The 67,711-nt window shown below is 46.2% G+C and overlaps 2 long non-coding RNA genes across 12 annotated transcripts; both read left to right on the top strand.

Annotated features, from left to right (window-relative positions):
• The first annotated feature begins 27,749 nt into the window (after positions 1–27,749).
• On the top strand, positions 27,750–30,341 carry LOC123162925 (uncharacterized). Of its 4 annotated transcripts, none has more exons than XR_006481578.1 (4): positions 27,750–28,267; positions 28,690–28,766; positions 29,264–29,632; positions 29,751–30,341. It is a non-coding gene; the product is annotated as an uncharacterized lncRNA (long non-coding RNA). The 4 variants fall into 4 exon arrangements; XR_006481577.1 differs by having other exon boundaries at positions 28,610–28,766; positions 29,400–29,632; XR_006481579.1 differs by having other exon boundaries at positions 28,610–28,766; positions 29,793–30,341.
• Positions 30,342–30,507: 166 nt separating this feature from the next.
• Positions 30,508–37,150, top strand: LOC123162924 (uncharacterized). Of its 8 annotated transcripts, XR_006481575.1 has the most exons (8): positions 30,566–31,913; positions 32,042–32,298; positions 33,056–33,358; positions 34,014–34,057; positions 35,066–35,127; positions 35,769–35,873; positions 35,977–36,050; positions 36,141–36,792. It is a non-coding gene; the product is annotated as an uncharacterized lncRNA (long non-coding RNA). The 8 variants fall into 8 exon arrangements; XR_006481572.1 differs by lacking the exons at positions 35,977–36,050; positions 36,141–36,792 and adding an exon at positions 36,873–37,150 and having other exon boundaries at positions 30,568–31,913; XR_006481571.1 differs by having other exon boundaries at positions 30,511–31,913; positions 33,056–35,127; positions 36,141–36,797.
• Positions 37,151–67,711: the final 30,561 nt, after the last annotated feature.

The following is a 67,711-nucleotide window of genomic DNA, read 5'->3' as shown; positions in this document are numbered from 1 at the left end:
AGAGGTGGACGCCCCTGCCGGAGTGGCAAGTGGCGGAAGGGGGGGGGGGGCGGAGCGGAAGGGTTTGGAAGGCGTAAACTCCGAGCGTGATATTTGCAGCATACCCATTTATTTTGAATTTCAATGACGTCTTGGAGGCAGAACTTCATGCTCTCATGCAGGGAATGACCCTCGCCTGTCAACATGGAGAGGGTACTATTACAACACAATCCAATTCCTCTGAAGCTTTATCAAGTATCCTCGATGATCGGTTATGTAGATCGGCATATGGACACTTAGTGTGAGACGAAGGCTCTAATACAGAACCGAGAGTTTATTCCACATCAGATTAGATGTGAACAGAATAGGGCAGCAGATCGACTGGCTCTATACAGTAGTACATGAACAGGCCACTGCCATGTGGCTGAACCGTGGTCCCATGTATCAATGAATTATTGCCTCTTTACTGGTAACCCTTTAACAATGGAATAAACTCCCCCCCCCCACCAAAAAATCCAGTCGACTTACATATAGCCACACTCTTAATACTGGGCCAATAGAATATGTAGGACGTCGATATCTGCCACATGTGTGGCATATTAGAGATCCGCCTGCACGCCCTTTGTGGCATAATCAGCCCACACGGGTCATGTGTGGGCGAACATTAGAACTGCCCACACATGTGGGCGCAGCTTCTTTGTGCCACACGCCCAACAAATACTACGCATCCCCACCCCGCGCGTGTGGCATGAAGCAAATATGTCCACATGTCCTGGCGCAACTACGTTTGTTACCCGCGGGATGACGCTTTAGTTACCCCAGGATGGCAACTTTAGTTATCCGGGATAATAAATGTAGTTGTAAAAGCATGACAATTCTCTCTGTTTTGGTTAATTATAGTTGCCATGTCTAATTTATGGTAGTTGCCGCGTTTAATCTAAACTCCTAATGTCTCAGTTGGTAGGTCGCGTTCCGGGTTTTATTTTCGTCCCACCTCACCCGGTTATTTTTGGTACCTATTTTGGTATCTCCTCCCACCTCACGCTGACCCGCCACTAATCGTAAAAACCACGTACCGAGTCCTGCACCAGCCCGCTCACTCGAAAAATTCTACGATGATTAACCAGCGATAAAAAAACCTACGAAAAATAACCAGCGAAAAAAAACCCTCACGCACACTCATTCGCCGCCGCTCGCCCCTGTCGCTCCATCCCTTCGCCGCCTAACCCTTGCATCCCCCTACCCTCGACTACCTGTCCCAACTTTCCCCATAACTTTTGTGGAAATAACATGAGAATATACGCACAACAGCGTTGATAAATCACGTACAAATACCATGATAACATTTTGACCCGGTAAAAAAAATGTTAGAAAACATATACCCGATAATTCCTGTATAAATGGTAATGAAAGCACCACAAATATGATAACTTCAGTACAAACATCATAACTTTTACCCATGAAAAAAAATAGTTGAATACACACCCCGAAAATTCCTATATAAGTATCATGGTAATATAAGCACCGCAGACCTGATAACTTAGGTACAAACACCACGATAACTTTATACCCGAATAAAAATTTGTTGAAACATACCCCGGTTACTTCTATGCAAATAACACGGTAATATTTGCATCACGGACCTGATAACGTAGGTACAAATACCATGGTAACTTTGACCCGGGGAAAAAATTCATTGAAAACACACCCCCGGTCATTTCTACATAAATAACATGTTAATATACATATAACATAACTGATAACTTACGGTAACATTCGACCAAAAAGTGATCAACGCATGCCAACATGAGATCTAGTTTTGAAGTTCTCGTCGCAATAGACTTTTTATGTGAAAATGATTTTTCAATCAGAAAAGACAAATTTGAGCTATAAAACATTTTCCAGTTCCGAAATAGTGATAATATACAATGACATAAGCTTTCCCATGCTCCAGTGCATTTGCATGTGGAGAGAATGTTGGAGGAGCCATTTTTATGCCCTGGTAATTTCTATGTAAACTGGATAGTAACTCACATACCACAGACGTGATTACTTACTTAGCCTAGGTCTGATAACTTTTGACCCGAAAAAAAACTTCGAAACATACCAACATGGGATCTAGTTTCAAAGGTCTCGTCGCGACTAATCTTTTATGTGAAAATGATTTTTGAATCGGACCAACGGTTTGAGCTACAAAACATTTTGTAGTTTCGAAATAAAAGAGAATCTATTGCTGACATCGTCATATTTTATATTAGTTTGAATGCATATGGCAAGATGCTGCATGCTTTTGCTCTCGTTTTTTGCTTAGCGGAGTGGGGCTGCATGCACGTGATTAATTAAACCAGGATGTGTTCGGATATGTTACTTAAATTCAGTACGTTAGGAAGTTAGCACAGTCCTTTATTCAAACTCGTAATATCCAACGTACAAGTATAATGTAACTTGATTGTAAACAAATTGATTGAGCTGACCTAGTGGTTAGTGAAGTAAGTAATATTTACCAGAGATCATCGGTTCGACTCCTTGTCAGCACAATGATTTTTTAGCATTTTTAAATTTTTAAAAAACAAAGAAAACAGGCTTCTATTTTACCTGGCTGGGAACATGGGCCTAATGATGGAAACGAGAAAAAAAACTGTCACGACATGGGCTTAATCGAGACAAACTGTCGCAACGTGGCCTTGGTCGAGGGCGGCAAAGCTGGGGTCGAGCGGAGAGATCGAGCGATAAACGGGGATCGAGCGCGAAAAAGAGATGCAGCTGGAGCGGATCGTGCGAGCCATCAGATTCAAAATGAACGACATCCAGGACGTTCGTGCCTGTGGCTAAATTCCTGCTGACAGGAAATTAGCTTTTCCGTATAGTTATACTTTAGAGTGTAGATTCATTCATTTTGCTTTGTATGTAGTTCATATTGGAATTTTTAAAAAGGCTTATATATAGGAACAGAGGAAGGATAAGTTACATAGTAGGTTCGAATAGCCTCAGTTTTCAGCCAGTTAACAAACAATAGCAATATAACTACTGAGATACACAACAGTTTTTCAGTCAGTTTTAAAATCTCTCGAACATAATGGGTTTACTCATAATTGATGACAAATATCTTCACCGGTAACCTTTTCTTTATTACAATATTTTCAAACATTCTCTCAACTCTCTTATGTTAGTAAATTATTCAAAATTTATTCTTTTTTTGATTTTTTCTAAGACAAATCACAATTTGTTTCACATGATAATAGTACGTGTGTTGCTATAGTAGAGGGGCAATCCAAAATACTATCTAACGAACTAGCATGTTAGAATAGATAATCATCATCACAAGGTGGAGCCGTCAAGAGATGGTTGATGAAACTAATGATGCCATTGCTCTCTTGAACCTCAAAATTTGCTGCTTTGTTATTTTCATACTTGTCCACTTGTACTTGAGACTTCACATCATCTATTTTCTTTTGTTGCACACCATCCTTTTTCGTGTGTTGCTGCCAATGAAAAATGCCTATGATTTGTTCATCGGTCAAACTAGGTCAACGTGGTCAAAATCTGATTTTGGACGAAACTTGTCCGGGTTTGACACTTGAAGGACCAAATGTCTAAGAAAAATCTTGAGGGACCAAAAACATACTTTTCTCTATTATCTATTGTTCTAAGTGCACATGAGTGATATTATTAATTGCAGCTCTTATCTTTAGTTAACACAACTTTTGACCACGTCTACTTTGTTGTGATATACAGTCCAGCATTACCGTTTTGCAGAATTTTCTCAATATGAAATATTTAATGTTCTTACATTTGTGCGTAATCTGTTTTTATGATATGGAACATAACTTTGTTTGAACATGTATGATTCCTTTTATCAAAACAATCACGAAGCTTATACTGAATAGCCAATATTGTTGATAACAAACAGCGACAAAAATTTAGAGTTGCTGTTTTTACTGAATTTACATCTCATGTGCATGGAACAGTTTAGGTTGTTCCAAAATTCTCATATGGACGCACCGGTTCCCTTTTTATTTCAATATAGTCCATTGATGTAGCCTGTGCAGTATCTACCTTTCCCAAATAACAGAAAAAAAAAGGTATGTAATCTAGAAAAAATATGGTCAAAAGAAATGAACCCTGATTCTTATTTACAAAAAGAAAGTGAAAAGAAATGATTGCTTCTTTTTATTTTCTATATCATAATTAAAGCTGAACTTTTTGTCCACTTGACAGGTTGGTTACTGGATTACTGTGCTGGAGGTCTAGACACCGATGAGACCCTCAGTTGATGGGGAAATAGTTGGTCAGGCTAAAACGATCCAAACTTGGTAGCTATAGTTTGCATAGTCATTTTGTCCATGGATTTGCACAAGACCTATCTTGAGTAATTTGCCAATGTTCTTCAAAGAACTTCCGTTTCTGTTACCCCATGTTTTGTTAAGTACCTCCGGGTTCGAGGTCTAGAGCTACAAGTATTTGCAACTAGAATGTGGTCTGTATGCTAATTCAAGCTGATGCGCATGCTCACTGAACTTTTGAAATGAATGGATGAATTCTTTACCAGAGAAAATGGGGTCTCTCCAGTAAGCCCCGCGGCAGTTAATTCACTGGTTTGAACTTTCTGTAACTTGTTATATGTGTCTCCCAGACTAAATCATTTCTATGTTAGTACCTAAATACTTTGCTGGTTAATACTCGTGGTTGTTAAGGAAGTTAAATGCTTGTCCATTGTTATGTAAGTTTGCACATGTTATTTAAACGCTTGTGTCACTATAATCTCTAATACTTAGTGCAGATAAAAAATATATTGAAATATGCAGCAATCTATGGAAAAAAAATTTATGTGCATTGATCTATGATATTGCACGAGTTGTTTAAACCCTTGTGTCATTCTAGATAGATCCTGTGCATAGTTCTCATAGTTTTTTTTGGTCTAGTTATAGTATGGATGAACTTTTAATTTCTCAAAGCATGTTGGTTTCATCAGATATGTCTTATCTCCTGTCATCTTGTGTAATAATGACTCTCAAGATTGAACAGAGAATCAGTTTATTGATTTGTCGTGAGAAACTAAGAATGATCATTGGAAAAAGGGAAAATGTGCAATATAGAAAAAGATGACAAGCTTCGTCAGTTTATGAGTTTATTGTTTGAAATGAAGAGATTTTTTGGAACCCGGAGTTCTATGGCCTATGATTTATTTACGAGAGAAACCGAACCCCACTGATTGACTAATACACGTGAGTATACTGCTGCTATGTACGCTCTATTTGTCTGGTTTACATTTGGTGTTAGGAGAAGTGGTTCATCCTTCCACTACATTGGTATTTTTCTTTGTAATACTATCGATGCATTCGACATAAAGCTTAGCTACATGTCCTAGAACATGGCGAAATGGAGGACTCAAGGGGGAAGAGGGAGAGGGGGAGAAGTCCTGGAGTATCAACATGGTGACATGGAGGACCCGAGGGGGGAGAGGGAGAATGGGAGAGGTATGATTTTATGGTAAAGAAATCGATACAACACCTGATGTCCATGTGAGTATCTAAAGGTAACAAGTTAGATATGATAAATATTACGCATGAGCTATTCGTAACTCGACTACATTTTAAATTTGCGCCAGTCGATTTTTGGGAGAACGCAAGTGCAACCCGAGGCAAAAGCTGTCAATGGCACTGAAAGTGGCAACGAGCTGCGATGGCGAGGCCGGGCCAGGACCTTGTTGGAGACAGGGACAACGTTGCTAACGGTAGCAAGTAGCAGCGTCGCAGTCGGAGGAGGTGAGGAAGAGGGTTGATAGGTGCGGTGGTTCGCCGAAAAAATCTGATAGCTGTGCCGTCTTAGAGGGATGGTCGGGTGTGTCGACGAGGCATCACTACTGCAGGAATGCTTAGTAGTGGCGGTCGCAAAATGGCTTGTAGTGGCGGGCCAGGCTCCCAGGGCCGCCCGCCCGCCACTGGTATGGTGCTGGCAGTGACAGGCGTATGTTCCTACCCGCCACAACTCGCTATTTCTGTTAGCCACAAATCCCATTGTAGCAGTGACGATCCTACCGTAGCGCCCGCTACTCGAGGGATAGGATAGACTACACATATTGGAGTGATTGACAAAAAACTACCACTTTAGGGGTTACTGTCCCACAGAACTACCACTTTTTCCCCGCAAAAAGGCCCCCCGCAAAAAAAAAGAAATACCACTTATTAAAAACTGACCCAAAACTACCAAAATTTTCTAATTTTGTGACTAAAAACTACCACTTTTGAAAAATAGCCCGTTTAGACGATTTAAACACGTTTATGACATGTTAGATCCACCTGTCAGGGCTGACGTGACGGCAAAGTCAACTATGTTTATTTTGACCGTTAATTTGACCGGTGGGACCCACGCGTAAGCATCAGCTTCTTCCTCCTCTCTCTATGTGGCATTTCAACGAACAGTTCGTGTGCACAGACGGGACAAGCAGGAGCAGTGCTCACGCACGGCCACCGGCCGCAGCCGCCGGCACAAGCAGCACCAGAGGCCACGTACGATCACTAGCAGCAGCTTGCCCTGCCACACCCACCCCTGCTGCTCCCCGGCGGCCCCTGCTGCCACACACGACCACGAGAAGCAGCGGCGCCAATGGCGCACGAGCACGTGGGCGACGGCCACGCACGGCAAGGAGCAGCAGATCTCTCTCCCCGCGCCCCGTGCACACCGAGTTGGCACTGGCTCATCACCACCTCGGATGCGGCGACGCAGCGCAGCGCAGGCAAACCCCCCGATCCACTTCGGCGCCGACGCAAGCATCAGGAAGGAGGACCCTCACCTTGTCGATGCCGCCGCGGTCCAGGGGCTCCTCGCCGACCTGCATGTTAGAAATAATCTTGTCATGATGTATCATGTTTTGTTTTGTCGTTCGGCATGTAGCTTAGGGAGTAGCTTGTCAGGGCAAAGCTTCAGTTGTGCACACGAAGGAGGCGAGATGCCGTGGGGCCGTGTGATGCGGCAAGAGCGACGAGATGCTGACGGTGCCGTGTGATACGGCGATGCCATGAGAAGTGGCATGGCGTGACAGTGTTGGAGCATGACAGGCTATACGTCGAGCCGGATAGTCCGATAGTCATAGGTGCATGTAGTTTGCTTGGGCTAATTAGTGGCCGGGTCGCTGGAGTGATTCTATGAGAGGAAGACCAGGTTAGCCGTTGGTACCAAGGTTAGTGCATAAGTTAGTTAGTGCAGGTGCAAGTGTTGGCCGAGTCAAGTGTGATGGCCGGTGTGAGTGCATGCGTGCATGGAGGTGGTGGGCATGAGTAGCGCCTAGAGACTTGGAGTTAGTGGCCAGATGTGGCTGCCGAGTGACGCGTGATGGTTAGCACCCTGTGTATATATAAGTTCAGCAAATGAATGAGAATGTGAGGCCGTGAGGGCTGCAGCCACAATGTAGTGTTTGCTTTCACCAAGGAGAGAGCCTCTTGGCAAAGCTAGCAGTTGGTTTCTCCCTTGGTGCATGTGTGTTCTCACTTCTCATGTGTTCTTGAGAGAGACAAAGAGAGAGGATAGAGTTGTGGAGCTCCAAGGGAGAAGAAGAAGCGGTGCCGCGAGAGGCGGCGCCAACACTGCAAAGGTTTGCGTCGCAGCCGCGCTGTTGTCAGCGCGCCGTCCATGGAGCGACCGACCGCCACCAGCCGTAGCCGGGTCTTGGCCGGAACAGGAGCGTCGCGGCCGCGGCTTCCTCGCCGGCAGATGGAGGGGAAGTGCTCGCCATATCCCGCGGCGCCGGCGGCCAGCGGCTTCTTTGCCGGGAGATGGAGGGGCGGTTGCTCTCCAGATCCCGCGGCGCCGGCGGCCAGCGGCTTCCTCGCCGGGAGATGGAGGGGCCAGGGGCGGGTGCTCGCCTGATCCCGCGACGCCGGCAGCTGCCTCGCCAGAGATGGAGGGGCAACGGCTCGTCGGATCCCGCGGCGCCGGCCGCCACCGGGTCGAGCGACGGTGCGGAGTTGGGAGGAAAGCGGTTTTTTTACTGAGATTCGGGATTTAGAAAAAAAGGATATCTTTAGACTGACGGGCGGGCCCCACCGGTCAACTTAACGGTCAAAATAAACAGAGTTGACTTTGTCACCACGTCAGCCCCTGACGGGTGGGTCCAGCATATCATAAACGTGTTTAAATCGTCTAAACGGGCTATTTTTCGAAAGTGGTAGTTTTTAGACACAAAATTAGAAAAAATGGTAGTTTTTGGTCAGTTTTTGAAAGGTGGTAGTTCCGTGGGACAGTAACCCCTAAAGTGGTAGATTTTTGTCAATCACTCCAATTATTGGCATTGCAAGTTGAGACACAATAGCACAAAAGGCTAGTCATACGATTCTCAATATAACTGAAGCATACTGAATCCAGTTTGAAAACAAACAACGAAATAATTAAGTAACACTTCAGATTTGTTCGACTGAAGAAACAAACATCAATGTATCGATCACGTCCATCATAACATACTAATTAACTAGCAGTTCATCGGCTCATAAATTCATGACTTAAGAACATATTTCTAAACATGGTCAATGACAACCATCACAAGGGTGTCCACCCTTAGTTCTCTCTTTTCTGTCATGAACTCCCGCTAGCCAGACCTACAAAAGGATATGTGTCCGTCTGTTTCCGTCTTGTACCGAGCGCTGGTGACACACCCTGTTGGTCCATGGCGTACTCCAGCGGTGCCGAGGGCGGGAATGTCCACTCAGAAAAACATCTTGATAGGTAACTTCTGCACTCCCCATCATTAAAAGCAAACAGAGAGCATGTAATGTTAGACATCTCACCATACTTGGTTATGAAAAAAAAGATGAAAGAATACAAATCATCTCACCATGACTTTTTTCACGATGTTGGTTTTAGTTAAGCGGTGCACAAATGGCTTCCCCATGAAGGCTACACTCGATGGTAACATCACGGTAATATTCATGGTCTCATCTCGAGTAAGCTTCCTTATTCTTTCACAGAAAATTGCAGAACTTAATGGACCATCGTCATCATCTTCCTCATCCTCGTCATCTTGGTCGTCTCTATCATCCTGCTGATCCTGACTATCATCATGATCCTGGTTGTCATCGCCATCATCATTGTTGTAGAAATACATTGTCCTTAACCTGTTGACGTCTCCTTTCAAGGAAAAGGATATGTACTCTCCTCTGATGAGATTATTCTGTGCAATGTACTGCTTCCATTCATCGCCATATATGATGGTTCTATCCTTTCGTTTATGCACATCCATTAAGAATGTGCAGCCCATATCATCCGCGAAGTAAATAGCATTACCGCATAACTTGTTGAAGTCAACCCTTATGTTGAATTGGATACACTATATATGCAACAGTGAATCATTAACAATAAAGCCAGTACAATAATTTTACGAATTGTTAGAAAAGAATATTAATTGAAGTATAAGACTGTTAATTACTACGGACTTTTAAAATCCTTTTCTCAAGAAGAGTCTGAAATCTACTGCAGTATCCACACTGTCCATACATGGACATTTGCAGATATGGCAGATCTTACGACTCATGATCCCTAATAACCATATGTAAGCAAATTAAACAATATTGTTATATGAAATGAAATTTGGCATGAACTTTGCTTAAAAAGTTGACATATGGGGATACAGAAATTTTGCAAAACAGAAATGAATCAACGTTTTGCAAAAACTTTGTCACTCTTTTTCAAAACCCTGTGAATAACATGAAGCCCATGCACTTGTCATATGTATGAAAATTCAAACACCATTGCCACTTGTCATATTTCGCAATGTTCATGCTAAACCCGTGCACTTGTCATATGTAAGAACATTAAACAATACTGTTATAGAAAATGAAATTTGGCATGAACTTTGCTTAAAAAGTTGACATATGAAGTGATAGAAATTTTGCAAAATGGAAATGAATCAACGTTTTGCAAAAAAAACTTTGTCACTCTTTTTCAAATCCCTGTGAATAACATGAAGCCCATGCACTTGCCATATGTAGGAAAATTCAAACACCATTGCCACTTGTCATATTTCACAACGTTCATGCTAAACCCGTGCACTTGTCTTATGTAAGCAAATTAAACAATATTGTTATAGAAAATGAAATTCGACATGAACTTTGCTTACAAAGTTGACATATGGAGTGACAAGAATTTTGCAAAACAGAAATGAATCACCGTTTCGCAAAAACTTTGTCACTCTTTTTCAAATCCCCGTGAATAACATGAAGCCCATGCACTTGTCATATGTACAACTACTACTATTGGTGAAGTTGAAACCCTAAAATATAATTTAATCTACAAATTAATAAGATGCAAATTCTAAACCCGAGCGTAATTTAGTCACGAAGAGTATACTGTTGGAAGCTTTTCCAGTTGAGGTAGAAGACATCGGCAGCGGTCGAGGCACAACATGTGTCGGCGATGATCGAGGCGGAGGCCGGGGCCGGGGCTGCATGCGTGGAGGCGGACGATGCGATGGCGAGCAGATCTGGAGGCGGTCGCATAGAATGAGTTGGCGGCTGGTCGGAGGGATGGCAGCAACGATCGAGGCACATGACAACGAGTGGGGAGTCACAAAACTGACAGAAAATGATACGGTGGAAAATAAAAGGGTGCGTCGACGGTTCGGTCAGGTCGGGGACAAGCGCCCGCCAGGTACAACAGTGGCGGGGAGGACAAGCGCCCGACCGTATTCTTGTTCGAATTTTTTTTGGCGCGGCTTGCCTAAATTTAGTTGTGGCGAGCGGTGGTACTGGCCGCCACTGTATACTTAATAAGCAGTTGTGGGCATTATTTCCGCCCGCCACCGAACTCTTGTTCAAAATTTTAATTTTTTTTGGTGCGGCATGCCTGAATGTACTTGTGGCCAGCGGCGGGACTGGCCCGCCATTGCTTACCTAATAAGCAGTGGCGGGCTTCACCTTGCGCCCGCCACTACTATATCCGTCCCGCGGGAATATTTGGAACAACCTACCTGCGACGGGTGTTTAGTGCCGCCCGCCACTGCATTGCACCAAGCTGTGACGGGTATGCCTAGGCACCCGCCACAACTATTTTGGAAAAGTAGTTGTGGCGGGTGACTTGTCCCGCGGCCACAACTAATTTGGGTTCATCTATAAGCCCTTTCCCAGTGGTGCATCCGCGGCAAACAAAAATCGGCCAGTGGTGGTTGGCGGTTCATGAGGAGGAAGTAGCTAGAGGTAGAAGAAAAACAACAACCATCTGATGAAGATGCAATGTACCTCGAGCAGCGGCATCGCAGTTAAAGACGGGAAGAGGGTTGACATGTGCGGTGGGTGGGGGGGGTGGGGTGGGGTGCGATTGTTCGCCAATAATATCTGGTTGGCGGGGTGGTCCGGAGGGATGGTTGAGGTTGGCGACAAGAAGAGGGTGGGTATGCAAGGCTGTTGCGGGTGGCAGTGGCTGCTGGTGCTTTAGGAGGAGCGGCAGGAGGTAGAGGATAAACAATAACCATCCGATTAGATCCAACGGCCTAGAAAAATTGCCTTGTGTCAATTTTTTTCCAGTCGATGGATATACTGCATATTGTAAAAATCCGCACTTCTAGAAATAGAGAAGATTTCTTTGCATGGGCTCCTACAAAAAATGGATGTTTCACGGTTAAGAGTGCCTATCACTTGGCTACAAGTGTTCAGGAAGAGTCCCTGGTCGATGGGGCGATGGAGAGGAGGATATGTATGCACTATCACCGCTATGCTACCAATTTTGGATGCGGTGATTGCGTACGATTATGGTAGAGTATATGAACTGCAAATCAACAATTATGGTAGAGTATATGAACTGCAAATCAACCGCATGCTAACTACTCGCTACCACTCAACCGATCTAACCTAGCTGGGAGTGATCTTGCCTCCCTCAGCAGGGCCGCAACCCTCCAGTTCTGTCCCTCCGCCTCGATCTACCGGAGGACCGTGCTGACAGATTGACAGATGGGGAAGCTCCGTTGAACACGATGTCGTTCCTATGCTTCCACAATGTCCAAGCCACTAAAGTGATCATTGTCCATGTTTCCTTCCTCTTGGTCTTCTCGATGTTAAGGGAAGCCCACCATCGAACCAGCTCAGCCTCCGGCTCCGGAGTCCAGTGAGGCTTTCCCCAGTTGCCCATAATGACGGACCATATTTTCGAGCGAGAACACATCCAAGGAGCAGGTGATTGATCGCTCCTGATCGCAAAACGGGCATGCCGCCAGATGCGGCAATAAACGTCGTTGCAATCTGTCCGCCGTCCAACATCTTTGCTGCGCCGCCAGCCAGGAAAAGAACTTGCACGTTGCCGGTGCTCTGGACTTCCAAATTTCCATTGCTCCCGCGGACTCAATATGTGCGGCAAAATAAGCTCGATAAGCTGACCGAGCCGAGAACAAGCCATCTCCTTCCCAACACCAGACAACTTTGCCGTCAATCCCGTCCGCTAGTTTGGATATTCCGTAGTCGGTCGACCAATTGTCGTAAAGCCTGGGTGTTCATGTTGGGCGACACATCACGCCACCATTTCCTGACTTAGCTTACCTCACTATCCTCACCTTTGTTGCGCTCTTCTTGACGACACGAAATAGGTTTGGCAGGATATCATGTATGCGTCCCTCTTGAAGCCACCAATCTGTCCAGAATAAGACCGTGGATCCGTCCCCAATGGTGCATTTCATGGCTGCTCTGTAGATGGCTAGTGAGTCCGATGAGACTTGGATGTTGAATTCTCCCATGGTCTAGCCGGATCCGTCCTTGCAAGCCACGGCCATCTGCTCTCAGCGAGATATTAAGAGGCGCAGATTGGGCACTCCCAAACCCCCAAACTCCTTCGGAGCGAGCAAACTTTGTCCCAGGCGACCAAACAATGCCCTCCATGCGTCCGCGACCTTCCACATAAAACTCTGCAAATTTTGCTTGGCAGCTTCCAATCGTTTTGACAGGTAGGATCCATCCGCCATCAGGCATGTATTGTCATCATGCCAGGTGGTCTATCACCTCAAGCTCCAAGCGCCACGACACGGTCCAAGTCTCGCTTCCAAGCTGGTAAGTCACGTCAGATATAGATAGATTGTAATATAGATATACCTAGTCCAAGTGGCAAGCCAAGGTATTTACACTGCACCCACCAAAGCGCAAACATATAGGGCTATGGTGCCGATCTGCTCTATCATAAAGAGTGCGCCAGAACACTTCCCAAGATTCTGTGCATGCTGAATGGGAGATCTTGTAGAAGAAGCTACATGCCAGATACTTAGGGTCCGGCCATGATATGTGACAAACATCAACACACCGCGAAGATCGAGGTGCGGTTCCCTAAGACCCGTCAGGGCGAGTGTTGGGAACGTAGTAATTTCAAAAAAATTCCTACGCACACGCAAGATCATGGTGATGCATAGCAACGAGAGGGAGAGTGTTGTCCACATACCCTCGTAGACCGATAAGCGGAAGCGTTATAACAACGCGGTTGATGTAGTCGTACATCTTCACGGCCCGACCGATCAAGCACCGAAACTACGGCACCTCCGACTTCTAGCACATGTTCAGCTCGATGACGATCCCCGGACTCGGATCCAGCAAAGTGTTGGGGAAGAGTTTCGTCAGCACGACGGCGTGGTGACGATCTTGATGTTCTACCATCGCAGGCCTTCGCCTAAGCACCGCTACAGTATTATCGAGGTGGACTATGGTGGAGGGGGCACCGCACACGGCTAAGAGATCCAAGGGATCAATTGTTGTTGTGTCTAGAGGTGCCCCCCTGCCCCCGTATATAAAGTAGCAAGGGGGAGGGGGCGGCCGGCCAGGAGGAGGCGCGCCAAGGGGGGAGTCCTACTCCCACCGGGAGTAGGACTCCTCCTTCCCTTGTTGGAGTAGGAGAGAAGGAAAGAGGGGGAGAGGAGGAAGGAAAAGGGGGCTGCACCCCTTGTCCAATTCGGACCAGAGGGGGGCTGCACGCCTCCTTCCTTTCGGCCTCTCTCCTCTATTCCCGTATGGCCCAATAAGGCCCATATACTCCCCGGCGAATTCCCGTAACTCTTCGGTACTCCGAAAAATACCCGAATCACTCGGAACCTTTCCGAAGTCCGAATATAGTCGTCCAATATATCGATCTTTACGTCTCGACCATTTCGAGACTCCTCGTCATGTCCCCGATCTCATCCGGGACTCCGAACTCCTTCGGTACATCAAAACACATAAACTCATAATATAACTGTCATCGAAACCTTAAGCGTGCGGACCCTACGGGTTCGAGAACAATGTAGACATGACCGAGACACGTCTCCGGTCAATAACCAATAGCGGAACCTGGATGCTCATATTGGTTCCCACATATTCTACGAAGATCTTTATCGGTCAGACCGCATAACAACATACGTTGTTCCCTTTGTCATCGGTATGTTACTTGCCCGAGATTCGATCGTCGGTATCTCAATACCTAGTTCAATCTCGTTACCGGCAAGTCTCTTTACTCGTTCCGTAATACATCATCCCGCAACTAACTCATTAGTTGCAATGCTTGCAAGGCTTAAGTGATGTGTATTACCGAGAGGGCCCAGAGATACCTCTCCGACAATCGGAGTGACCAAATCCTAATCTCGAAATACGCCAACCCAACAAGTACCTTCGGAGACACATGTAGAGCACCTTTATAATCACCCAATTACGTTGTGACGTTTGGTAGCACACAAAGTGTTCCTCCGGTAAATGGGAGTTGCATAATCTCATAGTCATAGGAACATGTATAAGTCATGAAGAAAGCAATAGCAACATACTAAACGATCAAGTGCTAAGCTAACGGAATGGGTCAAGTCAATCACATCATTCTCCTAATGATGTGATCTTGTTAATTAAATGACAACTCTTTGTCCATGGCTAGGAAACATAACCATCTTTGATTAACGAGCTAGTCAAGTAGAGCCATACTAGTGACACTATATTTGTCTATATATTCACACATGTATTATGTTTGCGGTTAATACAATTATAGCATGAATAATAAACATTCATCATGAAATAAGGAAATAAATAATAACTTTATTATTGCCTCTAGGGCATATTTCCTTCAGTCTTCCACTTGCACTAGAGTCAATAATCTAGTTCACATCACCATGTGATTTTACACCAATATTCACATCTGTATGTGATTAATACCCATAGTTCACATCGTCATGTGATCAACACCCAAAGGGTTTACTAGAGTCAATAATCGAGTTCACATCGCTATGTGATTAACACCCAAAGAGTACTAAGGTATGATCATGTTTTGCTCGTGAGAGAAGTTTAGTCAACGGGTCTGTCACATTCAGAGCCGTATGTATTTTGCAAATATTCTATGTCTACAATGCTCTGCATGGAGCTACTCTAGCTAATTCTCCCACTTTCAATATGTATCCAGATTAAGACTTAGAGTCATCTGGATCAGTGCCAAAACTTGTATCGACGTAACCCTTTACGACAAACCTTTTGTCACCTCCATAATCGAGAAACATATCCTTATTCTACTAAGGATAATTTTGACCAATGTCCAGTGATCTACTCCTAGATCACTATTGTACTCCCTTGCCAAACCAGGGCAGAGTATACAATAGGTCTGGTCCATAGCATGGCATACTTTTATAGAACCTATGACTGAAGCATAGGGAATGACTTTCATTCTCTTTCTATTTTCTGTCGTGGTCGGGATTTGAGTCTTACTCAATTTCATACCTTTGCAACACAGGCAAGAACTCTTTCTTTGACTGTTCCATTTTGAACTACTTCAAAATCTTGTCAAGGTATGTACTCATTGAAAATCTTATCAAGCGTCTTGATCTATCTCAATAGATCTTGATGCTCAATATGTAAGTAGCTTTACTGAGGTCTTTCTTTGAAAAACTCCTTTCAAACACTCCTTTATGCTTTCCAGAAAATTCTACATTATTTCTGATCAAAAATATGTCATTCACATATACTTATCAGAAAGGCTGTAGTGCTCCCACTCACTTTCTTGTAAATACAGGCCTTTCCAAAAGTCTGCATAAAACCATATGCTTTGATCAACTCATCAAAGCGTATATTCCAACTCCGAGATGCTTGCACCAGTCCATTGATGGATTGCTGGAGCTTGCACACTTTGTTAGCACCTTTAGGATTGACAAAACCTTCTGGTTGTATCATATACAACTCTTCTTTAATAAATCCATTAAGGAATTCAGTTTTGACATCCATTTGCCAGATTTCATAAAATGTGGCAATTGCTAGCATGATTCGGACAGACTTAAGCATCGATATGAGTGAGAAAATCTCATCGTATTCAACACCTTGAACTTGTCGAAAAACCTTTTTGCGACAATTGAGCTTTGTAGATAGTAACACTGCTATCAGCGTCTGTCTTCCTCTTGAAGATCCATTTATTTTCTATGGCTTGCCGATCATTGGGCAAGTCAACCAAAGTCCACACTTTGTTCTCATACATGGATCCCATCTCAGATTTCATGGCCTCAAGCCATTTCGCGGAATCTGGGCTCATCATCGCTTCCTCATAGTTTGTAGGTTCATCATGGTCTAGTAACATGACTTCCAGAACAGGATTACCGTACCACTCTGGTGCGGATCTTATTCTGGAAGACCTACGAGGTTCGGTAGCAACTTGATCTGAAGTTTCATGATCATCATCATTAACTTCCTCACTAATTGGTGTAGGAATCACTGGAACTGATTTCTGTGATGAACTACTTTCCAATAAGGGAGAAGGTACAATTACCTCATCAAGTTCTACTTTCCTCCCACTCACTTCTTTCGAGAGAAACTTCTTCTCTAGAAAGGATCCATCTTAGCAACGAATATCTTGCCTTCGGATCTGTGATAGAAGGTGTACCCAACAGTTTCCTTTGGGTATTCTATGAAGACGCACTTCTCCGATTTAGGTTCGAGCTTATCAGGTTGAAACTTTTTCACATAAGCATCGCAGTCCCAAACTTTAAGAAACGACAACTTTGGTTTCTTGCCAAACGACAGTTCATAAGGCGTCGTCTCAACGGATTTTGATGGTGCCCTATTTAAAGTGAATGCAGCTGTCTCTAATGCATAACCCCAAAACGATAGTGGTAAATCGGTAAGATACATCATAGATCGCACCATATCAATAATGTGCGGTTATGACGTTCGGACACACCATTACGCTGTGGTGTTCCATGTGGCGTGAGCTGTGAAACTATTCCACATTGTTTTATATGAAGGCCAAACTCGTAACTCAAATATTCTCCTCCACGATCAGATCGTAGAAACTTTATTTTCTTGTTACGATGATTCTCCACTTCACTCTGAAATTCTTTAAACTTTTCGAATGTTTCAGACTTGTGTTTCATTAAGTAGATATACCCATATATGCTCAAATCATGTGTGAAGGTCAGAAAATAACGATACTTGTCACGAGCATCAACACTCATTGGATTGCATACATCGGTATGTATTATTTCCAATAAGTCAGTAGCTCGTTTCATTGTTTCGAAGAACAGAGTTTTAGTCATCTTGCCCAAAAGGCACGGTTCGCAAGCATCAAATGTTTCATAACCAAGTGATTCCGAAAATCCATCTTTATGGAGTTTCTTCATGCGCTTTACACCGATATGACCCAAACGGCAGTGCCACAAATAAGTTGCACTATCATTACTAAATTTGCATCTTTTGGCATCAATATTATGAATATGTGTATCACTACGATCGAGATCCAACAAACTATTTTCATTGGGTGTATGACCATTGAAGGTTTTATTCATGTAAACAGAACAACAATTATTCTCTGACTTTTAAATGAATAACCGTATTGCAATAAACATGATCAAATCATATTCATGCTCAACGCAAACGCCAAATAACATTTATTTAGGTTCAACACTAATCTCGAAAATATAGGGAGTGTATGATGATGATCATATCAATCTTGGAACCACTTCCAACACACATCGTTACTTCACCCTCAACTAGTCTCTGTTTATTCTGTAACTCCTGTTTCGAGTTACTAATCTTAGCAACCGAACAAGTATCAAATACTCAGGGGCTACTATAAACACTAGTAAGGTACACATCAATAACTTGTATATCAAATATACCCTTGTTCACTTTGCCATCCTTCTTATCCACCAAATATTCAGGGCATTTCCGCTTCCAGTGACCATTTCCTTTGCAGTAGAAGCACTTAGTTTCAGGCTTTGGTCCAGCTTTGGGCTTCTTCACGGGAGTGACAACTTGCTTGCCATTCTACTTGAAGTTCCCTTTCTTTCCCTTTGCCCTTTTCTTGAAACTAGTGATCTTGTCAATCATCAACACTTGATGCTCTTTTCTTGATTTCTACCTTCGTCGATTTCAGCATCACGAAGAGCTCGGGAATCATTTTCGTCATCCCTTGCATTATAGTTCATCACGAAGTTCCAGTAACTTGGTGATGGTGACTTAGAGAACTCTGCCAATCACTATCTTATCTGGAAGATTAACTCCCACTTGATTCAAGCGATTGTAGTACTCAGACAATCTAAGCACTTGCTCACTAGTTGAGCAATTCTCCTCCATCTTTTTAGCTATAGAACTTGTTGGAGACTTCATATCTCTCAACTCGGGTATTTGCTTGAAATATTAACTTCAACTCCTGGAACATCTCATATGGTCCATGACGTTCAAAACGTCTTTGAAGTCCCGATTCTAAGCTGTTAAGCATGGTGCACTAAACTATCAAGTAGTCATCACATTGAGCTAGCCAAACGTTCATAACGTCTGCATCTACTCCTGCAATAGGTTTGTCACCTAGCGGTGCATCAAGGACATAATTTTTCTGTGCAGCAACGAGGATAATCCTCAGATCACGGATCAAGTCCGCATCATTGCTACTAACAAATTTCAACTTAGTTTTCTCTAGGAACACATATAAACATAGGGAAGCAAAACATAGAGAAGCAACAACGCGAGCTATTGATCTACAACATAATTTGCAAAATACTACCAGGACTAAGTTCATGATAAATTAAAGTTCAATTAATCATATTACTTAAGAACTCCCACTTAGACAGACATCTCTCTAATCATCTAAGTGATCACGTGATCCAAATCAACTAAACCATGTCCGATCATCACGTGAGATGGAGTAGTTTCAATGGTGAACATCACTATGTTGATCATATCTACTATATGATTCACGCTCGACCTTTCGGTCTCCGTGTTCCGAGGCCATATCTGTTATATGCTAGGCTCGTCAAGTTTAACCTGAGTATTCCGCGTGTGCAACTGTTTTGCACCCGTTGTATTTGAACGTAGAGCCTATCACACCCGATCATCACGTGGTGTCTCAGCACGAAGAACTTTCGCAACGGTGCATACTCAGGGAGAACACTTCTTGATAATTAGTGAGAGATCATCTTAAAATGCTACCGTCAATCAAAGCAAGATAAGATGCATAAAAGGATAAACATCACATGCAATCAATATAAGTGATATGATATGGCCATCATATCTTGTGCTTGTGATTCCATCCCGAAGCACCGTCGTGATCACCATCGTCACCGGCGCGACACCTTGATCTCCATCGTAGATCGTTGTCGTTACGCCATCTATTGCTTATACGACTATCGCTACCCGCTTAGTGATAAAAGTAAAGCAATTACAGGGCGTTTGCATTTCAATACAATAAAGCGACAACCATATGGCTCCTGCCAGTTGCCGATAACTTCGGTTACAAAAATGATCATCTCATACAATAAAATATAGCATCACGTCTTGACCATATCACATCACAACATGCCCTGCAAAAACAAGTTAGACGTCCCTCTACTTTGTTGTTGGCAAATTTTATGTGGCTGCTACGGGCTGAGCAAGAACCGTTCTACCTACGCATTAAAACACAACGATAGTTTGTCAAGTTAGTGCTATTTTTAACCTTCGCAAGGACCGGGCGTAGCCACACTCGGTTCAACTAAAGTTGGAGAAACTGACACCCGCCAGCCACCTGTGTGCAAAGCACGTCGGTAGAACCAGTCTCGCGTAAGCGTACGCGTAATGTCGGTCCGGGCCGCTTCATCCAACAATACCGCCGAACCAAAGTATGACATGCTGGTAAGCAGTATGACTTGTATCGCCCACAACTCACTTGTGTTCTACTCGTGCATATAACATCTACGCATAAAACCTAGGCTCGGATGCCACTGTTGGGGAACGTAGTAATTTCAAAAAAATTCCTACGCACACGCAAGATCATGGTGATGCATAGCAACGAGAGGGGAGAGTGTGTCCACGTACCCTCGTAGACCGAAAGCAGAAGCGTTAGAACAACGCGGTTGATGTAGTCGTACGTCTTCACGGCCGACCGATCAAGCACCGAAACTACGACACCTCGAGTTCTAGCACACGTTTAGCTCGATGACGTCCCTCGAACTCCGATCCAGCCGTGTGTTTGAGGGAGAGTTTTCGTCACACGACGGCGTGTGACGATGATGATGTTCTACAACGTAGGGCTTCGCCTAAGCACCGCTACAGTATTATCGAGGTGGACTATGGTGAGGGGGGCACCGCACACGGCTAAAAGATCAAACGATCATTGTTGTTGTGTCTAGAGTGCCCCCTGCCCCCATATATAAAGGAGCAAGGGGAGGGGGCGGCCGACAGGAGGAGGCGCGCCAAGGGGGGAGTCCGACTCCTCTTCTTGTTGAGTAGGAGAGAAGGAAAAGAGGAGGAGAGGAGGAAGGAAAAGGGGGCTGCACCACTTGTCCAATTTGGACCAGAGGAGGGCTGCACGCCTCCTTCCTTTCGGCTCTCTCCTCTATTCCATATGGCCCAATAAGGCCCATATACTCCCCGACGAATTCCCCATAACTCTGCGGTACTCCGAAAAATACCCGAATCACCGGAACCTTTCCGAAGTCCGAATATAGTCGTCCAATATATCGATCTTTACGTCTCGACCATTTCGAGACTCCTCGTCATGTCCCCGATCTCATCCGGGACTCCGAACTCCTTCGTACATCAAAACTCATAAACTCATAATATAACTGTCATCGAAACCTTAAGCGTGCGGACCCTACGGGTTCGAGAACTATGTAGACATGACCGAGACACGTTTCCGGTCAATAACCAATAGCGGAACCTGGATGCTCATATTGGCTCCCACATATTCTACGAAGATCTTTATCGGTCAAACCGCATAACAACATACGTTGTTCCCTTTGTCATCGGTATGTTACTTGCCCGAGATTCGATCGTCGGTATCTCAATACCTAGTTCAATCTCGTTACCGGCAAGTCTCTTTACTCGTTACTGTAATGCATCATCCCGCAACTAACTCATTAGTTCACATTGCTTGCAAGGCTTATAGTGATGTGCATTACCGAGAGGGCCCAGAGATACCTCTCCGACAATCGGAGTGACAAATCCTAATCTCGAAATACGCCAACCCAACAAGTACCTTCGGAGACACCTGTAGAGCACCTTTATAATCACCCAGTTACGTTGTGACGTTTGGTAGCACACAAAGTGTTCCTCCGGTAAACGGGAGTTGCATAATCTCATAGTCATAGGAACATGTATAAGTCATGAAGAAAGCAATAGCAACATACTAAACGATCAAGTGCTAAGCTAACGGAATGGGTCAAGTCAATCACATCATTCTCCTAATGATGTGATCCCGTTAATCAAATGACAACTCTTTGTCCATGGCTAGGAAACATAACCATCTTTGATTAACGAGCTAGTCAGGTAGAGGCATACTAGTGACACTATGTTTGTCTATATATTCACACATGTATTATGTTTCCGGTTAATACAATTCTAGCATGAATAATAAACATTCATCATGAAATAAGGAAATAAATAATAACTTTATTATTGCCTCTAGGGCATATTTCCTTCAGCGAGTGGTGCTAGAACTCCGGACTCTGCGGCATAGTTGAGTAAGGCGTGGAGGCAGCTCATAACCATGACAAAGAGTAGTGGGGAAACTGGGTCTCCCTGCCAGAAGCCACGCTTGTTGTAAATAACCTCGCCTGACACGCCGTTGAGCAGCACCCGAGTGGAAGATGAGGCCAACAAACCGGCTACCCATGCGATCCACTTGTCTCCGAAGCCTAGGTGTCGTAGGACCTCCAGCAAGAATGCCCAATCCCCGGTGTCGAAAGCTTTTGTTATGTCTAGCTTCAGCATGAGCACGGGCCTTTTGGTCGATTGCAGCCACCTGACAGTGCCTTGCACGAGCATATAGTTGTCATGGAGACACCTCCCTTGTATGAACGCGCTCTGGTGAGTTCCCACGATGTTTGTCATCTCTGGTGCCACGCGAAGAGACATGACCTTCGCAACTAGTTCGGGGAAGCTGTGAATCAGACTTATTGTTCTGAAGTCTCTGACCTCAAGTGCTGCTGGTGATTTCGGCAGTAAAGTAACAAAGGCTTGATTGATCGATGTTAACCCTTGGAAATCCAGCCTCCCAAAGGCCCTGAATGCGTCCATGACATCCTCCTTAATGATACCCCAACAAGACACATAGAATCGCACCGAGAACCCATCCGGTCCTGGTGCCTTGTCTCGTCCTTGTGCCCGGATGGTCGCCCAACCCTCCTCCTCTGTGAAGTCGTAGTCTAGGTGCTGAAGCTGCCTCATCGGCAGTCCTATCTCATGCAGGTCAAGTGTGAATGGCCTGTCCGGAGCCTCTCCTAGCAGATTGGCGAAGAAGGAATCCACCACCTCCGCCATCTTATCATGCTCAGATGTAATCACATCATCAACTTTGAGCTTCGATATGAAGTTCTTTATCCTCCTGTGGCTTGTATGGTTATGGAAGAACTTTGTGCAAGCGTCGTCGTCCTTGAGCCATAGCACCCAGGATCGTTGCCTAGAAATGGATCGCTGCAGGGAGGCCAGCCCTAGCAGTTTTTGTTTCAGCGTGCGCCGCAGCTCCAACTCAGTGTCAGACAGTGTTCTGAACTCCATTGCTACATCGAGTCTAAGGATAATCTCCGTAGCAATATAACGATCGCTCCAGCTCGACAACGCCTTAGCCGTGGCCTTAAGCTTGGCTGCAAGCCTCTTGAATGGATTTTGCGTCACTTGTGGAGCCATCCACGCTTGCCGAACCACGTCCTGGAAACCATCTACTTTAGTCCAGGAGGCTTCAAAATGAAAACGCCTCCCTCTTTGCAAGTCCGGATCAAGAACTAGGTGTAGAGGACAATGGCCGGAGACGCTAGTGCTGAGGACCGAGAGGAGTGACGATGGGTGTGCCTGCTCCAAGTCCATCGAGACGAGCACCCTGTCCAGCTTCTCCAACGTTGGCGCATTCCGCTCATTGGACCATGTGTACCTCCTGCCGTTGAGATAGAGGTCGATGAGCTCAAGGTCATTAATACATCGTCGGAATCTTCCCATCATGCGGCGGTTAATCCTGTTGTTGCTCTTCTCTGTTGGATCTTTGATGACATTGAAATCCCCGGCCACCATCCAGGGGCCAGCATGCAACTCTCTGACATCTCGTAGCTCCTGAATGAATTCAACCTTGCTTGCCTCCTCCTGAGGGCCATATACCCCGGTGAACCACCACCCGTGCTCGCCATAAGCAATCCAATCCATGACCGTATTCTGTGTCACATGAGGGTTTGACATCTGCACGTTGGCGGAGTTGCATGCTAACAACACCCCACCTCTTATCCCCACGGCCGGCACGTAAAAGAAGTTGTCAAATGCTGGCCCTAGACACTACTGGACTAGCCCCAGGTTCATGTCCTGCACCTTTGTTTCCTGTAAGCACACCACACTCGCACCCGAATACAAAATAAGGTTCTTTATTGCATCTCTTTTAGCCGGGTTGTTAATACCACAGACGTTCCACACCACAATTACTTGGTTTGGTTCAGCCATTAGAAGAGGCCTACCCAAGTCCCACCCAGGCGTCAAGCACTACAACACCCTAGTCTCCCCATCCACAACGCGCCCAAGTGGGAGCACCTTGGTCTGCCACCCGAACAGCCCAACAATTGCCGTGATGTGCTCCTGCTGCAGCGGGTGCAAAAATAGGTCTAGGTAGGCCTGCAATGCGTCTTCGCCAATCGCTTCTCCCTCCCGCGCTATCCCTAACTGAAGCATGAGCGTGCGCTGCTGCTGTTTAACAGAAGAGCCAACAGCAAATCTCCCACCGATCCTTGCGCTTCGTCGGACGTGCGAGGGCGGTGTCCTTTTCTTCCGTTTGTTACGCCCCCAGCTGGCCTGCATAGGAGAGGCGAGACAAGTTTTTTGTAGCTAGACCATAGCTGTTCAATCGTACGTTCCTCCTGGTGCGCCACGTCCGCGACGGGTGAGGTACCCGTTTCTGAGCAGGATAGGCTGACCAGAAAGGTTTCCATGGCCATCCTCCCCCCACATGCACGCCTGGCGTGCCAACCACCGATCGACTGGAGCTCCAGGAGAAAAAAGTGTCAGCAGACTGATTCGAAATTTGAATCACTCCAGAGTCAGTTGAGAAGCCACGGAATTGGCCGTCGTCGAGGGACCATGTCGGTGTGTGCCATTGGCTCCTGGCAGCCCAAAGCTGGGCACTGCGGGGTCCATGCAGGGTAGGTGTCCCAAAGCAGTCTGCCATCCCCTCCTCAAAGTGCCTCGGATCCTCCGCCACCCTGCGTCAATCCTGGTCAAAAGCAACGTCTCAGGCACATCCCGCCCTGCATGCCTTTGCACGTCAGTAGTGGGCGCCATCCTTCTTTCTGCGTCAGCGCCCGACGTGTCACGTGCTACCCCGGCCTCCTCGCCGGTCGCTCCATCCCTGGCGAAGGCTGTCTCCGGCCGAGTTGGCCATGGCGCCATAGAAGTTGTGAGATCAACTGCAACCCTTCCGTGTCCAGTTGCGTCCCCGTGCCGGGCCATCCGCCTTCCGCCTTCCGCACCGACATGAACCGTCAGCCACGCCACGGGAGAAGGGGAATCTGCGGCGAGTGTTGCGTGCACCGCCGGGGCCGTCCGGGTTCAGCCTGCGGGTGGTCGAAGCCAGAGTCGTCGTCGTCGTCTTCATCTCCTGAGGATGGACCTGAGCCTTGGACCGTGTTCTCCGTGTTCACTAGGTGGATGATGAACCGATACTCCAGCATGCTCTTCTCCAGCGGAACCAGCACGTTAGCCGGCAAGACAAGGCCGTCAGCGAGCTCCACCTCCATTTCCTCACCTGGTTCTTCCACTAGGATGAGCTTCTCATTCGGAAGCAAGGAAGGATCATCCGTCCACGCGAATGCCTCGAAGCTGCCCAAGTCCGCCCGACTCGCAATGAGTGTGCTCAGCCGCTCCACCCCTGCCGACGAACCAAGGACAAGTTGTGTCGTCGCACGGTTCCAGACATGCGGCGGGATGTCTTCCATGTCAAGCCGCACATGATAATGGAACGGCCGCCGGGTGGCCTGGAGCTGCCTGTTCCACGGCGAGAACCTCAAGTAGAAGCCACGACCGTGCACTTCGCCGGCCCTCAAGGCTGCATCCCGCGCCGCCCTAGAGTCAAACACGAGCAGGAAGTCAGCCGGCCAGAAGCGGTGCACGGAGAAGCTACCAGCCACCTCGGGGACCGATTCCTCCACCGCCACAGTGACCGCACTCATCGCGATCCTTGGACGTCCGCTAGTAACGAAGCCAACTAGCGCCCAGCGCAGCGCCTCCACCACGGCCACCACCTCCGGGGAGTAGGGGATGACGACCTGCTCCACTGCAGGCCTCGCCGAAGACGCCCCCGGTGCAGTCCTCCGCCCAACCGCCCCCACAGCAGGGTTAGGCTCCACCGCCGGCTGCGGATCCGAGGGCACCCTGCCAGTGGAAGGCACTGTAGGGCCCAGGCGATCATGAGCCGGCGTGGAACGCTGCCTCTGCCCCCCTCTGCGGCCTGCCAGCCCAACTCCGAGGGAGCCCTGGTGGTAGAGTGCCCAACAGGTCCCAAGCGAGCGTGGACCGGCGTGGTTCGTTGCTGGAAGGAGGCGGCGGGACCGTAGTCGTGGGAGATGGAGGCCGGCGGCGAGGACCCGACACGCAGCCCCAACCTTTCCCTGATGGGGCGGGGCGCAGTGACCGGCGGAGAAGCAGAGCACGGTGCGCGGCACTCCCGTGCGATGTGGCCCGGGCGACGGCATCACAGGCAGACCGTGTCGTTGTGGCACATGCTGGCGACGTGCTCCTCGCTCAGGCAGTTGAAGCAGAGCCCAGCCAGATCTGGCGGCAGGCCGACCCTGATGCGCATGGACGGCAGGGGCGGGGCGGGGAGACGGCGGGGATGGCGGCGCTTGCGGCCAGCAATCTGCCAACCACCGGCGTTGGCACACGACGGACCGCCCTCCTCGGGACGGACCACGATGGAGGGGCCCCGCCGGGGTGGTGAGGGGCACGCGGTGGCCGGCTACGGAGGAGCAGCCCGGGTAGGCGTTGGGGGCGGAGGATGGAGCGGGGAACCCTCGGGTGGCGAGCAGCTCCACAGCACCTCGCAGTAGGACCTAGCTGGAGCGCTGTCCGCATCGTCATCAGAGGAGCTCAGATCTCCCCAGCGCGCGGGACTGGCAGGCGAACGAGCCATGGCAGCCCGAGGAGGCGCTGAGCTGGCCACAAAAGGGGGGTGGGGGAGGGGGGTGGGCGCCGGGACCAGAGCGGTCACCAGCGAAGGAGAGGTGGACGCCCCTGCCGGAGTGGCAAGCGGCGGAAGGGGGGGGGAGCGGAAGGGTTTGGAAGGCGTAAACTCCGAGCGTGATATTTGCAGCATACCCATTTATTTTGAATTGCAATGACGTCTTGGAGGCAGAACTTCATGCTCTCATGCAGGGAATGACCCTCGCCTGTCAACATGGAGAGGGTACTATTACAACACAATCCAATTCCTCTGAAGCTTTATCAAGTATCCTCGATGATCGGTTATGTAGATCGGCATATGGACACTTAGTGTGAGACGAAGGCTCTAATACAGAACCGAGAGTTTATTCCACATCAGATTAGATGTGAACAGAATAGGGCAGCAGATCGACTGGCTCTATACAGTAGTACATGAACAGGCCACTGCCATGTGGCTGAACCGTGGTCCCATGTATCAATGAATTATTGCCTCTTTACTAGTAACCCTTTAACAATGGAATAAACTCCCCCCCCCCAAAAAAAAATCCAGTTGACTTACATATAGCCACACTCTTAATAGTGGGCCAATAGAATATGTAGGACGTCGATATCTGCCACATGTGTGGCATATTAGAGATTCGCCCGCACGCCCTTTGTGGCATAATCAGCCCACACGGGTCATGTGTGGGCGAACATTAGAACTGCCCACACATGTGGGCGCAGCTTCTTTGTGCCACACGCCCAACAAATACTACGCATCCCCACCCCGCGCGTGTGGCATGAAGCAAATATGTCCACATGTCCTGGCGCAACTATGTTTGTTACCCGCGGGATGACACTTTAGTTACCCCAGGATGGCAACTTTAGTTATCCGGGATAATAAATGTAGTTGTAAAAGCATGACAATTCTCTCTGTTTTGGTTAATTATAGTTGCCATGTCTAATTTATGGTAGTTGCCGCGTTTAATCTAAACTCCTAATGTCTCAGTTGGTAGGTCGCGTTCCGGGTTTTATTTTCGTCCCACCTCACCCGGTTATTTTTTGTACCTATTTTGGTATCTCCTCCCACCTCACGCTGACCCGCCACTAACCGTAAAAACCACGTACCGAGTCCTCCACGAGCCCCCTCACTCGAAAAATTCTACGATGATTAACCAGCGATAAAAAACCTACGAAAAATAACCAGCGAAAAAAACCCCTCACGCACACTCGTTCGCCGCCGCTAGCCCCTGCCGCTCCATCCCTTCGCCGCCTAACCCTTGCATCCCCCAACCCTCGACTACCTGTCACAACTCTCCTCCCTGCGCCGCCGTGGGTCTCGGCCTATCTCCTCCCTGCGCCGCCGCGGGTCTCGGCCTCCCTCATCCCTTCGTCCAGGCAAAGAGAGGGCTGGCCTTGGCGCCTTGCCACTTTGATGGCAATCTGCCTTATGATCCGCCGCCGATCCCGATCCGCCGTCGATCCCGATCTCGCATCGGAGGATTTGATTGACTTCTCCTCTCCTCTCTTCCACCTCTCTTCGTCGTCGGATCCCCGCGACACATGCCCAGATACGTCCGCAAACCGCCGGCGACGAGGTGTATGGTGCCGACATGGCCGTGCTCGAGCGCCTCCAGGACCCCGCAGAGGAGAATCAAGGCGTGGCGCCTCCTGGACTCCGTCCTTCGCCGCTTTGTCGACGACGTCCCTGCCGCCGGGCAGGAAGGTACTCGATGACGTACTCGATGCCCACCTGCAAGGTCAGCCCCCCATCCTCCCGGTCCTTCCCAGCAAATAGATCTGGTAAAATTTGAATAATGATCTGGACTTCAACGATTAATTAATCTCCTGGTCTCTAATGAGAACTTTTTTGTTACTGAACTTCGTAGTTGGTTTACATAAAATCTGAAGTCTGTCTAACATATTTTACTTGAACACAATTCGCTTCAGAATTCTACTTTATGTGAGCATTACTTTCTTAGGGTATCTGATTTACTTGGAGGAGTATTTAATTACACGTATGTGTAGTACAAGTTGTTATTTCCCAATAATTTTGATGGCCTCTATGCATCATTGTTCATGTCTATTATTATTTATGAAAGCTACATGTCTTGGAGGGAAGTTGCGACTTGAGGGAGTGAGCTCCCATTCTCTCAATTTCTTGGCATGGTCATGCTTGCAGTACTGATAAGGCATGCTTCAAAAATGGAGGGAGGACCTGAGCTGCCGCCTTGGTTCCTGTCCGCACCAGCCGCCACAGTATGTAATCAGGCCTCCACTATTGTCCTCTGAATTTTGGATTACATGCATCTACAAGAGCGTGAGAGTTTGAGAGGGTAGCACAGTGCTACATAGAAGTTAATTTTTCTCCATGAAGTTGATATGATGCGAAGCTGCTGCCAGATTGAAGGTTAATTGAGTTCTCATCTCCAAAATGTTTGCATTCTAAGTATCCTCTTTGATTCAGCGGTTCCATGATGCTACAGTTCACTTGTTTTTCACCTCTTGATGCTGCTATATACAGAGGTGTTTGCTAATTTACACATTAAAATTTTCTGATAAACTATGCCAATATCACATGCATATGCATTTTTTAGTGATGTCTGATTATTAATCCATGCTACAATAAATAGGTCTGCTGCCTTGCTTTTCATAATTAAATTTGTATTTATTTTCTTATATTCAAACAAATGTTTGTAGAGAACAGTGTTCGGTGACTTAGATAGCTTTAGTGAGTTGATGGTTTGACTTGCTAGGTATGCCTGCAAGGAGGACATTGTAATTTGGTCCAACAAGTACACACAACAATCTTCTGATTGTTCAACATTCTTTATTGCGTGAATTTCTGACATATCAGGATGCAGGTACATGACACTATTGTGTTGTCTGCAGAGGTTCTCATTCTGAAAGAAACTGCAACTATGCAAGAGCTTATTGACGGAGATTATGAAATTTGCAGTTCAAGTTCTGGACATCAGATTGATACTTTACCAAAGGTGCACCAATCGGCCCTCCGTCTCCTAGGGTGATGGCACAATGACATCGACAGCGGCAGCAATTGCGCACATGTGATGATGGATTTGTCAACTGACTTCATATCTCTATCTCTACTACCTACAAAACCTGTAACATTCCATTCCCGTCTCCCGTCTTATTTCGTTTTGTCCAACCGCACACATTTCTCTGGTCGTATGCTAGATTGCAAGAACTGAAACATTTCCTACTGCGTTTTTAATGATGCAGTACGGTTTAAAACTTTTTATTTACTTGGGTCTGCTACCTCAGATTGATGCGCCATGCTCGGGCAATAATAGTCCAAGCTTCATCGTGTAATAAGCTCCACCTGTGTGCACAGGTAAGTGGTTCTGGTACTGCTTCTGTTTTTGTTTGTTATATTTGCTGCCAGTCTGATTGCTACTATCTACTGTACGTGCTTATTGTTTGGCTTTGAAGAGATATTTGCTCGATGTTATGCCAATTAATTTCAAACAGATGGTAAACTGTGATTTGCTCCTCAATTTGTATTGTATCTGAGATCTCATTTGTGCGTACAATATTAGCTTCTTCATGGCAATTTCAATGTTACATGTACCATAGTAAGCCAATCAATATCTGCACCATATTGGTCTGATGCTTTCTTACCCTCTCATCCTTAATTAATAGGCATTTTCCAATAGGATCAGCTTTGTTGTGCAAACTCACTTGTATTTTCCATGTTATTTGCACGATATCTTGAATGTTCATGGTCCGAATATAAATAAGATTCGGTTCTTCTCTCAGAAACTTATCCTTCTGCTTATATTTGCATTTGCTATTGATGATGTAATTTGAGCAATACCCATATCCTTTTTACCAAGTTTGGATAAAAGCATATATAAGTCTGATTTTAACAATATTTTGTGATCGACTATGTGTTTGCCCAAAACTTTATTAGATGACATGGAATGCTTGATTAATGATATCATTTTTTTTTATTTCTTTGTGGTTCCTGGTGTGAAGCAACAGATTTGAATAAAAATATTTATTTATTTAGAAACATTTTTAAGTTTATCTGTATATATTGATATTAGCTTGAATTTTGAACAAGAAATAGTTTCTTAATACGTACTTTTGAATTTTATGCACTTGTATGTACACTGCTACTAACGGTGCTCTTGATCATGTCATACATGAGTACTAATGGTGCATGCCTTAATATTGGAATGGAATGAATACCAGCTTATGTAGAGAAGCGAGGCCTTTTCATATTTGAGGAAGAATGTCATGCAACCAAGAAGAATAGGATGGGTATTCTAGTAATCCTGTGGATTAGTCTCTATAGTTGTTGGCGGCCTATAAAGCAGAGGTATCTATGACTAAATAAATAAAAATTGATGACTTACTATTTTACAATATTAGTTTCGACTATAGTGTTGCTGACTAAATCATGCTACCTCTCATTATTGCGGCGTCTCGCTAGCAGGGTATTCCCATTTAGATTATGTTTGCCCTTTCGATCACCGGCGCGGCTGTAGCCGTCCATGTAGGCGTCGGCGGCAGTAGGGGGGAGGGGACATCGGAGCCGTCGGTGATATTGGAGGAATCAATGTAGCCGACCATCCTTTGAATGACACAGTTTTGCTACCTCCCACTGATAACTTTAGGAGCTATGGAGAGGAGGGTTAGGAGGGAAGCGAGCCAGCGGCGTGAAGAGAAAATGTTAGGGTCACAATAGCAAACGAGTTCATCTTGCCTGGGTTGCGCTGATAAGAAAGAAGATAGAGCTTCAGGTGAGGCATATCGTCCCTAGGAATTTGTTGGTATCGAGGATTGTTCCAGGAAGCACTTCTGATGACAACATGATGTTGGGCCTCGGGGACATGGTAAGCTACTCATGTCACAATTTTCATCCATTCAGACTTGTTTTTGTGATTCTTGTACTACCACTGATCCATATATGATCTCTTATACTCATCATTTAATCCTGCTTAAATTATAGTATTAAAGGTGGTTGTACTTTAAAAGGTCTCAAAGTTGTGCAGGTAACGAACAGAAACATATTGAAGCACATTGTTGTCATCATCCACTTAGTGCCCGCCGGGTCATGCTCAGCAGCAACGGTGCACGGCGATGGGAAAGACGCAGGGGTGGCGGGATCATCACCAGTGGGGCCATCGGGGAGAAGATGGAGGCAGATAAGAAAGGAACGGGCTCGGTTGGGTGTGAAAAGGAGAATGAGAGAGATAGCGATGATGTGGTGCTGCACCACTGCTCTCCTACTGCTAGCTGAATTTTGGTATTGTTGCTGCTATCTGAATTTCGCACACACACGGCGAGGTGTTTGATGCTGGCCGACGTCGCGCTTGTCGTGAGGGGGGGGGGGGGGTCGTCGTTGGGAATCTTCTGTCAGAGGTGCTGCCCTGCGAGGTAAGAGGCATCCCTCTCCATGTGCTCGACGGTTTGTGTCCGGAAATAATTTCATTATGCAAATGATTATTATTTTTCTCCGAGAATGTTACAATGACATCTGCACATCGTCGCTTCTTATCTCCCAGCCGCCACCTGCACAGGGCACACTCCGACCATGCAACCGCCAAGGTCGCCGACCACATCGTGCACGTCCACGCCATCGACCTCGGCGGACGGTGCCGCAATGTTCGTCAGTATGTCCTGTTGGTCGAGGAGCGCGAAGGAAGTGGGCTGAGGGAAGTGGGGGCGGCGGCAGAAGCAGCATGGGTGTCCTACGGTGAGCGCTTTGAGGGATTCTGCAGAGCAGTTCTCCCCGGAGGCCTGATGCATCCAACCGTACAAGGTAGTTGCGCCACTTCCTGTGATGGGTAGGCCTTATATACATCTTGGCAATTCCCTGTTATGTTATCTAAATCTCGGCCACGTATGAGGCAAAAACCACATGCATCATTGTCTTCTACTATCTCCTTGCAGTAACTTCAGTTACTTGTAGCCAATGGGATCTATGCTATGAGGGAACATACATGTCAGGGCACATGTGCGTCCATGGGTCCTCTTTGTATTACTGCGTGTTGGTCTGTTATCATGCGACACAGACCTGATGGTTGTTAGAATGCTGAAAGAGACGACTTCATTAGTTCATCCAGTAGTTTCTTGCTGCTGTGAAAGGATTACGATTGACCAACAAAAAATAAAACTTTTGATTGTTCTCAAAACAAAATAAATAAATCGTGGAGCATCTATGTAAGGAAAGCAGCTTTGTATGAAATTTTTAGTGCACTTCCAATATATGTAGCTAGCAAGTGCAGGTAGAAATGGTGTGATAGGCCCGTGGCATCCCTATTGAAAACGAACATGTCTTTGAATTAGCAAGAAGAATAGCAGTAAAACACATAGACTGTTCTTATTTCAAGATCCTAACCGTTTATCCGTTTGCTCCTTAGATTCGCTTACTGATTGTAAATTGCTTTACTTCATTGGACATAGAAGGACAATATGCTTGTATTTGTAAAACTGCTATATTTTTCTGTACAATGGTGAAAGAGCTACATTTTTATATCGCTCTATGATTCATTTTCTTCTATTCCAAATGGACATAGGAAACTTGAAAACTACACCACAACTCTTAGGCTTGCCAAAATATGAGGATTATCACTCAGTCATGAGCGAAACTGGATGTACCCGGTAAGGATGGAGGCGAGATGGGGCCATAGTGCCCCCTTTTGCGCAGGAGGGAGTAGGTCTGAGCCGAAGGCAACAATTGTGGCCGCTTCCAGAGCCGAAGCCACCTGCGGAGTCAATGTCATGGTCGCCCCAGAGCGGAATCCATCGCCTAGGCCACAAGAGTAGGAGCTGCTGTCGCGGAGGTCATCTCTGAACCTAAACTGAACTTTCTATGGATGGTAAGATGTCCTCCCTCAATCTTCTAGCAGCCGGTGCTCGTTGGCCTCTCCTCACTATTCAGCTGTTGATTGTATGAAATAGATGGTTAACACTTTATTTTGTTGGTCCCTACTGGACGGTAGTGATGTTGAGACACAAGAGATTATCAGGCCTATGCATATATATAAAATTGTTCATGGATCTTTCTTATCTCTGATATAATTTTGCCAATGATCAAAGAACTGTTGTTCTGATGTACACCTATTGTGTTGCTTATTTTGCCATCACTCTTCTGGTTTACCTTAGGAGTAGTACCAATCTTAGAAAATGCTCCTAATTTGGGTAAAATTTGGAAACATTATGGATGGATAAATTTATGGACTTGTTCCTTTATTACATAATTGTATAGCCTATGATCTTATACAGTTGAGGGCCGCTTATCCTATTCTTTATGTGTGAAGTTAAAAGCTAAATATAGCTAATGACATAAGTGATCTATTAAAATATATCACGGAAGTAAGTACTTATTTTTGTTTCTACTTATTACCTAATTTTAATGTGAATTTTTCAAAGACATATAGTGTTCCATATAGTCTAATTTAATATACCAGCGATGATGGTATTGAATCTGCGAAGAAAATATATACTCATTTCCTAATTGCATCTTTTAATCAGGAGGTCAGGACCAAGCTTTAGGCAGGAAAATGGGACAATCTTCAGTAAGCTACAATGTTCATGTCTTCTTATATCATTTGACTGATGTGTTCTTGTATCATTCTTCTACTTTCGGAGCTATTACTGCGATCGTTTTGACCTCATGTCTACTTATATCATTTGACCTTATCTAGATATTAGTGGTTCTTAATCCAGCAAGGTCTTGAATATTTTTTGCTTTGTCGATTCAAAATTTTGTTCGTCTAGCAACGTTCATGGTTTAAGCTTTGATTCGAAAAACAACTTTCAATTTTATAGGAGACACAAAGAGCAACAACAAGCCGCTGTAGATATTGTGTAGTAGCAACATTAATGATCTGCTAATGTTATATTTTTTTCTTCTTTCCTTAATATCTACATGACCAATGTGTATTTTTAATGATCAAACATGCACATGTCACATTAAGAGGTTGAGAGTAGCTCAAAAGATATGCATACATCCTCTACCTTTTACCTAATGAAATATTTCTAAAACCATAGTAGATGTCAGGTGTAAATTCCATAAAGAATTGTTGGTTTTTGTAATTATTTCGTGAAACTTTCATTGTAGGGTTCTAGGATTGGTCAATAAGCAGGGTTGTTTTCTTTCTTTAGTATCTGCATGATCAAGTCGGTCTGTACTTTTAATGATCATACCTGCACATGTCACATTAAGATTGAATATATTGTGACTTTTCTAACCATTTCTTGTTAATTGCTTGAGGAAAAACTAACAGGAAATTTTTTCTTAGAAATCCCAAGGAAGTAAATGTTCTCACTGTTTTGGTAAAATAACATATATTTTTGTTGTATGTATACTTAATTTCAGGAGATGTAGATTTTCTTGTTATCTTATATATGTTCCTTTTCTTTTTTTCTTCTGTGAAAAATGAGTTCAACAAGGGCTCCTCATTCTAGCCTCCTGGGGTTGAAATGATTACTCCTTTAATTGATTTGAAGATTGTTAATTTTTATATTTGGAAACGCTTGGAAGCTTTCCTTTGTTTTGGCGTTATGAAGATCTTATGCTGCAGGGAGATTTCACCGATGCCACAAAGATGCTGCTGCATCGAACGCATAGGATAAGATGATATTAGTAAGTATCTATCATCTACATTTTGCTTTTGTCTTCAATTTTGTAGGATTTCCTTTCTTTCAGCAACGTTGTAGAAATATAAATACTTTCTTATATGTTTATCCAGCCATCCACATTTAACTAGGTTGCAAAGAACGTTGAAGTGATAACTGCATGTGTAAGTACCATGGATGAGCTAGCAAAACATACATTTTTATGCTAGAGTGCATATGGATTAGGTATGTGTATTTGTTGGCAATGTTCATGTGTGAGAAAGCAAGGTCCATAAGATATCTAGGGGATTAGAGGTGGTATGATTTAAAGATAAAGCATCGTCTTGAGTGCTTTTTTTTCATGTGGTTGCTTCATGGGCTTCAAATAATTTACTTGGGACTTCATTCAGAAGTACAACTGGTAATCCGAGATCAATACTGAGATCAGACATCAGATACAATATAATTTTTTTTGTACAAACAAAGTCTATGATATCGTGCCATTCTATGAGTGTTTAAAAATAAGTTTGGTATCTGCTACAATGTACATATAACTTGGTCATCCTAAAGAAACTTTATCTTGCATATTGCTTGGTTACAAGATAAGAACTAATATGTATTACAAATATCTAGGGAAATCTTTTGATTGTTTTGTACATATATTATCAGAGATGCCAAATAGCAGGTTGCTTCAAACCAGGGGAACTGGCTGGTTCATAGATGGTAGAATGTTCAATCTTCGACGATGCTCAGGGAGCAAACAAGGGGAATTAGGTTAGTACGTCTTTAAAATAGCACCAAGGGTGCACTCAATAATTCCAGTTTTTCAACTTGTACTGTTATTGTTGATACACATTGTTTTGTGCATACTTGCTAGGGAAAAGTATATTTTTCGTCCCTGGACTCGCTCAAAAGTATAGAAACGTTCCTTCAACTTTAAAACCGGCAAATGTTAGTCCCTCAACTTCTCAAACCGGATTATTTTAGTCCCTTGACTCAACAAAAGCTGTTTTCATGCTTACTTGGCATGGTTTTGACCAGTCAGCACCCACGTGGGAATCTTCTTCCTTTCCATTTTAACTCGGCTGGGCATTTCGTCGAGTAGTAGGCGCCACCAGGCAACAAGAGGAAGAGGTAGGCATGGAGCTTGCGTGGGTGTCGGCGGCGCACGCAAAGGGTGCAGGAGGCCAGGGAGCTGCACTACAGTTAGTTTTGTGGGACGAGCGGGGCTGTCGCGGCTAGCAGCACTAAGGCACGCGGCGGCTTGGCCTTCACGGCGAACTCGTAACACAGTCACAACTAACTGATGCTCGTGTTGCCGCCTCGTTCTCATGGTATGCCTCTGCAATTGTCGGCGACCGCGCCGTTGATGTCCCCGCGTCATCCAGTTCTCGTTCAAATCCATCACTTGCGTGTTGTGGGTCGTGGACATGGCGCGGACAACTGCGCGACGGCGGGGCGCACGCTTGTCGCCGCTCCAGCGCCATCAGCCGCACCCGCTTCGGCGGCTCGCCCGGTTTGCCGTTGTTGCTCGGCCACACATGGGCGATGACTGGTGAAACCATGCAAGTCAGCGTGAAAACCACTGTTGTTAAATCAAAGGACTCAAGTTATCCGGTTTAAGAATTGAGGGACTAAGTTTTGCTGGTTTTGAAGTTAAGGGACCGTTTCTATACTTTCGAGAGAGTTTAGGGATGAAAAATATACTTTCCCCTACTTGCTCGTAATCACCAATCACCACAGTTAACACACTACACATGATTCTGCTTGCAGAAACCCAACATTTAATGGAGAAATCAGGTCACTTTGCATCTACTTTGCCTCAGTTTTTTCAGAAGTCAACAGAGTTTGTAAAAAAAGAAACATGATCCTGCGGCGGTTGCCCAGACTTTTTTTTCCGGGGTAGTAATGTTTGGATGGGACATGTCCCTTCTTTCATAATCACTTTGTAATTTCTACTTGTGCTATGTAATAGACGCCTTACATAAAAAGGCAGTATGTTTTATAGATACTCCCTCTGTTGAGAATAATTATCACTATAACTTTCTTTATGAGGACTTGTTGTGTCGCATGTTCAATAACAGGTAGAAGAAAGGATACGCATATAAATTCATAGCATGTATGGTAAACTCCTGGCTCTACATGTACGAGGCCACTTTAATATTGTACTATATTATCAATAAAAAATCTTATATTTCTTTAGAGAGTGAGTACATCCTACATTTGGATGTAACAGTTCTCTTACAAATAAGTTAGTAAAGAAACAGAGACAATCTAGACCCGGCGAGAGCTACTTGAGGAGGCATGCTGCCATGTATTGCAGATGTGAAATTAAAGAAAGGGGGCATTTTAGTCAATTAGGTTGTTGTATGCGGTTGCATGTATGTTGATTGTTGCTTTATTATTATGTTGATTGTTGCTTTATTATGTATAATAAGCGGGTGAGAGCGTTTTCAGTATATTCATTTGTTGGCCCGTGGCAACGCACGGGCAGTTTACTAGTCAAAGCATAGTTGTCGTGTGTGATTAACTACTTAACACATGTGGCCAAACAATAGTTGTCATGTGTGTTTACCTAGTTGTCACGTGTGGTCCAACCATAGTTACCATGTATGATTAATCATAGTTGCCATGTACGCGCAACTGCAGTTGCCATCTACCAACGAATCATAGTTGCCATATGTGTTTACCTAGTTGCCAATACGTGCAACTGCAGTTGTCATCTATCACCGTACGAGCCTCGTGTGGGCAAAGAGCAGTTTTCCCACACGCGTGTGGACTGGATGGTGATTGTGTCGGTGGGAGCTGGTACACCCACACGGCGCAGCTGGCAACCGCGCGCCGCGGGTCGTGTGGGCGAGCGCTCTAACGCCCACACAACATGCCATGCCTACGTGGCACTGAAATTCCAACATATTCTTTCAAGATTCGTGCAAAATATAACATATGAAGATCAAAGCGTGTGGGCGAAGTGGAGATATGCTACACGTGTTGTTGATAATGGTTTAGATTGAGGGGGCGTGTAAAGAATCAATTTAGTGATTCTTGCTATATCTTTGTGATACGATTTGATATGATATGTATCTATCTCAATCTGTAAATTTGATACTGAGTGATCCATTGTAATCTTTGATTGATCGTTGCACCAACCAACACTGTAAACGGAAAGAGAAGGTACACAAGCATATCACGGCAAATTAGTGTCTCAAACTCAAACATCCGACCATCATCTCCCACCCGCGCCTCACTAAAATCTATCCACCGCATCACCACCCCATAACCACCTACAACTCCAGATCTAAATGGAGGTTTCGTGGATAAGCCTGGTGTAGCGACACACATATGGAGACATGGGGTTTGGGAGATGCAGCCCAATGATAAAGCACATGAGTAAATTGCGCAAAGCCACCGCTTTGAAGGCTGGATTTGCAGAAAACACTATGTTACATTTTTGTTGCAAAAGACACCATGACTACCGTAATCTTTTTGCAAATAACACTGATGGACAGATTTGCTTTGCCTGAGCACGTTTGTGACATATGGGGGCCGCCAGTCAGGCTCACATGGCACCACTTAACATGTCACATAGAACGGCGATAATTGGTAACGTTATCATCATGTGTGACCCTGCGGGGTCCACCTATCATTGAAAGGAAAAACTGGTTTGTCATCCTCCACTGTACTGCACCAAATCAAGTCCACCACCCCGCCACCGCCTGTCCTGCTGCAGGCCGAGGCGAAGTCCCCACAGTCGCACGCCCCGTCGTCCTTCCCATGCTCCCGCGCTGACCCCTTCCTCGTCCTCTCCTCACTCTCCGCCTAACACTTGGACTCTGCGGTCTCTACTCCTGGCGGCACCGGCGCCGGCGCTTGTGCCATCCGCCTCTGCGTGTTCTTCGGAGGCCCCTACCTGTTCCGCCCTGCCACAGATGCAGGGGACTCCACAACCATGCAAGTCATCTTGTGCTGGTAGCCGCACCTTCTGCCGGTCCTCGACCCCGAGGCGGCGGTTCCGGAAGCCTAGCAGTGCGCGCCGCTGCACGCGGCTACTGCGTGGGGCGACTGAGCGAGGTGAGGAGGCTGGGGCAGGATGCGGTTGAGGCGCACGGCGCGCGACAAGAATAGCAGGACGACTCTTGGCGCAGAATGCGGTGGCGCGCTCCTTCTCCTCCTCCCCGCGGTCTGGCCGCTCCTGACCCTCGCGGGAGATAGGCTTATGGAGGGGCGGCCTTCCACCACGCGCAGAGGATGCTGTGAGCGCACTCCAGGATGACTGCATCGCCGGAGGTGGTAGCTGAAAAGGAGTGGGCACAGAGGTCGCGGCAGGGGCCGCCGCCCATCCCTGTTCTTGCGGGATCTGGGTTCGAATTAGAGTGGAGGACCACGAATCCAAGGTGCGGATGGGGACAATGACTCGATTCTTGCCGGATCCAGGCGGGTGATGGTTACGGCAGCGACATTCGTGGAGCTCAGGGGCCATGGTGATGGGGGGCGGCGGCGTGATGACCCACAAGTATAGGGGATCTATCATAGTTCTTTTGATAAGTAAGAGTGTCGAATCCAACGAGGAGCAGAAGGAAATGACAAGCGGTTTTCAGTAAGGTATTCTCTGCAAGCACTGAAATTGTAGGTAACAAATAGTTTTGTGATAAGATAATTTGTAACGGGTAACAAGCAATGAAAGTAAATAAGGTGCATAAAGGTGGCTCAATCCTTTTTGTAGCAAAGGACAAGCCTGGACAATTTCATATAATGAGAAAAGTGCTCCCGAGGACACATGGGAATTATCGTCAAGCTAGTTTTCATCACGCTCATATGATTCGCGTTCGGTACTTTGATAATTTGATATGTGGGTGGACCGGTGCTTGGGTACTGCCCTTTCTTGGACAAGCATCCCACTTATGATTAACCCATATTGCAAGCATGCGCAACTACAAAAGAAGTATTAAGGTAAACCTAACCATAGCATGAAACTAGTGGATCCAAATCAGCCCCTTTTGAAGCAATGCATAAACTAGGGTTTAAGCTTCTATCACTCTAGCAACCCATCATCTACTTATTACTTCCCAATGCCTTCCTCTAGGCCCAAAAAATGGTGAAGTGTCATGTAGTCGACGTTCACATAACACCACTAGAGGAGAGACAACATACATCTCATCAAAATATCGAACGAATACCAAATTCACATGACTACTAATAGCAAGACTTCACCCATGTCCTCAGGAACAAACGTAACTACTCACAAAGCATATTCATGTTCATGATCAGAGGAGTATTAATATGCATTAAGGATCTGAACATATGATCTTCCACCAAGTAAACCAATTAGGATCAACTACAAGGAGTAATCAACACTACTAGCAACCCACATGTACCAATTTGTGGTTTTGATACAAGATTGGATACAAGTGAGGAACTACGGTTTTGAGAGGAGATGGTGCTGGTGAAGATGTTGATGGAGATTGACCACCTCTCGATGAGAGGGTCATTGGTGATGACGATGGTGATGATTTCCCCCTCCTGGAGGGAAGTTTCCCCGGCAGAACAGCTCCGCCGGAGCCCTAGATTGGTTCCGCCAAGGTTCTGCCTCGTGGCGGTGGAGTTTCGTCCCGTAAGCTTGCTTATGATTTTTTTCAGGGTTAAAGCCTTCATATAGCAGAAGATGGGCACCGGAGGGCCAACAGGGGGCCCACGAGACAGGGGGGCGCGCCCCCTAGGCGTGCCCCCACCCTCGTGGCTAGTGTGTGGGCCCCCTCTGGTATTTTCTTTGCTCAATAATTCTTATTAATTCCAAAAATGACTTCAATGGAGTTTCAGGTTTTTTGGAGCTGTGCAGAATAGGTTTCCAATGTTTGCTCCTTTTCTAGCCAAAATCCCAGCTGCCGGCATTCCCCCTCTTCATGATAAACCTTGTAAAATAAGAGAGAATAGCCATAAGTACTGTGACATAACATGAAATAACATCCCATAATGCAATAAATATCGATATAAAAGCATGATGCAAAATGGACGTATCAACTCCCCCAAGCTTAGACCTCGCTTGTCCTCAAGCGGAAGCCAAAATCGAAAAATATGTCCACATGTTTAGAGATAGAGGTGTCGATAAAAATAAAATACGGACATGAGGGCATCATTATCATTCTTATAACAACAACATATATAGATTTTGTCAGATGATTTCTTATGCTCAAGTAACAATCTATTCACAATGTTAAGTATGGTTCAGAAACTTCATTGAGACTAACAAACGATAACCTTAGTCATTGAAGCAATTGCAATTTATCATAACATCGGAAAGAGTCAAGAATAGAGCTTTTCAGCAAGTCCACATACTCAACTATCATATAGTCTTCTACAATTGCTAACACTCACGCAGTACTTATGGTTATGGAGTTTTAATCGGACACTAAGAAAGATAGGGGCTTATAGTGTTGCCTCCCAACGTATTCACCTTTGGGTGATGTGAACAATAACAGTTCATGCTAACTTACATCCAGTTGGATATATATATCAGGATCTTCCCAACATGAGGTGCTTGCCAAAGGATAAAATGAAAAAGGGAAAGGTGAAGATCACCTTGACTCTTGCATAATGTAAAAGACGTAAAGTAAAAGATAGGCCCTTCGCAGAGGGAAGCAGAGGTTGTCATGTCCTTTTTGGGTTGGATGCACAAAATCTTAATGCAAAAGAACGTCACTTTATATTGCCACTTGTGATATGAACCTTTATTATGCAGTTCGTCGCTTTTATTACTTCCATATCACACGATCGTATAAAGCTTATTTTCTCCGCACTAATAAGTCATACATATTTAGAGAGCAATTTTTATTGATTGCAACATGACAACTTACTTGAAGGATCTTACTCAATCCATAGGTATGTATGGTGGACTCTCATGGCAAAACTGGGATTAAGGATATTTGGAAGCACAAGTAGTATCTCTACTTGGTGCAAGGAATTTGGCTAGCATGAGTGGGAAAGGCAAGCTCAACATGTTGGACGATCCATGACAATATACTTTAACTGAGATGTGAGAAAACATAACCCATTATGTTATCTTCCTTGTCCAACATCAACTCTTTAGCATGTCATACTTAATGAGTGCTCACAATCATAAAAGATGTCCAAGATAGTATATTTATATGTGAAAACCTCTCTTGTTTATTACTTCCTATTAATTGCAACGATGACCAAAACTATGTTTGTCAACTCTCAACAACTTTTATGCCTCATACTCTTTATATGTGAAGTCATTATTATCCATAAGATCAATATGAACTCTTTTATTTCTTTTTATTCTATCTATTTTCTCAAGAACATAACACGATAGCAAAGCCCTTGACTCAACACTAATATTTATTATATAGATCACGGACTCGATTACATAAAGGGATCGCAAAGCAAAACTCAAAACTAATTCATACCAAAACTTCAATCTACTAGATCAAGATATTACTAAAAGGATTGAACTAAGTAAAACGGTAAAGATAGGAGTGTGATGGTGATACGATACCGGGGCACCTCCCCCAAGCTTGGCAGTTGCCAAGGGGAGTGCCCATACCCATGTGATTATGTCCTCGGAGGTGATGAAGGTGGTGATGATGATGGTGGATAATCACACATCGAGCGTAAAAGCTCCTCCAACTTGCGGATAATGCCTTTGAGTGCGACGATATAATCCTTCAACAAAATATTTTCCTGTGTGAGATACTTGTTTTGTATGCGAGCTAACTCAATCATCTTGAAAGCTTCAATCTCAGTTGGGGTAAGAGGTTAGGTAGAGGTTGAGGGATGTTTTCTTCTTCCTCCGATGGAGCTTGATCCTCCATGGCCTTCTTGATCCCTTCATCGTTGTTGATCTCCTCTGGTTCTTCTCTTTTCAGCTCTATCTTCAATAGCCAAGCATCCTTGTCTTCATTGTTGAAGGAGGGTGATGTCATGCTGCTCTAGATCTGTCAAAAAAACAGCTTGAAACGAAAACAAAAGATTTTTGCTTGATACGATGGTCAAAACCTTCGGGAGATTATATAACGAATTTTTACCGACCAAAAGAAGTAACATGCAAGAAAACGGAGTCTGGGAGGCACACGAGGTGCCCACGAGACAGGGGGGCGTGCCTAGTAAGGGGGGCGCGCCCTCCACCCTCGTGGAGGCCTCGTGTCCTTCCCAAATTACTTCTTGCTTCCCAAAATTCTTAAATATTCCAAAACGGAGAAAATTGCCATTAGAACCGTTTTGGAGTCGGTTTACTTACCGTACCACATACCTATTCCTTTTCGGAGTCTGAAACGTTTTGGAAAGTTTCCCTTATGTATTCCTCCGAGGTTACGGTCTCAATAATATTAGTTTCAACATTTATAGGGTTACCTGAGATATAATGTTTGATTCTTTGACCGTTCACCACCCTCGGACTTGTGCCTTCGAAGTTGTTGATTTTTATGGCACCGGAACGATAGACCTCCTCGATAACGTAAGGACCTTCCCACTTAGAGAGAAGTTTTCCTACAAAAAATCTTAAACGAGAGTTGAATAGCAAAACATAATCACCTATGTTAAATTCTTGCTTTTGTATTCTTTTGTCATGCCATATTTTAACGTTTTCTTTAAACAACTTGGCATTCTCATAGGCTTGGGTTCTCCATTCATCAAGTGAGCTAATATCAAATAGCCTCTTCTCACCGGCAAGTTTGAAGTCATAGTTGAGCTCTTTAATAGCCCAATATGCCTTATGTTCAAGTTCAAGAGGTAAGTGACAAGCTTTCCCATAAACCATTTTATACGGAGACATACCCATAGGATTTTTATATGCAGTTCTATAGGCCCATAATGCATCATCAAGTTTCTTGGACCAATTCTTCCTAGATCTATTAACAGTCTTTTGCAAAATTAATTTGAGCTCTCTATTACTCAACTCTACTTGACCACTAGACTGTGGGTGATAAGGAGATGCAATTCTATGATTAACATCATACTTAGCAAGCATTTTACGAAAAGCACCATGAATAAAATGTGAACCACCATCAGTCATGAGATATCTAGGGACTCCAAACCTTGGGAAAATAACTTCTTTAAGCATCTTAATAGAGGTGTTATGATCAGCACTACTAGTTGGAATAGCTTCTACCCACTTAGTAACGTAATCAACAACAACTAAAATATGTGTATATCCATTAGAGGCAGGAAAAGGTCCCATATAATCAAAGCCCCAAACATCAAATGGTTCAATAACAAGAGAATAATTCATAGGCATTTCTTGACGTCTACTAATATTACCAATTCTTTGACATTCATCACAAGACAAGACAAACTTACGAGCATCTTTGAAGAGAGTAGGCCAATAAAAACCGGATTGCAATACCTTATATGCAGCTCTATCTCCAACGTGGTGTCCTCCATATGGTTCGGAGTGACACTTGCGTAGGCTCTGTTCCTGTTCATGCTCAGGTACACAACGTCTAATAACACCATCTACTCCTTCTTGATAAAGGTGTGGGTCATCCCAGAAGTAATGTCTTAAATCATAAAAGAACTTTTTCTTTTGCTGGTATGTGAAACTAGGTGGTATAAATTTAGCAACAATGTAATTAGCATAATCAGCATACCAAGGAGCAGTACGAGAAGCATTAATGACCGCTAATTGTTCATCAGGAAAGCTATCATCAATAGGTAGTGGATCATCAAGAACATTCTCTAACCTAGACAAGTTGTCTGCAACGGGGTTCTCAGCTCCCTTTCTATCAATAATATGCAAATCAAATTCTTGGAGCAAGAGAACCCATCTATTAAGTCTAGGTTGAGCATCTTTCTTTTCCATAAGGTATTTAATAGCAGCATGATCAGTGTGAATAGTAACTTTAGAATCAACAATATAAGGTCTGAACTTATCACAAGCAAATACAACTACTAAGAATTCTTTTTCAGTAGTAGCATAATTTCTCAGGGCAGTGTCTAGAGTTTTACTAGCATACTGGATAACATTTAATTTCTTATCAACTCTTTGCCCTAGAGCAGCACCTACAACATAATCACTAGCATCACACATAATTTCAAAGGGTAAATTCCAATCAGGTGGTTGAACAATAGGTGTAGTGATCAAGGCTTTCTTAAGTATTTCAAATGCTTCTACACAATCATCATCAAAAACAAAAGGAATATCTTTTTGCAATAAATTAGTCATAGGCCTAGAGATTTTAGAAAAGTCCTTAATGAACCTCCTATAAAAATCGGCATGACCAAGGAAACTTCTTATACCTGTAATGTCCTTGGGACACGACATCTTTTCAATAGCATCAACTTTAGCTTTATCAACTTCATTACCTCTTTCAGAAATTTTATGCCCCAAGACAATGCCTTCATTAACAATAAAGTGGCACTTTTCCCAATTCAAGACAAGGCTAGTGTCTTCACATCTCTGCAAAACTCGATCAAGGTTGTTCAAGCAATCATCAAAAGAGCATCCATAAAGGGAGAAGTCATCCATGAATACCTCACAAATCTTTTCACAAAAGTTAGAGAATATAGCCATCATGCATCTTTGAAAGGTAGCAGGTGCATTACGTAAACCAAAAGGAATACATCTATAAGCAAAAGTACCGAAAGGGCAAGTAAAAGTAGTTTTTGATTGATCCTCCGCAGACACAGGAATTTGAGAGAAACCAGAATAACCATCTAGAAAGCATAAATGTGTATATTTAGATAGTCTTTCTAGCATTTGATCAATAAAAGGTAAAGGGTAATGATCTTTCTTAGTAGTTTTATTTAATTTACAGAAATCAATTACCATCCTATAACCTGTAATAATTCTTTGCGGAATCAGTTCATCTTTATCATTAGGAACAACAGTAATACATCCCTTCTTAGGGACGCAATGGGCATGACTTACCCAATCACTATCACCAACGGGAATTATACCTGCCTCAAGGAGCTTTAGTATCTCCTTTATTACCACTTCTTTCATCTTAGGATTTAACCGTCGTTGAGGATCTCTAACTGGTTTGGCATCTTTCTCCAATTTTATTTTGTGTTGGCATAGAGTGGGACTATAATGCCCTGAAGATCATCCAGAGTATATCCAATAGCAGCACGGTGCTTCTTCAGAGTTTTCAATAATCTTTCCTCTTCTTGCTCTGAAAGGACATGATATATCTTCTTTTCATCAAGATAAGCATATTTAAGATTATCAGGTAAAGGTTTGAGCTCAAACACGGGATCACCCTTGGGTGGAGGGGGGTCCCCTAGGATTTCAACAGGTAAGTTGTGTTTCAGAATATGACCCTGTTGAAGGAATACTTCATCTATTTCCATTCTTTCATTCATAAACATATCATTTTCATGGTCAAGCAAATATTTCTAACGGATCAGTAGGAGGTACGACAATAGAAGCAAGACCAATAATTTCATCCTTACGAGGCAATTCTTTATCACGGGGTTGTCTAGAAATCTAGCAAAATTAAACTCATGAGACATATCCCCTAAGCCAATTGTAACAACATCCTTTTTGCAATCAATCCTAGCGTTAACAATATTCAAGAAGGGTTTGCCAAATATAATGGGACAAAAGTCATCTTGTGGGGAACCAAGAACAAGAAAATCAGCAGGATATTTAACTTTCCCACACAAGACTTCAGCATCTCTAACAATCCCAACTGGTGAAATAGTATCTCTATTGGCAAGCTTAATAGTGACATCAATATCTTCTAACTCAGCGGGTGCAATATCATGCATAATTTCTTCATATAAGGAATGAGGTATTGCACTAGCACTAGCACCCATATCACATAAGCCATGATAACAATGATCTCCTATTTTAACAGAAATAACAGGCATGCCTACAACTGGTCTATGTATCTTAGCATCCGGTCTAGCAATATTAGCAGCCTGTTCACAGAAGTGAATAACATGCCCATATATATTATCATCAAAGAGATCTTTAACCATAGCAATACTAGGTTCAACTTTAATTTGCTCACGAGGTGTATATGTTCTAGTATTACTCTTACGAACAACAGTTGAAGCATTAGCATGATCCTTTATCCTAACAGGAAAAGGTGGTTTCTCAAAATAAGTAGTAGGAACAATAGGATCACTATAAGCGATAGTCTTTTCTTCAACTATAACAGGTGTAACTACTTTTACTTCAATGGGAGGATTATATTTAAACCACTTCTCCTTAGGGAGATCAATTTGAGCAGCAAAAGATTCATAGAAAGAAGCTACTATCTCAGAGTCAAGTCCATATTTAGTGCTAAATCCACGAAAAGCATCGGTATCCATAAAAGATTTAACACAATCAAACTTAGGTGTCATACCTGACTCCTTACCATCGTCGAAACCCCAATCTTCAAAGTTGTGTTTAATTCTATCCAATAAATCCCACTTGAATTCAGTAGTCTTCAGCATATAAGAACCAGCATAGGAAGTATCGAGCATGGTGCGATCATTTAGAGAAAGCCGAGCATAATTTTTTTGAATAATCATTTCTCTTGAGAGCTCATGATTGGGGCATGAATATAACATTGAATTAAGCCTCACCCAAGCTTGAGAGATGCTTTCTCCTTCGCGAGGCCAGGAATTATATATGTAATTACGATCACGATGAACAAGATGCATATGATAGAACTTCTAGTGAAATTCCAACTTCAATCGTTTATAGTTCCAAGATCCCGTATCATCACATAGCCTATACCATGTCAATGCGTCTCCCTCCAAAGATAAAGAAAAGACCTTCCTCTTAACAACATCATCGGGAATACCTGCAAGCTTAAATAACCCACAAACTTCATCCACATAGATAAGGTGTAAATCGGGATGCAATGTTCCATCTCCTGCAAAGGGATTAGCTAGCAGTTTCTCTATCATACCCGAAGGAATCTCAAAGTAAACATTTTCACTAGGTTCAGTAGGTTGAGCAGCAACTCTTTGCTCTACTGGTCGGGGCGAAGATGCCCTGAACAAGCCCCTCAAAGGATTAGTTTCCATAGTAAAAAGTGACAGAAAATTTCAGCACACTATATAAATGTTTCCTTACCAAGTTCCACTCACCAAAGGCGCTTCACTCCGCGGCAACAGCGCCAGAAAAGAGTCTTGATGACCCACAAGTATAGGGGATCTATCATAGTCCAAGAGTGTCGAACCCAACAAGGAGCAGAAGGAAATGACAAGCGGTTTTCAGTAAGGTATTCTCTACAAGCACTGAAATTGTAGGTAACAAATAGTTTTGTGATAAGATAATTTGTAACGGGTAACAAGTAATGAAAGTAAATAAGGTGCATAAAGGTGGCTCAATCCTTTTTGTAGCAATGGAAAAGCCTGGACAATTTCATATAATGAGAAAAGCGCTCCCGAGGACACATGGGAATTATCGTCAAGCTAGTTTTCATCACGCTCATATGATTCGCGTTCGGTACTTTGATAATTTGATATGTGGGTGGACCGGTGCTTGGGTACTTCCCTTTCTTGGACAAGCATCCCACTTATGATTTACCCCTATTGCAAGCATCCACAGCTACAGAAGAAGTATTAAGGTAAACCTAACCATAGCATGAAACTAGTGGATCCAAATCAGCCCCTTACGAAGCAATGCATAAACTAGGGTTTAAGCTTCTGTCACTCTAGCAACCCATCATCTACTTACTACTTCCCAATGCCTTCCTCTAGGCCCAAATAATGGTGAAGTTTCATGTAGTCGACGTTCACATAACATCACTAGAGGAGAGACAACATAAATCTCATCAAAATATCGAACGAATACCAAATTCACATGACTACTAATAGCAAGACTTCACCCATGTCCTCACGAACAAACATAACTACTCACAAAGCATATTCATGTTCATGATCAGAGGAGTATTAATATGTATTAAGGATCTGAACATATGATCTTCCACCAAGTAAACCAATTAGCATCAACTACAAGGAGTAATCAACACTACTAGCAACCCACATGTACCAATTTGTGGTTTTGATACAAGATTGGATACAAGAGATGAACTAGGGTTTTGAGAGGAGATGGTGCTGGTGAAGATGTTGATGGAGATTGACCCCCCACTACTAGGAAAAGGCCTACTAATGGCGCACCGGTTTTGCCTACTAATGGCGCACTACCGGTGCGCCATTAGTAGCACACCATTAGAATTTTTTACTAAGGGCGCACCACTGGTGCGCCATTAGTATCTGATATACTAATGGCGCACCTGGAAGTGCGCCATTAGTATGTAACTCCATGCGCCATTAGTATGCCTCCCGGGGGGCCATATGTAACCATGTGCGTTGTCACACTAATGGCGCACTCTGCCTCGATGAGCCATTAGTATCCTTTGGCATACTAATGGCGCACTCTGCCTTGATGCGCCATTAGTATGAATATTTGGTTTTTTTTTGCTTTTCTGATTTTTGCACAGGTTACAAAATATATTATTGGACAGAATATAGACAGCAGCACACAGCAACATCAGATTCATCGAATACAATAGAAGATTAGTCTCCGAATACAATTCATCATATTAGTCTCCGAATTCAAAAGACCGAACAAAGATAAAACATTACAAGTCTCAAGACCGCGAGTATCGAGTTTGTCTTCACATTACAAGTCGATATCGATCATCTAAACTACCATCACATAAAAGAGAGTTGTGGTCATCACGATGAGCATCATCGCGATCAAACTGGTCCTCATCCGGTTCCTCCAACGCTCCCTCCTCTCTCCCGCTAGATAGCGGGCATATCTAGATTCGGCCTCCGCCCTAGTGGTGTACCCTTTGTAACTGTTACCGCTGAAACGGTGAACCTGTCTCCGACACTCCTCCCAGTCGTCGTAGACTCCGGGAACCTTACCCTTGTACACGACATACGACGGCATCTCTATGCACAAGCCAAACAACAGACAATACATAAGCAATATGTAAGTATGCAACAAAAGGATCGAAAGAGAAAAGCAAGACATTAATAGCACGATTCATGGTCCTACTAATAAATAGCATCGATTACATCTAAGTTGAACGACTGTCCAAACCAAAGAGACATACGAATTCATTAAAGTTTAATTACAACATGAGCTAATCAATGTTTCAGAACTACACATCACTACTTTCGACTCGACTCATCGGACAGGAGCGTGGATGAAGCCGCCGTCTGTCGTGATGGTCATGAAATCGCGGTCGTTGTCACCCTGCATTTGTAGCGTTTCATCTATCTCACTGTTGGACGGTTGATATCTGACGAAGAACTGCCCCGAGGTATGAAGGACATCTTGATGGATGATGTCCGCAAACTCCGACTGGATGCGAAAGAATTCTTGTCTGAGGTCCGCGTCCTGGACTGCCGACAAGCTCGCGGCCCAATCTTTGAGATTATCTGGTAGCAGAAGTTGATGATGGTCCCTTACGATCGCCCGCATGTGATGGAGGGCGTAGTAGGCATCCTTCTGACCGCCAGGCGGCTGCTTGACACAGCAGAACTTCGTATTGTGTGAGAACATGTGCTTGCCGTACTTACGAACTGCCCTGGTGAAGGTGCCTCCAGATTTGGCGTAGCCGGGGAGAACATCATCAAGAACTTTCTTGACATTTGTGTAGTCTATCTTGGAGTTACGGTTCGGGTCGAAATACGTGGCCATGGAATATTTCGGGCTTAAGAGGATGAGTGTGCAATGTGTGTCACTGCACAGAACACGGAATGTTAGAAAAAAAAGAACGATCAAAATCTAAGAAATCATATGTTACGGGGCGGTTAAGGGATGACTTACTCGGGAAAGTAAGCCACAAGGAAGTTATCCTTATCTGGGTTTGCCAGAATGACGCCTTCGAGGTGTGAACTCGCAACTTGGCGGTCCCCAGCGCTGTTCAAGTGCTTGGCACGCATGTAGAAGGGGTCGACTATCACGATGTCCGGGGTCTTGTCTCTAATGATCCGCATCTCCATACTCAGCGAAAACAGCCGAACGAAGGTGTAGTGCAGCGGATGAAGGTTAAACATAGCAAAGATGTCATCAAACCGCAGGACGATCGTACCCCCGATGTCGCCATCCGCAAAGCCCTTGCCCTCTGGCACCTTGGCCACGAAAACCGGGTATGCCACATCATTCTCTCTCAGACGCCGCTTCTCCAAAGAAAGAACACTGTCGTGCAGACTCCGCATAGCACCGGTTGCAGCATTCAGCATATTTGGCGGTAGCATCGCCCTACCCGCCACATGCACCCTCCTCGAGATATCCTTAGGTGAAGGTGGCCCGTCCTGAGCACGGATCGAACTCGGTGCCGGCTGGCTCGCACCGGCGCCCTTGTTAGTCTTTCGTTTCCGTCCCTTCTTCTTGATCTCCTGTAATGGGACCGAGTTCTGCTCACAGACCGCTTTCTTGAGCGTGTTGGGGCTGATAATATTTCGCACCTCAGCTATCTGAGGCTCGGTGAAGGCGGGAGCTGGAGGCGTCTCCTGAGAACTGAACGGCAGACGACGCCTATTGCAATTGGATTTCTCCGCCGTACCAGCTAGATTGCGGTTGTCCTGGTTGGGTTCTTGAGAAAGAGGCCCGCAGAACTCGTCAGCGTACCCATGTTCGGCAAAGTACTTATCGACTTTGGTAAATGTACCGTCGTCGTTGTCGTCGTCGTCCGGATCCTGTGCCATAGGGCTGTCCGGATCCTGTGCCATAGGGATGTCCGACATAGGGATGTCCGGCAGGTCCGGTAGCGTTGCGGCGTTCTTGCCATGGCTTGGCGCCGGCACGACTGGCGGTCTTGTCTGTGGGGTGGTGTCCCCCGCCCCCAAACGAATCTGGCTCTTCGGCCAAAGCAGCAGCCAGTTTACGCAGGCGCTGAGGGTCATCTCATCTTCTTCATCGGCCCCAGCGGGTCGAACCGGAGGTAACAGCTCATCGCAGCCTAGCAGCACCCGAACCACTTCAACCCTATACACTGTGGGTGGCATCGGATTACCGTGGAACATGCGGTTGCCCGGTTGAACGATTCTGCCCTTGGCGACATCGACCAACTCGGCGCCCACGAAGTGCAGAAGAGTCCAAGGAACGTCGGCGGTGCCCTGCGAAAACATGTACAGGGCGTCAGGGATGCCCAGTCAAAGGCAAGGAGATGAAGTCATCGGCCGAGAGGCTTAGTTACCGTGATGCCGTCGAGCTCGGCTAATGTCGAGGCACCGCCAACGGCGGGCATGCAACTGACGGAGGGGGAGCTTGCTGGCGAGGTGCCGGCCGGCGTACACCCGGGTGCATTAAGCTCCAATGCCCGTGCCGGCGCCGGAGACACGAATACCGCCTCCGCCGGAGACACCAATGGCGCCGCCGCCAAAGACACCAATGGCGCCGCCGGAGACACCAATGACGCCGCCTGCGCGTTGTGCGAGTTGCTGGCCGTGAAGCTGGGAACCGGGGGAGGCCCCTGTTGGCCGCCCGCAATCCACGTCGTCAGCCCATGAATCAACGTAGGCACCATGGCATTGAGCTTCGTTCCCAGTTGTTGTTCCACTTGCTCTTGGACAAGCTCCGGAATCCGCGCCACTTGTTCCTTGAGTGCTTCAACCTCGCGCGTCTGGCTTTCCGAGCTGGCCTTTTTCTCCTTCCGCACACCAGCGGTATAGTATGACCCCCATTTTGTGGACAAGCCTTTGCCGGCCACACGACCAGCTGACGTCGGCTTAGTGAGCTTATCCTTGCTTTTCATTATGTTCAATGCCCTATTTAAAGGGCTATCGAAAGGGGAGCTCTGAGACGACCCCGCGCTACTGCTTTCAGTTTCCTGCGAAAGGAACGTGAACCATTTAGAAATATTGGGGATTAGTTAGAGTGCAACCATATGGAGCTAATTACGCGGGGGTGTATTCCTTACCAGAACAAGCTCAAGCGCCCTGGTCTTCGGATCCGTGGTAAGCTCCTTTGTTATCGGGTCCTCCTTGTACCGGGCCCTGACATAGTTCCTGGTCTGCTTGTTACCGCTGTATTTCTCGAAGCGGGGCGGTAGGCCTTGCTCGGCACGCTCCGCGTCCTCCTTGTCCCATATAGCCTCCGCCACTCTGTAACCGCCAGGACCGAGTTTGTGTTCCCCTAAGTTCAACTCCCGCATTTCTTTCCCCCACTGACTTGATTCGGAGCTTGCACTAGTCGAGCACTTGATCTTGAACTCCTTGTACTCATCTTCGCTCATCAAAGGATATTTCGCCTTGATCTTCTCATAACTATCACCTTTATCAATCATTTTCTTCACCGCGCTTCTCCAAGTAGACAGGGCCGTGCTCATCTTCGTGAGGGCGGCACTGTTCACTTTATTCCCTGAGAGGCGTGTGTTTTCAAATTCGGCGGGAACTTGTATCGTTCGTGCAGCTTCGTGAAGAGGAGGTTGCGCAAATTCCCTCGGTCCTTATGCCTAAGGTTCTCAGTGTTGATCGAGACGGTGCTCCGGAGAATGCACCCGAGCTGAACCGAGTACCCCTTGACTATATGTTTGGGCTCCGTTGGATTCCCGTCGGAGTCCACTTGAGTGAATTCCTCCTTGACGGTGCGGAGCGCATTCGGACGCCGGTCCTTCCTTTGCTTCTTCGATTGGCTGCCATCTGTGTGTGCGCCGCCATCATCAGTGGTGGCATCCTCGGTGGCACCATCAGTGGTGTCATCCCGGACGCCACTAGGGGTTGTGTAATCAGGATCGGTGTCTTTCGTGGCGTCCTCATAGCGGTGAGGTTGTTCCTCCATCTCCTGGGACAGCTCCCAGAATTGCTTGCCGCCCGAACCACCGGCCTCATCGTTGTGGGCCATGTTTCGCTCTAAATAGGAAAAAAGTTTGGTCAAAAAGTTGGTTATTGTCAAGGAACAAGATCATGGTCTCATCATTTAGGGTTTGTCGACACCGAGGCACCCTAAAAGCCTAAGCTTTCATCATTTAGGGTTTGTCGACGCCGAGGCACCCTAAAAGCCTAAGCGTACATCATTTAGGTTCTCATCGACACCGAGGCATCCGGGGCAGCCAAGTTAAGTTTTCATCATTTAGGGTTTATCGATGCCGAGGCACCCTAGGTTGGGCCTAATCACTTGGCACTAATCACTTGGCTCTATTGCCACATATGTTGGGTTTATCATCTAGGGTTTATCGATGCTAAGGAGAATTGTAAGTTGGGCCTAATCACTTGGCTCTATTGCCACCTATGGTTTAATGCAGCAAGAATGGCAGGGCAGTTGATCCTACTTAACTAAGTACTAAGATACCCCGGCCCATGCATTAGTCGCAAGTACCCCATATCTCCTATTTTTAGCAAAGTCATGCTAAAATTCACAGAAAATTTTAGCATGACCTTTGCTGAAAATAGGACATATGGAGTACCCGAATTTGCCGGAATGGAAGTTAATCGACATTCTGGCAAACTCAAGGGCCTATCTTTGCTCAAGTTTTTGACAGTAGCCTCTGAAGAAAACATCATTGCAACATTCAAGTTCACAGGATAAAAAAATCATCCACATTCACCAACCCAAATGATGTTAAAACCCACATGAGCTGTAAACAGACTTAAAAAACCCACATGAAGTTATAACTGTATACACTGAACATGATGATACGAAATGGGAAGGAAAATTGTATCACTCTAGATTAGTGTAGCCACTATCATTATCAGGGCACATTATGGCCATTTTCTTACATGATGCTAACTGTACCTAACTGAACATATTTCTCACCTTGGAGGTGTTGCTGCTACTGCACTGTCTGAACTTCAATTACTTTACCTCCTTGGAGACCTGAAATATGCAGATGTATATGATGATTCTAAGAAAAGGGAAAAGGTGTATCAAGAACCGATTCACATGTGTGGCTGTTAGCCATTTTATAACATTGCATAGCATTAGTCAGACAGAGCTGAGCCTTGACTAGTCAGACATTGCCATATAAAATTACAAATTTATGTAACCTGGATTTTTTTTGTATGAAACCTAGTCAATGTGACAATATATAAACTACTGATATACTAGTTATCAAGTTGAGAAATTGACCGCATATAAGCAAAAGCAATATCAGACTTGACTAGAGATACTTGTAAAGTTGTAAGTTATATCTTACCAGTGTGCTAACGGAAACTGTGCTAATTAGGGTTCTTATTATGTTCTGGTATATAAATTCTTCTCAATTACTTAGGAAAATTACTGGATGTCTTACAAATTACAGAGGGATTTAATAATTTCAGTTTCATAAGAAAAAAATTCATCAATACTATGCATCATCTTCCTACTATACTTGCTACTCATCTTCAGAACCAAACAGCAGCAAAAACAGTTGAAGAGAGGCTCACGAGAGGAAACTCAAATTTGCTAACCCTAGAACACGGGGGAAGAGGGCTATGGTACTTGCAGGAGGTAGCCTAGGGGGGAGGAGGGGAAGGGGGGAGAGGTGAGGAATCACCTGCGGGATAACGGCAGGCTGCCGTAGGAGGGCGCCGGCATCGAGGAGGCGGCGGGCGGCGGCGCGTCGAGGAGGAGGCGGCACGTCGAGGAGGAGGCGGCGCGTCGAGGAGGAGGTGCATCAAGGAGGAGGCGGCGCGTCGAGGAGGAGGCGGCGTGTCGAGCTTGCCACCCACCTTGGAGCCGACACCCTACGGCGTGTAGGCGCGGCGGACGGAGGGGACGGAGGGGACGGAGGGAGCGGCGCTCGCGGGGGAGGCGGGGCTCGGGGGGAGGCGGTGCTCGAGGGGGAGGAAGGGGAGAGGGAGGCAGCGTGGGCGCGTGGGCGGCTACGGCGGACGAAGGCGGCGGCTGCGGCGGCGGCGTACGGTTGGGGTCGATCGAGGGGAATCTGGCGAGGGAGGGAGGGAGGACACATTGCGAGGGCAGTAGGTGGAGTGGGGGGAGGGTTCTAATGGCACACCACCCCCTCGTGCGCCATAAGTACGACTATTCTAATGGCGCACCTCCCCTTGGTGCGCCATTAGAATTTTGTTTCAATCTAGTCCGACTTGTCAGGTTATATACCACCTAACCCTATCTACATCAAAACCCGCCCACTAGCCTGACTGGTCAGCACGCAGCACACACACCAGGAGGTCCTGGGTTCGATTGCCAGGCTCCCTGATATTTTTTTATGCATTTTTAATGTTGTTTGATATTTATTTGTGTTTAAATATGTTCAAACTTGTTTAAATCATAACAGTAATATTTTTTTATAAAAACAGTAATAATTTTTTTAAAAATATGCTCGTCGGCGGCGGTGGAGCGGGGGAGGGTTGCGGTGGGTCGTCGGCGGCGGTGGAGCTAGCGGGGGAGGGTGCGGGTGGGATCGAGATGGAGGAGGATCGAGATCGAGATGGAGGGGGAATCGAGATCGAGATGGAGGGGGATCGAGATCAAGTGTCCTCATGAATTCAAAAAGTGCCCATGAAATTTAAAAATATTCATGATATCAAAAAGTGCCTATGAAATACAATCGAGAAATGAAGACTACGATTTAAATACAATCGATCTTAGCTAGCTATCTGTTCACAATCTTCTTGCCCTTCTTTTTCGCAAATGGAGTTCTTCTGTGGAACGGACGTCCTCTAGGTAGGGTGGTCCTGCTTCTTCTTGTGGTGTGTGCTGCTACTTCATCGTCGTCGTCATGTTCGATCTTCGGGTCGCCGTACTTGTCGAAGTCTTGCTCATTGGCTACTCCATCCATTCCGATGATCTTCCTTTTGCCTCTCCTCACGACAACACGACTGGGCTTTGACGGGTCGGTAATGAAGAAGCATTGGTCCACTTGGGAAGCCAGTACCCATGGCTCATTTTTCGCGGTGACGTTTGCGCCCGCGGTCTTGGATTTGGCTTCGGGTATAACCATGGTGGTGAAATACCGGTCTTCTTTTAGGACGCTCTTGGCCCATCTGACACGGAACATCGGGACCTTCTCTCCAGCGTAGCTCAGCTCCCAGATCTCCTCGATCCTTCCGTAGTATCTGTCCTTGTCGTTGCCGGTGTAGGATTCCATCGTTACCCCAGAGTTCTGATAACCATCGCTCTTCATGTCCTTGTCCTCGGTGTAGAATGTGTAGCCGTTGATATCGTACGCCTCATAGGTCATCAGGTTGTGCTCGGCGCCCTGTGACAAGGCGAATATGAGTTGTTCTTCCGCGGAAGAATCCTCATGTAAAGGGTACGACAGAAGCTTCTGCTTGAACCAACGCGTGAAACATGAGTTGTGCTCTTTGAGTATATCTCCGTCCGTCCTCTGTTGGCCTCGGTCATTGTACGTCTTCTCAATAAAGGTTTTGTGCTCTACCACCCAAGGATCGACCACGTCTATGTGTTGTAGCGCGACTAGGTTTGCTCTTTCAAAGTCGGCGAGTCGACCCTCGTAGTCGACATGCATTTCGCGGCGACCCTCACGGTGACCCCATCCAGCGAGCCTGCCGAGGTGCCTGTTGACGGGCAGACCAATGGGGTTCTCAATGCCTAGATAATTCGTGCAGCAGGAGATGCACTCTTCGGTTAGAAAGCCACTGGCTATACTTCCCTCTGGACGTTACATGTTCCGAACGTATCCTTTGATGACACCATTCATCCTTTCGAACGGCATCATGCTGTGCAGGAATGTTGGCCCGAGTTGGATGATATCCTCCACGATATGGACCAGAAGATGCACCATAACGTCGAAGAATGCGGGCGGGAAGTACATCTCAAGCTCGCATAGTATCACCACGATCTCTTCCTGTAGCCTTCTGAGTTGCCTCACGCCAATCGACTTCCGAGAGATGATGTTGAAAAAGTTGCATAGGCCAAATAGCGTTTCACGGACATGCACGTCCATGATCCCACGGATTGCAACTGGAAGTATCTGCGTCATCAGCACGTGACAGTCGTGAGACTTCATCCCGCTGAACTTTTGCTTCGTTGGGTCTAGGTATCTGCTTATCTTCCCCGCGTAACCGTAAGGAAGTTTTACTCCTAGGAGGCAGGTGAAAAACTGCTCGATCTCCTCCTGACTTAGAGTGAAGCACGCGGGAGGGTAGTCATTTCCGGTCTTCTTAGCCTTTTTGCCTTTGCGATGACTTTCTGTGTCCTGCTTCGACTCATCATCATCATCATCATCATCATCATCATCATCATTAGCGTGAAGCTCCTGCCTGATGCCCATTGATTTCAAGTCTGCCCTTGCTTTCGGCCCATCTTTGGTCCCCTCTGGCATGTTGAGCAGGGTACCAAGCAGACTCTCGCACATGTTCTTCGTGATATGTATGGCATCAAGGCTGTGAGGCACACGGTGGATCTTCCAGTACGGCAAGTCCCAGAAAACAGACCTCCTTTTCCATACCTTCAGCAGCGGCTCTGGCGCCTTTCGCTTTTTTCCCGGCTCTGGCGCCTTTTTTCCCGGTAGTGGGCAGTCTTTCCAATTTTTCAACAGCTCGTCTATTTCCTCGCTGCTCCTCGTACACGGGCGTTTTTGGGGTTCGGTTTCACCATCGAACAGATCCTTGCGTTTCCTCCGCAGGTCATCATTGCGAAGCCACCTTCGATGTCCCATGAACACAGTTTTCAAAGACCCGGGATCTCTATCTAGCTGGCGATACGTTGTGTCATCCATGCACCTTACGCATCCAGAAAATCCATGGACTACCTGCCCCGCAAGATATCCGTAACCGAGATAGTCGTGCACCGTCGTGAGCAGTGCGGCTCTCATAGGGAAATATTCTTGCTCTGCAGCGTCCCACGTATTCGCTGGTGTTTTCCACAACGTGTCTAGCTCCTCCTTCAGCAGCCCCAGATACAGATTGATGTCGTTCCCTGGTTGTTTCGGCCCTTCAATTAGCATACTCATGTGAATGTACTTCCTCTTCATGCACAACCAGGGGGGAAGGTTGTATATCCACACAAACACAGGCCAGGTGCTATGTGTGCTTCTCTGGCTGCCAAACGGATTGACTCCATCGGTGCTTGCGCCCAGCACAATGTTCCTTGGATCCTTCCCAAATTATGGGTATTCGAAGTTCAACGCTTGCCACTGGCTCGCATCCTTAGGGTGACTCAGCATCTTGTCTTTTTTATTTATCTCCGGATCATTTCCGTCATCTTCCCGCTTCTTCTCCTCCCTATCTGCGTGCCAACGCAGGAGCTTTGCTACCTTAGGGTCCGCGAAATACCGCTGCAGACGAGGAGTGATCGGAAAGTACCACACCGATTTTCGAGGAGCTTTCTTCCTCTTCTTGTATCGAGTGACGCCGCGCACCGGACATATGGTAGACTCCGCGTGCTCGTCCCGATAAATGATGCAATTGTTCATGCACACATGGTATTTCACGTGCGGTAAATCCAAAGGACACACGATTTTCTTCGCCTCCTCGAAACTGGTCGGGCACTTGTTCCCCTTGGGAAGACGTTCGTGCCAGAATGACATGTTCTCGTCGAAGCATGCGTCGGTCATTTTGTGTTTTACCTTCATCTCCAGAGCCATGAGCGTTACTTTCAGGCGGGTATCCTCGAGCCTGCATCCTTCATACAATGGAGTAACCGCGTCTATCTCTAGTTGATCCAGCTTGGCTTTCTCTCGGGCGGCAGCTCTTGCGTTATCCGTCTGGTTGCGAAGTAGCTCTTGAATATGAGGGTCCTGCACCCAGCCTCCATCGTCGTCTGCTCCGGCATCTTCATCTTCATGATCATGCCCTTCGTCTTGATCTTCCTCATCATCATGTACGACATCTTGTACATGATGATTGTGTACATCATCACCGTCGTGATCATGTCCTGGAGATTCTTCGTCTTCTCGCCCGCCCTCGCCGCGGTGGTTGTCTTGTTGCCCTTCCTCATTTCTTGCCCGGCCCCCATGGACGACTTCATAGTCATCTTCATCACCTTGCCACTGATAGCCATCCATGAAACCACGCAAGAGCAGGTGGTCCCGCACCTGCCCGGAATCCGGCTCCGCAATAAGGCTCTTCAGCTTGCATCTTCGACACGGACATCTTATCTCCGTCTCGTTCTTTTGAAGCATCTCGGCCTTCGCGGAGCTCAAAAACCTATTCACGATGCCTTCGGTCATCATGCGGATCATGGTCGCCTGCGGGGTAGAGCAAAATGATATTTTAGAACCAAGAAAAAATTTGGCATGACCTTCCCTAAAAATAGGACCAAAAAGAATGCATAGTGCCAAAATTCTCGCCGAAACGGAAATGAATCAACATTCCGGCAAAATATTGGCAACTATCCTATTTCAAATACCGGTACCTGCAAACACAAACATATATGCAACACCACAAAAACAAGCAACACCACAAACATACATAGATCTAGCTAGGCCACAAAAAGTGCATGTGCACGTTGTTGGAGCGAGCTAGGGAGAAAAAAAGTAGATCTACAACATGAAGATAGCTTTCCCCTTACTTACCTATCAAAAAAAGGTAATTTCACCACTTAATTTTGATGAATCTATGGTGCAAATGAGGTGAGGAGGAGGAGGCAGACGACAAGCTTAGAGAAGGAGGTGGGGGGAATGAAGTGGGGAAAGTGAGTGTGTAGGTGTGGCTGTCCAAAAATATCTAGCTGGTCCCAGGTTACTAATGGCGCACCACTAAGCCATGCGCCATTAGTAACCCAACATACTAATGGCGCACCACAGTGACATGCGCCATTAGTAGTTTTGCAAAAAAGTAAAAAATAATAATTTTTATGATAATGGCGCACCGTGGCATAGTGCGCCATTAGTAGTTTAAACTACTAATGGTGCACTTTGGCATAGTGCGCCATTAGTAGGTTTGCAAAAAAGTAAAAAAAAAATTATATTACTAATGGCGCACTGTCTTGGTCGTGCGCCATTACTAGTTCTAACTAGTAATGGCACACTTTGCCATCCATGCGCCATTAGTTTGTATGGAAAAATGGAAAAAAAAATCAATAGTAGTGGCGCATCATGAGCACGGTGCGCCATTAGTGTCTTCCACACTAATGGCGCACGAGCAATCGGTGCGCCATTAGTGTATAGTAGTGGCGCACTACTTACCTGGTGCGCCATTAGAATCAGTCCTATCTATAGCCCTTTTCCTAGTAGTGCCCTCTCGATGAGAGGATTGTTGGTGATGACAATGGTGATGGTTTCCCCCTCCCGGAGGGAAGTTTCCCTGGCAGAACAGCTCCGTCGGAGCCCTAGATTGGTTCCGCCAAGGTTACGCCTCGTGGCGGCGGAGTTTCGTCCCGTAAGCTTGCTTATGATTTTTTTCAGGGTAAAAGGCTTCATATAGCAGAAGATGGGCACTGGAGGGCCAACAGGGGGCCCACAAGATAGGGGGGCGCGCCCAGTAGGGGGGCACCCTCGTGGCCAGGGTGTGGGCCCCCTCTGGTACTTTATGTGCTCAATAATTCTTATTAATTCCAAAAATGACTTCCGTGGAGTTTTAGGATTTTTGGAGCTGTAAAGTGTAGGTTTCCAATGTTTGCTCCTTTTCCAGCCAAAATCCCAGCTGTCGGCATTCTCCGTCTTCATGATAAACCTGGTAAAATAAGAGAGAATAGACATAAGTATTGTGAAATAACATGAAATAACAGCCCATAATGCAATAAATATCAATATAAAAGCATGATACAAAATGGACATATCACGGCGCTCTGCCGAGCCTAGCTGTGGGGCGACCAAGGCCACTCAATGATGGTTGCCCCGTGCGCGCCATCGGTCCACCTGTCATTGACCCTCGAGCCGGGTTGGGAGGCTTTCTTTGCCTGACCATAGAGATAACACGGCCTCTCTCCACCCTTCATAGACGGACGTCGACTGTAGTAATCGTCAGCCATCGGTCCACCCGGCATGGACCTGCCGGCTGGGTTGCCTGGATCCGAGTCGTCCAGGCAGATCGGACGGACCTGAGCATTCTCGAGTAGCCCTCGCGGCACGCCACCAAGCAACGGATGGCTCAGAGGCACTGTTCGGCCATGAGGCACCCATGGAAGTTTTTTTTTGGGGAAAGGCATCCATGGAAGTGGGTACTCCATCAGGGGTGGAGCTCTGTAGGGGCCGAATTGGGCCACGGCCCGCCCAGGAATTTGATCAATTTTTTTCACCTATGCATCTTCCTAATCCTAGTCCAGCCCACGCACGCACAACATCCACATCCCCTCTCTTCCTCTCACAAACGCACCACACACAAAGCATCTGCATCCTTCTCCATCCTCTCACCATGTAGCTGCGCCGACCACCGTGGACTAGGGACTGGGAGCACCGGGCACCAGAGTGCGCCACCCGCCATCTCATGGAGCAACTGCCGCCCGGCCGCCGGGTTCTCACCTCGCCTTTGTCGCCTCGCCCCTGCCCTACTTCCGCCCGCCAGGTCACTGCTCCCGCCTCCCCTCCCAAGCTATCAGCGACAACTGTCCGCGCAGCCATGCCATTGTGCTGTCGCCAGACCAGTCTTGCAGCCCTGGGTGATCTGTCCCGAACTAAATAGAGCTTCTCGGGCCGGAGCCTCACCGGTTGTAGCCGGTGGGGTGGAGGTGGCACCTGAGAAGGATCAGGTGTCCACTGCTGCGCCTCGGTGCGGGGCAGGCAAATAGGCTAAATCCTGCATTGCCCCATGCAGGTCGAGTCTTTGCATAAAATCTTTCCTTCCGATGAAGGCCCTTTTCTAGAATATTAGAGGTTTCGACGCTAGGGGCGCAGGGACCAGCTTAAAGATCTTGTTCGGTCTGAGAATATTGATATTATTGGCCTTGTTGAAATGGTTAAACCCTCCTTCTCCCCTAATGAACTCTCTGCTATTGCTGGGATTGATAGATTTGACTGGAATTACCTGGCTTCTTCAGGCCACTCGGGTGGAATTCTTATTGGTACCAAGAGAGATATGTTCGATTTTGTTGCCTTCGATCACAACATTTTTTGGGCTAGCACAGTAGTGTCTCACTGCTCCCTTAATGTGCTCTGGGAAGTCATGGTAGTTTACGGTCCAGCTTATCATTCCCTTTCTTACATGTTCTTGGATGGAATCCTGAATAAGATTGAATCTTGTGATCTCCCTTTGCTTACTAGCAGTGACTTCAACTTAATGCGCTCTCCTTTGGATAAAAACTCGCCTAATTTTTGTTGGCCGCTTGCTGACGCGTTCAACGCTTTTATTCATGACTGCAATCCGGGAAGTGCCTAGGGTGGGTGCCTACTTCACTTGGACGAATCACCAAACTGTGCCTATTAGATTTGTTCTTGACCGCGTGTTTATTTGCCCCAGATGGGACTCCTTGCTCCCTCGGGCCACTCTTCGGGCTCTGCCCATTGTGGGGTCGGATCATGCGCCCCTGGTTCTTGACGATGGTATTCGTTCCGTCTCCTCTCTGCGGTTCCAATTTGACGCTTCTTGGCTCCTGGTTGATGGCTTTGCTGATTTGATCGCATATAAAATATCTTCCTTCTTGTCCTTTGCTCATCGCACTTTTGGCCCGATGGACGACTGGCACCAATGGTCGAACTTCCTTCGAAAATTTCTCCGTGGCTGGGCTAGGAATCACACTGCCGAGTTGAGGCGTGACAAGGCTCGGCTCTCTGCCCAAATTGGCTCCCTTGACGTGCGCATGGATGGCCCTGGGCTCTCCCCCCCTGAATGGCAGACCCGGTATGATTTATAGGAGGCCCTTTTGGCCTTGCACCGTCGAGAGGAAATTTACTAGAGGCAAAGGGGCACCATTAATTGGATACTGAAAGGCGACTCCCCCGAAGGAAATATGCCCTAGAGGCAATAATAAAGTTGTTACTTATATTTCCTTATATCATGATAAATGTTTATTATTGATGCTAGAATTGTATTAGCCGGAAACTTAGTACATGTGTGAATACATAGACAAACAGAGTGTCACTAGTATGCCTCTACTTGACTAGCTCGTTGAATCAAAGATGGTTAAGTTTCCTAGCCATAGACATGAGGTGTCATTTGATTAATGGGATCACATCATTAGAGATTGATGTGATTGACTTGACCCATTCCGTTAGCTTAGCACTTGATTGTTTAGTATATTGCTATTGCTTTCTTCATGACTTATACATGTTCCTATGACTGTGAGATTATTGCCTTGGGAGTCCTAGTAGGACTCCCCACACTTGGCGCGCCCCCCACTACTAGGAAAAGGGCTATAGATAGGATTGACACTAATGGCGCATCTGGGAAGCAGTGCGCCACTACTATATACTAATGGCTCACCAGTTGGTGATGCGCCATTAGTGCGGAAGACACTAATGGCGCACCAGACAAAAGGTGCGCCACTAGTGATAATTTTTTTTTCATTTTTACGTACATACTAATGGCGCATCCGGCCGAAGTGCGCCATTACTAGTTCTAACTAGTAATGGCGCACCAGACTAGGAGTGCGCCAGTACTGAATTTTTTTTTTTGCAAAACTACTAATGGCGCACCGTGTCAAAGTGCGCCATTACTAGTTTAAACTACTAGTGGCGCACCGTGCCACAGTGCGCCATTAGTATATATATATTTTTACTTTTCTGCAAAACTACTAATGGCGCACCACCTGCAGGTGCGCCCTTAGTAACCAGGGTTACTAATGGCGCATTTGCAGGTGGTGCATCATTAGTAACCTGGGACCCTAACAAGATATTTTGGACAGCCACACCTACCCACTCACTTTCCCCACTTCATTTCCTCCACCTCCTTCTCCAAGCTTTCGGCTGCCTCCTCCTCCTCACCTCATTTGCACCATAGATTCACCAAAATTAAGTGGTGAAATTACCTTTTTTGATAGGTAAGTAAGGGGAAAGCTATCTTCATGTTGTAGATCTTTTTTTCTCCCTAGCTCACTCCAACAACGTGCACATGCACTTTTTGTGGCCTAGCTAGATCTATGTATGTTTGTAATGTTGCATATGATTGTGGTGTTGCATATATGTTTGTGTTTGCAGGTACAGGTATTTGAAATGCGATAGTTGCCAATATTTTGCCGGAATGTTGATTCATTTCCATTTCGGCGAGAATTTTGGCACTATGCATTCTTTTTGGTCCTATTTTTAGGGAAGGTCATGCCAAATTTTTTCTTGGTTCTAAAATATCGTTTTGCTCTACCCCGCAGGCGACCATGGTGCACGATGACCGAAGGCATCGTGAATAGGTTTTTGAGCTCCGCGAAGGCCGAGATGCTTCAAAAGAACGAGACAGAGATAAGATGTCCGTGTCGAAGATGCAAGCTGAAGAGCCTTATTGTGGACCTAGATTCCTGGCAGGTGCGGGACCACCTGCTCTTGCGTGGTTTCATGGATGGCTATCGGTGGCAAGGTGATGAAGATGACTATGAATTCATCCGTGGGGGCTGGGCAAGAAATGAGGAAGGGCAACAAGACAACCACCGCGGCGAGGGCGGGCGAGAAGACGAAGAATCTCCAGGACATGATCACGACGGTGATGATGTACACAGTCATCATGTAGAAGATGTCGTACATGATGATGAGGAAGATCAAGACGAAGGGCATGATCATGAAGATGAAGATGCCAGAGCAGATGACGATGGAGGCTGGGTGCAGGACCCTCATATTCAAGAGCTGCTTTGCAAGCAGACGGATAACGTCAGAGCTGCCGCTCGAGAGAAAGCCAAGCTGGATCAACTGGAGATAGACGCGGTTACTCCATTGTATGAAGGATGCAGGCCCGAGGATACCCGCCTGAAAGTAACGCTCATGGCTCTGGAGATGAAGGTAAAACACAAAATGACCGACGCATGCTTCGACGAGAACATGTCATTCTCGCACGAACATCTTCCCAATGGGAACATTTACCACACGTGAAATACCATGTGTGCATGAACAATCGCATCATTTATCGGGACGAGCACGCGGAGTCTACCATATGTCCGGTGTGCGGCGTCACTCGATACAAGAAGAGGAAGAAAGCTCCTCGAAAATAGGTGTGGTACTTTCCGATCACTCCTCGTCTGTAGCGGTATTTCGCGGACCCTAAGGTAGCAAAGCTCCTGCGTTGGCATGCGGATAGGGAGGAGAAGAAGCGGGAAGATGACGGAAATGATCCGGAGATAAATAAAAAAGACAAGATGTTGAGTCACCCTAAGGATGCGAGCCAGTGGCAAGCGTTGAACTTCGAATACCCAGAATTTGGGAAGGATCCAAGGAACATCGTGCTGGGCGCGAGCACCGATGGAGTCAATCCGTTTGGCAGCCAGAGAAGCACACATAGCACCTGGCCTGTGTTTGTGTGGATGTACAACCTCCCCCCTGGTTGTGCATGAAGAGGAAGTACATTCACATGAGTATGCTAATTGAAGGGCCGAAACAACCAGGGAACGACATCAATCTGTATCTGGGGCTGCTGAAGGAGGAGCTAGACACGCTGTGGAAAACGCTAGCCAATACGTGGGACGCCGCAGAGAAAGAATATTTCCCTATGAGAGCCGCACTGCTCACGACGGTGCACGACTATCTCGGTTACGGATATCTCCCGGGGCAGGTAGTCCATGGATTTTCTGGATGTGTAAGGTGTATGGATGACACAACATATCGCTAGCTAGATAGAGATCCCGGGTCTTCTAAAACCGTGTTCATGGGACATCGAAGGTGGCTTCGCGATGATGACCCGTGGAGGAAACGCAAGGATCTATTCTGTAACGCCCCGGTTTTGATGCGCCAGGTGTCTGCCAGTTATTCGCCGTCATTGCCATGTCATTTGCTTGCATGTTGCATCTTGTCATGTCATCATGTGCATTTCATTTTGCATACGTGTTCGTTTCATGCATCCGAGCATTTTCCCCGGTGTCCGTTTTGCGATCCGGCACTCCTATGCCCTCCGACGTTCTCCTTTTGTCTCTCATTGTGAGTGGGTGTTAAACTTTCTCGGAATGGCCCGAGTCTTGTCAAGTGGCCTTGGCGTAGCACTGGTAGACCGCCTGTCAAGTTTCGTGCCATTTGGAGGTCGTTTGGTACTCCAACGGTTAACCGGGTAACCGTAAAGCCTCCTTCTCTTTGCAGCCCAACGCCCCTTCCAAAGTGGCCCAAAACCCATCTAACTCCCCTCCATGCTCTCGGTCGTTCGATCACGATCGCGGGGCCGAAAACCGCTCCTCATTTGGACACTCCTAGCTCCCTCTACCTATAAATATGTGGCCTCCCCCGAAATTCCCGCAGTCCAAACCCTAGCCAAACTCCTCCGCGCCGCCGGACATGTCCATCCGCGCCGGACATGTCCGCCGGACACGTCGTTTCGCCCAATCAGGATCCGCCACATCATCGTCGCCACCCCCTCAGCCAATCGCCTCCCGCCACTTGTCGCCGCCGCCATCCCACCACGCGCCGCCGCCCGGGGCCCAGATCCGGCCCGCCCCGGGCCGAACCGGGCCACGCCAGGCCCGCGCCGCCCGCGCGCCCCTCACCCGAGGCCTCCACCCCGCCGCCTGCTCCCGCTCGCCGGAGCCGCTTCGTCGCGCCGCGCCCGCCCCGAGCGCCCCGCCGCCTGCCTTTCGGTCCTCCCCGGCAGGAGCTCCGGCCGGCTCGGCCGCCCGCAGCCCTTCCGCCATCGCGCCCTCCGGCCGGCCCCGCGACCGCCCTCCGCCGCCGCCGCGCCGGATCCGGCCAGGCCAGCCCCTCCCCGTGCCTCTCCGGCCTCCTTCTTCATCTCCGGCCACCACCACGCCTCGGATCCGGCGAGATCCGCCGCCGCTTTGTAAACCATGCAGATCT

This window comes from Triticum aestivum, chromosome 7B (assembly GCF_018294505.1).
Source record: "Triticum aestivum cultivar Chinese Spring chromosome 7B, IWGSC CS RefSeq v2.1, whole genome shotgun sequence".
Classification (NCBI taxonomy): domain Eukaryota; kingdom Viridiplantae; phylum Streptophyta; class Magnoliopsida; order Poales; family Poaceae; genus Triticum; species Triticum aestivum.
This window is presented reverse-complemented; position numbering and strand designations above follow the sequence as displayed.